We start from the raw sequence: 69345 nt of genomic DNA, 5'->3' as shown, positions 1-69345 counted from the left end.
TCCCCTTTGCCTTCCCAGAAGCTGCGCAGGGAAAAGCTTGGAGCGCTCTTTCCCTCCCTCCTCTCCTCCTTCCCTCCTTGCAAACCCCGACATCTCCGGGGCTCCTTTTTCCATCTCTCCCTGGAACAAAAAAAAAAAATAAAATAAAACATGAGTTCCAGGCTTCTTCCAGAGATACAAAAAACCCTTTTTTGTAAGAAGCTCCTGGCTGCAGCGCTGTGTGTGCTGGTGGTGCTGCCGGAGCCGGGCAGTGCCAGGAGCCTGTGGAAACGCGCTCTGCTGAAAATGACGGAGAAATACGATGTGAGTGGGGCTGGGGGGCTCGGGGGATGCTGGCCGAGAAAAGGGGGAGTTATCCTGGCGTGCTTTGGGATAAAGGAGTGTTGGATCGGCGGGCTGGCTCGGTGTCACAGCCATCCGTGAAGTTTTCCCAGGCTGTGCGGGACTTTTGCCACCTAGCTGCTGCAGGGGGAAGCTTGGGGAGCTTTGGGATGGCATCGGCACCGCTTTCCCTGGAAAACCCCCGGGACAGGGGGGAAAGGGGCCGGGGAGAAGGGGGATGCAAACGCTGAGCTCTGGGGAGTGGTTTAGTGCGGGGAAAATAATGGGATTTATTGCGGGGAAAATAATGGGATTTATTGCTTGGAGCAGGGAGGGTTCCCTGCCCAGCTCCTGTGCTGCCTTTTGGGGTAACTTTGAGTAAATGTGGGATGGGGGCATTGCCCACGGCTCTGTAAATCCCTGGAGCACAGAGAGCTCAGCCCCGCAGTGCCAGAGCAGCGTGCCCATCACCCTGTAAAGGGTGGCGATGCCAGAAATCCATCCCTGTGGCAAGCAGAGCTGCTGCCCACGCCCTGGGTGCCACCATCTGTGCCTGCCCCTGGCAGCCTGCAGGCTCCACAGGGCACTGGGCACAGCCAACACCCCCAAACCCGCTCTGGAGAGAGCTGCCCTAAGCACAGGTACTGCTGGAAAACCTTTGGGAACCTTCACTCTGGTTAAGCAGGAGTGCTGGAGCTGGGAATGGAACAGCAGCGAGTGCAGGGGGTGATGCTGGGTCTTGCCCTGGTGTGTCTGGGCCAAACAATTGTCACAGAGGAAATTGGAATTGAAAAAAAAAAAGGAAAATAATTTGATAGCTTAAGTTTTTGGTCCTGCTGCTTGAAAAAAAAGATTTAAATTTGAAATTTTTGCTTGATCCATTCAAGTTCCCTTAGAAACCAGCACTGCCCCTTGAACTGCTTGGGTGCAAGCCCCAAACACTTTATTTTCTTATGCTCAGGTCTGACTGCATCTTCCTGCATGTGTATAAACAGCACCTCAGTGTCACAGGCAGATCCCTCTATGTTTTCTGCAGGTTTTAATTCCAAAAGGATGTTTTTCTGCCCATGACTTTTAGGGTGATGTTTGTGCATGGCAACATTTGGTTTGTGCAATTGCTGACTCAGAATTGTGACACACATCCCTTGCCCCCAATGAGAAAACTGAAATTCTGCCTCCTGGAAATTTTTTAGAAAACATTGTGCTGATGTTTGAAAGGCACTTCAGGATTTTGTAAAAAATCTTCATTATAGCCTCTCTTGGGCTAGGGTGTCCTCTGGTTTGCACTTTAATTCGAAAATGATGACATAAAGAGCTGAATTTCCTGCAAAATCACTGGAAAGTGCATTTATCTGGATGTTCTTCTGCCATATTTCAAAGTGAAGCTCAAATTGAATAGGAACCATGAGGTGAATGACCCAGAGTGATAGGACAGGAGCAGAAGAGGAATTTACATGTTGATTTTCAGATAAGGAGCCAGCTCCCCTGGGGATATATCCTCTTCTTTCAACCTGCACTTCTTCAAAGGGCTGTTTTTCCTGGCAGCCCTGAATCCAGGTGCTACTGATCTGGCAAGCTCAGCTAGAAATTGCTCATATTGACAGAAACATTGATCCAGGGAAAACAGAAAATGCTTTTCTTTCTCCTCCTCCGAGCCTTGTCAGGGGGGAAAGCGTCTGCTCTGCATCCTCTCCTGCAGTTCTGGCAGCCCCTCTGCTTTCTCACAGGGATGTTTTCTCTCCTACCAAATGCTGTGTGTTCCCTGTGGTTGGAAAAATCAGAGTCTGGGGGCAGAGCAGCTGATTTGTGAGTCATTTGGATGGAGGGATGGCAGATGGAGGTGATCATGGACATGCAGCCATGTGGGACATGGGCCACAGGAGCTGTGGGACCTGTCCCACCCCTGTGGGACCCCAAAGGACACAGATCTGTGTGGTCTGAGCCAGAAAATCCGAGGCAGCAGCAGGAGGAGTGTGTCCAGAAAAATGCTGGGTGCAGAATGGCAGGGAGGAGTGAGGATGAGGAGCTGGCTGGGGTTTCATTCACACTGGGTGAGAGGAAGGCTGTTGCCTGGCAAGGAGGGGTCAAGTGGGGCTGGAGAAGGGAGAAAGAGGGATGGCAGTGAGGAGAAAAACCTGGTGGCCACAATGGGATGCAGGAGCTGGGCTTTAAAACAAATCCATGTGTTTTACAGAGGGACATTTTTCAGATTTAGTGATTTGCAGCTGGTGTTCTGCAGCCCCCACGCTGCAGGGACTGTTCCCAAGGGGCAGAGGGAGGGAGATACCTGGGAGTGGACTCAGTTCATCATAAAACACCCATCATGTCTGCTGGGAAAAACTGGGCCAGTCTGGATTTCATTCCACTGACAACTACAGCAAGTGTTGGAGAAAAATCCCAGCCTTCTTCTAAAGTCTTCCAGAAATGAAGAATTCCTCACAGCTGCTGTAATGCTCTTCCAGCAATTTATTTACCCTGCAGCAGCCAGCTGTCATAAATCAGCCCTGGGGTACCCTCCTTGTGTTCTGGCCCCCAAATCCTCAGAGTAACCTGTGAGTAGGGCAGCCTCAGCTCCCCTTTGGAACCTGCACACATACACGCAAACCTTTTTCTGCATTTCCCGCTTTCTAGCCTTTTACTCATTATTGTGCATCTTTTGGAGCCCACCCCAGTTCTGCAGGGTTCTTCCAGCTGCAAACAGCAGATCCAAAATGACAAATCCTGAGCTGACAACAGGAGAAAATTATTGCCATTGCTTTGGTCTTGTCCTTCACATTAAGCTGCTTTCAGGCTGATGTTTGCCACTTTGATCATCACTGATGGGTGATTTTCCAGGTCTTTAATGGAAATATTGGAGGATTCAATATTCCCTTTGACTCTGTTGTGGTTTTTTTCATTTTTTTGTTTTATGGCCAGTGTTTAGGAACACCTGCCAGGGCCAGAGCTGGTGGTGTGAGGCTGAAATAAACCTCATGTGCCACCTGGAGGGGCTCCATGCAGAATGTGAATCAGCAGAGCTGTGCTCTGACACAAGCTCAGGGACCAGTTCCAGACACAAATAACAGAACAGAACTGGGATTTTCGGGAGGCAGACTGCATCCCTATTGAAATTATGGCTGAGACTGAGTGTTTCCATCCAGGTTCTTCCTCATCTTTGTTGACTTCCAGGGTTCCTCAGCTGAACTCTGCACTTTCCCCCTTTGTTTCTATCTCTAAGGCAGATATTGTCATTAAAATATTTAATAACTCTCCCTGGGAAACAGAAATTTACCTCCTGCACTGAAAAATTATTTTAAAGAAATTTTGACTGTCATCACAATCTGCAAAAATTATAAATCAGAGCCAAATTGTGAATGTTGGGAGAGCTTTTAAAAAACCTTATAACCCAAACCTGGAGATGTCCTTAACCAGGTTATTTTGGGGAATGAGGGAATCCTGTTTACACATAAACAAGGAGGTTTATTAAACAAAATAAGTAAAATATTCATATTTTGAAAGCAATGAGTTATGAGCACTAGGTGACCAGAGAAAAATGGGCAGGGAGGTCATGAGGTACAAAGTTATTTGGCCACAACTGTTATATTGTTCCCCAACGGAAATTTCATTCATGGAGCCAGCTGTTCATTGCAATTTTGGCTTCTTGGGTTCTGAATCATCTGTGAAGCAACTGCTGTAATTGTTTGGTGGTTTTTTTCATGCGTCCATTATTTGCCAGTATTATTTTGGTCCCATTTCCGTCTGCAGATGACCTTTCAAATAGAATGGTAAACTGTGACCTTCCAGGATGAGCACTCCCTCCAACAAGGAGACCTGTTCAGTGTTTGGAACTGCACAGATTTATTGCTCACTGCTCCCTTATATCCCAAAATTATGCTTGGTATGAAAATTTTATCTGTTTAAAATCCAGCAACCCCAAAAAAAAAACCAAACCCAAGAAAAGTGTATTTTCAATATCTTTGATTTTAAAACATGTTTCAAATTTGGAGTGTTTGCAGCTTTTGAGGAATGGACAAATAGAAGAGTTTGCACCTTCAGCATGGAAAACATCATCAAAATTGGGTTTTCCAAACCTTCTCAGTGGTTTAAACAGCCTATCACTTAATGGGGAAACAATGTCACAGAAGGGTTTCAAAGGAAAAAGCAGAAGAAATTTGTTTGTTGATATTGGGAACGGGGCAGGAGACTGTCAATAGTGAAAACATCAGGAATTCTCTGTCTGTCTGACATTCCATCTCCTGCAATGGCCTCTCCTTGGCCAGTTTTTGGGAGAATCCATGTGGGAACAGGCTGTTGTCAAAGGACAGATGCTCCAAAGGAGCCATTGGGGGTTAGAGAAATAAGGATGGAGCAGGATGCAGAGAGGGATGTTAATTTCTCACCTCAAATTCTCCATGGTCTGCTGGTGAAATTTCCTAGAAACCCCTGGGGGATTGTTACACCACGTTTATTCTTGGAATAACAACCCCAGTTTCTCATCACTGATTTTGTAACACACCAGTGATTTGGCCTAGTGTATCTTTACACACATTTTATGTATTTATGACTTTACCATCCTGCTCATGAGCCCATGGCAGTGCTCACTTCACACCCCTGGCTTGATGCTGATCTCTTTTAAAAGTGCAAATCCAGGATTTTGATTTTATGAGAGTTTATAAATGGTTGTTAATAAATCTGAGACCTGAGTGCCCTGAGCACTTTGTGCAGCCCAGGGGTGAGGGAGTGGTTGAGCCACAGGTGAGAAAGGAGTGGGCTGGGGCGATTCACCTCTGCTGCAGGGATTTGGCTTTTTGCTACAACAGCCCCAGTGTGAAAAAAATCTGAATCGTGCCTCATAAATGTTCCTGTGCCTGTTAATGCACTTTACACTTCTCTTATCCTGTCAGTGAGCAGTGAGCAGCTCAGCTTCTTTCTGCTGCAAATGGGCTCATTTTCTTTGGGACGAAGCTGGCATCACTCACAGATCTCACCAGAATGTCCCATGGTTTAGAAACGGTCTCTAATTTAACAGCCCAGAGCTCCACCATGGATAAACTTGAAAGGCTCCGGTAGGATGTTCCATAACTCACCTTACAGCGAACCTGACTTGCTTTTCTTCTCTTTGCAAAGGATTATGAGTACCCTCTTCATTCTCACAGCTCCCAGCAGCAGCAGAAGAGCGACCGGTGCCCGCCGCCGCCGCAGAGCCTGCCGGAGCGCGCCTGCGAGGTGCCCAGCTGCCGCTCCGACGCCGAGTGCCAGCGCCACAAGCGCTGCTGCTACAACGGCTGCATCTACGCCTGCCTCGAGTCCGTGCAGCCCCCGCCAGGTACAGGGAGCCCCGGGGGAGCTGGGAGAGACAGGAGCTTGTGGGGATGGCGGTGGTGCTGGGGATGGTCTTCAGGTGTGTTGGGTGCAGCGTGGGAGGTTGGAGCGCGGGTTGTGTTCCGCGCTTGGGGTTTCTGCGGGGTTGAGGAGTGAAAAGGTGTCCAAGGGAAGCTGGTGTGAGAAAATTTCCACTTGGGTGAGTTGTAGAAATCACTCAAGGGCAGTTGTTTTCTCAGGATGGCATTTTCCATGTTCCATCCCTGGAAGTGTCCAAGGCAAACTGGTGTGGCAAAATTTCCACTTGAGTGAATTGTAGAAGTCACTCAAGGCCAGTTGTATTCCCAGCATGGCATTTTCTATGCCCCATCCCTGAAAGTGTCCAAGGCAAGCTGGTGTGGTAAAATTTCTCCTTGGTCCAATTGTAGAAGTCACTCAAGGGCGGTTCTTTTCCCAGGATGGCATTTTCCATGCTCCATGCCTGGAAGTGGGGATGCCACACCAAGGCAACCTGGTGTGGTAAAATTTCTCCTTGGTCCAGTTGTAGTAGTCACTCAAGGACGGTTCTTTTCCCAGGATGGCATCTTCCATGCCTGGAAGTGTCTGAGGCAAACTGGTGTGGCAAAATTTCCACTTGAGTGAATTGTAGAAGTCACTCAAGGCCAGTTCTTTTCCAAGGACAGGCAAACTGGTGTGGTAAAATTTCTCCTTGGTCCAATTGTAGAAGTCACTCAAGGGCAATTCTTTCCCAGGATGGCATTTTCCATGCTCCATGCCTGGAAGTGGGGATGCCATACCAAGGCAACCTGGTGTGGCAAAATTTCTGCTTGGATGAATTGTAGATGTCACTCAAGGGCAATTCTTTCCCAGGATGGCATTTTCCATGCTCCATGCCTGGAAGCGTCCAAGGCAAACTGGTGTGGCAAAATTTCTACTTGGGTGAAGTGTAGAAGTCACTCAAGGGCAGTTCTTTTCCAAGGAAAGGCAAACTGGTGTGGCAAAATTTCTACTAGGATGAATTACAGAAGTCACTCAAGGCCACTTGTTTTCCTGCGATGGCATTTTTCATGCTCCATGCCTAGAAGTGTCCAAGGCAAACTGGCGTGGCAAAATTTCTACTTGGTCAAATTAAGTCCAAATTAGATGAATCCATCAGGCAGCCTCCTCACAGACCCTTAGAGGAAATCCATGACTTTTCCACAACTCTGTGCCCTGTGGCTGCCACATCTTGACACTGTGGTCTCTTGTTTCTGTCTCTGCAGTCCTGGACTGGCTGGTTCAGCCCAAACCCCGCTGGCTGGGAGGCAATGGGTGGCTTTTGGATGGCCCAGAGGAAGTCTTACAAGGTACAGCACATTTGTCTATCTTCTCTGCAATATCCATAATCCCACAAAGGCCCTGGAGAATGAATCCCTCATACACAGAGCTTGCCTGGGATGTTGAGCTGCTGGTATTTGTCTGGAGTTCCCACAGGAATAACTCTGTGTGGTGCTGGGAGCTGCTTTCTGCTGCAGTAAATACTTTTTATGGATATGGATTATGCAGCAGAGCACTAGGAATGCTGCAGGGTGCTGGGCTTGTACCCATTCTTCAGATAATGAAAGATCTATCTTCCTTTTAGAAAAAGGCTTTGTCATCATACACATAATTTTCTGCCAGCTTCCTGATAGAGTGTGGGTGGACTTGGAATGGGAGATCCTTTAATCCAGAGTGGCCTCCTCACCCAGATGCCTTGGGCTGGGGCTGTGGCTCTTGGATCTGAAGGTGACTTGGACAGGAGCCCTGGCAAACTGCTGCAGAGCTGTGCCAACTGGGGCATCTAAATTTGGAGACTGACAATGAGATTGAGCTTCTCAGCATCATTCCATAGGAAAAGGGGGTTTAATTAATTTTTTCCAATACCTAAAACTGAAATAAGAAGGGAGTGGGGAGGTGGGAAGAGAAGTTTTCTTCTGTAAGGCATTCCGAGATATATGGACACCTGAAGTTTTGGGGTTTTTCATGGAAAAGTTAACCCAGCTTTTGATCAGCTTTAGTCAGATCCAGGTAGTGCCAATAAATTCCCCTCTTTGGTCTTACACAGATGGTTTTAGACTCGCTAATCCTCAACTCTCATCTATTATGGAAACTCCAAGTTCTTGAAGAGAAAATTCTGCCTCCAGCTCATTGGAGCTGCACAGCTAGAAACAAGATAAAATAGGTTCCTCCTCATCCATCCTTGTCATGCTTATATTATTTGTTCTTATCTGAACACCTTCATCTCAGCTTGAGGGAGTAATTAGGGAAGCAAGAACCATCAGTCATGGCATGAGAATTACAGCAGAGGTACTTGAAATTAAAAATCAGAGGGAGGAGTGGCCCTGCAGAGTCTGTACATGTAATGGCCACAGACACTGCCCAGGTCCTGCTTTGCCTTCCCATTCTGAGCTGCACTTGCTGCCTGTCCCAGGTCAGAGTGGTGAAACCTCTGTTTGGGACAGGGGTGGCACTGCCTGACCCCACAGTGAGTCACTGCTGAGGTTTCGATTCAGCAGCAGGCCTGTGGGTGTGGAGCAGAGAGCACAGCAGCACAATGCCAGCTTCCTGCTCATGTTCCAACTCCTCACCCAGCCCAGACCCTGGTGGGACACACTTGTCCCTGCATGGTGGGACACGCTTGTCCCTGCCTGGGGAGAGCAGCCCTATGGGAGGATCATCCTGCATGGTGGGCACTGATGATGCCTCTTTGGGCTACCTAAAAACAGAATTCAAACAAAATAAGAAGGATAAAAAGCAGTTTGTTTATATTTATTGAAGGGCCTTCAGGTACATTTAGGGCAGACAAAGCCCCCCAGGGGCTACACCCAAAAATGGACAATGGATCATGGGTTTGCACACTTGTATAAGTTTGGTCCATTTGCATATTGGAGGCTAATCTTCCAATTCCAGTTTCAGGTAATGAAATATTTACCCCAGGTTTGTTCCCCCCAACTCACTTTTGTTCCCATCTCTGGGGCCTGAGGCAGTGAGGTGTCCTTGATTGCCAGGCCTGGAGAGGAATTGTTGTGTCTGCCCAAAATGGGAAAGCAGCAGCTCCCACTGTGTGTGGAGTTCAGAGTTCTACATTTGGTGCCTAAAGAGACTGGCCAGGAACAGAGTTAAAGGCATAAAGTAGGGATTTATTAAAAGGATACTTCTTGGGCAGTACAAGAGCCTGGCCATCGCAACATCCAAGATGGACCCAAGATAGACGAGTTTTCACACTTTTATAAATTTTGGTCCATTTACATATTGGGGTTAATTGTCCAAATTACAGCTTCAGGTTATGAAGTCCCATCCTCCCAGTTTGCTCTTCTCAGTTCGCTGTTTTTTATGCTTTTTGAGCCTGAAGCTGCAGTGGTGTCCTTGGGCTGGAAAAGGATTGTTTTGTCTGAGCTGTGAGGAGAACTTGCTATCACTTTATATGAAGCTCAGAGTCACACACCGACGAAGTACATAATCTGAAAGATACAGAAGTTAAACTTAAGGCATCACACCAAAGAATTGCAGGATTACAAATACATGAAAAACATACAAACTAAAACCCTATGGTATGGGTGTCCTATGTGGATGGTGCCCACCCCAGAGCTGGCACACAGGCTGTGGGGAGGGTTTGTGCAGGGAATGGTGCTGAGCTGTGCCAGGAGGGGCCAGCCCCCATGGCAAGGAGCCTGAGGAGGGGTGGTGGCCGTGTTGGGGTCCCTGTGGGTGTCACAGCATCTGAGGTTTCTCTTGCAGCTGAGGCCTGCAGCACCACGGAGGACGGGGACGAGCCCCTGCACTGCCCCACGGGCTACGAGTGCCACATCATCAACCCGGGCAACACGGCCGAGGGCATCCCCAACAGGGGCCAGTGCATCAAGCTCCGGGGAAACCCAGGTGGGTCAGGCAGGAAACCTCCCTTGGTGGGATGAGGCCATTTCTTACTCACAGATGGGGCAGCAGGAAACCTCCCCCTGTGGGATGGAGCCCTTTTCTCACTCACAGATGGGGCAGCAGGAAACCTCCCCCTGTGGGATGGAGCCCTTTTCTCACTCACAGATGGGGCAGCTGAGAGGTGTTTTAAAAACTTTTATAATATATAAATAATAAATAATATAAATTTTATAATTCATGCCATCACAATCAGAAGCCAACTGTTTCTTAATTACAATACACTTTAAGCATTTCTTGGCCTATCAGCTTTAGCCACACCAATGTTTTAGATGCCTTAAACCCAATAATTAAAATTACCCCTCATGGGTCCCACTACAATGCATCTTTCACAGTTCTGTTTCTGCAAAGTATCCAGTCTTATCTGCAAGGCCACACTTTGAAACTTGTTTCTAGCTCCATTTCTCTCTCAGCAATGTTTGTCCTGTTCCATGGTGTTTCTAAGTCAGCATTTCTTGTCTCAAGGTTTGCATACAGATGCACACAGTGTGAGCTTTCTGTCAGGCTTTGAGAATTCTCTACAAATCCATTTCCCACATTTTCCTCTCTCTCTTGAATGGAAAAAACTTCTCGTGCATGCTGATATTTGCAGGGCAGAAGCAGAAAGGAAGGGACCAGGACACCAGGACACTCATGCCAGTGTCCTCTTGGGCTGTGTCTGTGTGTGCTGTGAATACACAGCACAAAAATTAGAAATATTTATAAGTTACTGCATGCTTCAATGAGAAATCTGAGTTTTAAATTCCAGATTTATCTTCTGACTTTGCTTTCTGCATTCAAAACTTCGTTGCCTTCATTCTGCTGATGCATTTGCCCGAAAAAGAATTTCACACATGCCAAAATATTTTCCAGGAAAGCTCATAGCATGTGAATGGTAGGATATGTACATTGGCACTGGGCTAAAATCACCTCAGTGCTGAGACACGAGACATCAGTTTTGCCATTTGGTCACTGTAAAAAACAGGAGAAGCATCAAACCAGGTCTCTCAGCTGCTTCCAAAAGAGATTAAGAGTTTTTCCATCATCTCTTTTATAACCTTTTCTTTAATAACATCCACAGTAACCAATGTAATGCAGAACTGTGGGGATCTTAGACATGAAGTATTTCTAAGGGCTTAAATAATTATATAAATGGCAAACAGAACAACTTAGCTGGAACTTGAATTATGTAAAATGCTAAAAGATGGTCTGAAAAGTTACCCAAATTTTATTTCATTTGGGAAAGCCTCTGAATCCTTGACTTGTAGCTATTGAAAAGGTTATAAAATGCTAGTGGCAATTCCCACTTTTATGGCAAATGAGTTGTGTCCATAGAGCTCAGTAATCTCAGCAGTTTATAAGAGGTTTATAGCAACCCAAATTACTTCAGCCACAGAGGACTTTTATGTCCCTCATTGTGAGGCTATTATTTCCCTATCTCTAATTTCTCTGTGCTGTACACAGCAGGTCAGAGTTTAACACAAAAAATGAAGCCTGACTCTGTATGTTCTCACCATGAATCTTCTTTTCCAGATGGACACAACCTGAGGCATAAGTATTACAAGGAATATATTGGTAAGCTGCTGGCATGAAGTGGTTGTTATTGTTGTTGTTGTTGTTATTATTTTAAACTTTATCATTCTTGCAATGCTTACAAGGAATTTGCTCCTTATGAAATGAAGGTTTGTACATAGAAAAAAAAATATTCTTTATCTTCAACTCTCTATGCCTCGGTCAGATGTTATTTTAAGATCTACGATGTCCTGACTGTGGACTCTTGAGAACCAGAATTTTCAGCTGTGACAGAATGAGTTAAACTGCCAGGGGAACCACCCATTCCAATAATCTTTTTTTTTTATTTTTAAGCATATTTTTGGAGCTTTGCTCTTGGTCCAAGACTCCTCTGTGTTGAAGCTGAACACAGGGCTCTGTCAAAAGCAGGGTCTTGGGCTGTGGTAAGAGATAAGGGATGGTGGAGCCCAGTGAATTCCCTCAGAGGTGTCAGGTCCCTCTCACAAATCTGGGGCTCAGAAAAAGCAGGAGCATCTCCCACATCTTTCCTCACAGTTCCAAAGCTCCTGGTTCCTCCCTCTTGGATCTGGATCTGATTGGAAGTGACATTCAGGTATAACTAGACAGCAGCTTTGAAACAAGATTTCCAAACAGCCCAATTTGGCCACTTTGGCTGATAAAACCAGGAGAGGATTTCTTTTTCTTTCTTCCAGTATGGGCTAGCCCAGCTATCTGTTAAATAATGATAAAATAAACCTGCACTGCTGAGGGAACCTCAAGAAACCATTTTCCACAGCCCAACCCGAAACCTGACTTTGCTGATGTTTGTTTTACAGGGAGCAATTCCAACAATTTGGTTGGCTATGTGAAAAACCAGCAGAAGCATTTGGGCTAATTGAAGGTGTGCCTGGGTAAGTGCCCTGTGAATAAAGGGAAAGCTGGGTGGAAATAGCTGGTGCTTGGAATGCAATCATTCACAGAAACGTTTTCTGAGAGTGGTATTTCCTCTAAGCAAAATGCTGGAGTAAGGACAGCACCTTAAAACCCTGTGCAGGTGCATGAAACACTCTCATTCCACCAGACACACCTGATTTCTTGGCAGAACCTTTGCCTTGTGGGTATTTAGAGGATGAAAAATAATTGATGTTCCTTAAGACATTAAACTTTTGTGTTTAGGGGTTTCTTCTAACACAGGTGTAACTGGGCCTGCCAGACAAATTAAAAAGCTATTTATTCTGTTTATTCTGACTGCAGAAAGGGTCAGTCTTGCAAATCCTTCAGCACATGGGGGGTTTTGTGGGATAATTTTCTGTGTGTGAACACTTGTGCTGAGCAGTGGCAGCACTCGTGAGCAAAGGCACATTGATCTGTCAGAGCCAAGAGCAAAAGCTCTGTCAGTTTTATCAGCCTTGCATCAGGCAAGAATGAAAATATTTATTACACCAAAAGTTCTGTCCCAAGATGGTTTTCTCAACACTTTCAGCTTCACTTTAAAATTAACTTGGGTTTAGCTGGGAGTTGTGAAAACAAAGCAGTTCAGTTCAGTACCTACGTCAGGCTGGCTGTTAAGATTGCTCAGCTACTTAAGGACAAGTTCTGTGCAAACATCCTAGGAAGGATAAATATTTTAATTCCTCTTCCTCTCTTTTTTTTTCTTTTGTTGTTTGGTTTTCACCCAGCTGGACCACTCTGTCAAGGAATGCTTTACCCAGCAGCTTTCTGGTCCCAGATCTCCACATCTCCAGCACCCCCTGATCCCTGCCCATCACTGACAGAAAAAATTCAATATCCAAGGAAAAGTCCACATTTTAACCCCACCAGGAAGGGGAGAAATGTGATCCCCTGAAGGAAACCACACTGCTTATCAGCTGCCCTTCTACAAATGAAATGCAAACAGCTCCAAGGGATCCCTGTAAGCCACTGTGCCATGATCAGGCTGCTGACACAGAGCCAGCCCTTCATGTGCTTGTTGTGTGACCAATTCAGATTTCAGGCCTGTGAACACAACCCAGTGACGTCAGAATTCTACCTAAATATCATCTCTAATTTGCTTTAAAACAGGTGAGACTAAAGAGGTTCTCTGGATCAAATCCAGTGCATGCCTGTCTGGAACAACCCCTTTAAAGAAGCCTTTTCACCAGCTTAAAATTCAAAGAAATCTGCAAGTTTCTTCTATTTATACCCAGATAAAAACCAGGCTTGACACCCACTCTAAATGGCTAAACCTGAAGTTTTAAGAATTTGAGGAAGTTTAAGCTAGGAGCAAAAACAGCTTTATAAATGCTTTTAGGTTACTTTCCTCTTCTCAGTCTGGTGAGCTGCAGATTGAGAGTTAATAATGGAACAAATTCCTTCCTGCAATATCCAGGCTGACACACAAATGCATGCCAGGTTTTGTAATGTGCTGTTTTTAGCCAGCACAGTTAATACTCACAAAATCTGGGGGTTTGTACCTGCAAAACCTCAGCAAGAGGCCTGAAGTCTGGATAATTGGTTAAATGTGTTAGAAAATCAAACCCAGGATAAATTTGTGTGCTGAAAAGGATTGTCTGGCAGATGGGCCACTGCTCCTCAGGAGTCCTGTACCTTTTGTGTTGATTTCCCTAAATCCTTAAAGTCTGGATATTTGTATTTGGGCCTCACAGCTTCTTTTAGCTGTTTACCATTATACAATGGAAAACACATTTTCTATTAAGGTTTTCCTTTCCTGTGGCAGTCCTGAAGGGACAATTGCATTTATTGTGACAAACCAGCCAGAATTGTCTGGCAGAAAAGCCACATTTGCTCCATGGTTTAGTCCATGTCCCCATCTGCCTGCATGAAATTAACATTTTCATTTGCACAGTAGTAGCACTGCATATAAATACCCAATTCACAAACGCAAGCCCCTGCTTCCACTCACAAAATACAGGATTTTTTTTTTTCACTCACTAAATGGTTTCAGCCAAATCCAAGACACCTATAAAACTCTTGATGCTTTGCACATGACATTTGCAGCTGGAGAGATGGAAGGTGCCAAAGTGCTCTTCTGTTTCCTATTCTAAACACACTCCTGGGTGCTTTACAGAGCAAAGAACAGCTGAAGGGCTCCACATTTTCCTAAATATCTCCATTTGTTGTACTCACTCTTTTTCAAAGTGCAAGATATTAAATGCAGCACCATGTTTGGGCAGAGATATTTCTGTAATTTTATCCTATACAGCTTCCTGCAGCGAGATCTTAATTCCTGCTTGGACACAGGGGCCACAGAACCAGAGAATTTTGGAATGGTTTTGGAAGGGACTTTGAATCTCATCACCTCCCACTAGACCAGGTTGTCCAGGCTCCAATCCATATTTTATAGTTCCAATCTGTGTTCAGACCAGAAACTTGTCACTTGTCCTACTGCAGCCTCCCTCCTCAGTGCTGCTCAGTGAAATGCATTGGTTTTGTTCAGCATTACTTCCTGCAGGAAAAAAAAAAAATCAAATTCTGATTAAATGAGCAAAGCCCCGAAGTGATCACTGCTGGCCCCAAAGGGTAAATGCCAAAATGTTCAATTTTAAACTAAAAAATTCCTAAAACCTTGTGAGGAGCTAGTTGAAAAATTGGTGGTGTGCATTCACAAATTTGAAAGATTAAAACTTCAAATCTCAGCCTAATCTCTCAAAGCAGCCCAAAATATGCTTAATTTGAGTGGACACATTCACTTCAGTGTCTGTTTTCTTTGTAGCTGCAGAAGCACATACCTGACCTCCTGGGTGGGACAGTGCAGGTATTTTCTGCTTGCAAAAGGAATTTAAATTTAAAAAAAAAAAAAAAGAAAAAAAGAAAGAAAGAAAATTGACAAATTAATAATTTGATGATGAATTTCTGTTTACTGGGTGTTTCACAGCCATCACCCTTCTATAGTGGTGCTATAATGCTCAGGGGGATTTTTCCAGGTTAATTCAAGTTATTAATTGTCAGACTCAGAAACAAAAGCCACAGGAGGGACTTGACAAAGTTTTCAGCAGTGAGACACTGAAATGTGAAACTCAGACACTGAAATGAAAACACAGAGCAGGTGAGCTGTCCTCAGCTGCCCTGCTCTCCAGAAACAGATGCTCCATCAGCAGCCTGGTGCAGCACAGTAGGAAATGCCTGGTGTAGGATGTTTTTAACCTTTTCATGACCACTCTGCAGCGTGTTTGGTGCTATGATAACCGTCCTGTGTGCCACTGAGTGCTGCACTGCCCACAGCTCCCACATCCCCGAGGATCTGGGCAGCCCCAGGAGGCCCCTCCCTGGTTTGTGCTGCTCAGGTTCTGCTTTGGTGCTCAATAAAAAGTGACCAGTCTATTTTTCAACCCTGCTGAGTTTCTGTTGTGTCTTCTTGATGTACTTGCAGCTTTGGATTAGGGGAAAAAAATGGAGAAAACTTCTAAATTTTACTTGTTGGGAGAACATAACACAAGCATAGGGAGACAAAAGTCATTTTGCCCACTGGGAGGGAGGTGATAGACCCCAAAACACATCCACCACTTCTGTTAGCTTTCAGAAGGGCCCCTGTTTTGGGTCAGACCCTCAGTTCTTGGCATTTTCACTGCCCACAGAGGAGCTGGCAGACAGTGATACCCCAGCAGAAGTGACCCTTTGTTTGCACTGGGGCAATGCTGGGGCTGCCAGCTCAGGTGCTTTGGGCTGCACCAGCACTGCCCAGGCAGCTTTGCAGGAGCCTCAGAGGGTGAAGAAACCGAGCAAGGTGAAGGTCAGAGCTGGGCTGTGCCCACTGCAGGACAGAGCTGGCACAGCACAGGGGTTGGGCCGATCCCAGCCTCCACCACCCTCCTGCCCCACCCAGGATCCTGCTCTACCTGCTCCTCAGCAGGGACAGGAGTGCTCCTGCTCTGCCCTGACAGCACAGCAGGGACGGGAGCTGCCTGCAGGGACAGCAGGGACGGGAGCTGCCTGCAGCTGAGCCATGGGGGGACAGCAGCAGGGCTGGCACTTGGGAAGGGCTGGGGGGTTCTGGTGAGCCCAGGCAGCTCCAGGTGGCAGGGAAGCTCCTCACTGTGCCAGGGAAGGTGTCCTTGGCACCACTTGGATCTCTTTTGGTCTTTGGGATCTTTGGGATCACTTGGATCTCTTGTGGTCCTTGGGATCATTGGACCTATCATGGTCGTTGGGATCCTTGGGATCATCCTTTAGATGCCCTTGGTCCTTAGGATCACTTGGAACTCTTGTGGTCCTTGGGATCCTCGGGATCACTTGGAACTCTCGTGGTCCTTGGGATTCTTGGGATCTCTTGGACCTCTCATGGTCTTTGGGATCCTTAGGATCACTTGGACCTCTTGTGGTCCTTGAGCTTACTTGGGATCACTTGGATCTCTCATGGTCTTTGGGATCACTTGGACCTCTCGTGGTCCTTAGGATCTCTTGGGATCACCCAGACCTCTCGTGGTCCTTAGGATCATTGGACCTCTCATGGTCCCTGGGATCCTTGGGATTACTTGGACCTCTCGTGGTCCTTGGGGTCTCTTGGGATCACTTGGACCTCTCGTGGTCCTTGGGATCATTGGACCTCCCCATTTGGATGAGGAGATCACAAAGGGTGTGCACATAACTCCTGTCTCCTGCTGGGAATTGTGACAGCAACCACGAACCTCAGCTTTCAGGAGAATGATTTGTTTGGTGAACACCACAAAATCATGGTTTCATTTCAGCTCATTTCCAGGCCAATACAAGCAAAAATGGTTTCTGCTGCTGTAGTTTGGTTGTGATCTTTGAAGGAAAAGCACAGCATGACCTGAGCAGTGTCTGGAGTGACACTGAAGTGCTGCCAGGGCATCCCAGGAACCAACAACGGGATCAACAGAAGGAATAACAAAATAGATCTTCAAGGAGTCTACTCTTACCACCAGAATAATATAAAATAAACTCTGATGTACCACTCTGTGGCATTGGAGTGTCTTGGTCACCTTCAGGAAGTTTTCCATAGTTTGCTGAGCAGTGAAGAAGCCTCTGAGGTTTGGACAACCCATAAAAGAGTTTTTGGAGGCTGGAGGGTTTCTCTTTGCACATGACACAGCAGGGGTTGGCTCATACAGGGGTTGTTTTCTTCTCCCACCTCACCCTGGCTGCTCAGGATTCCCCTCTGGAGGTGGGGTTGGGTGAGCATTGATTGTCTCTCTATGGCAAAAAGATTTACTGCATCATCTAGGATCCTGTAAGGGTAAATTTAAAAAAAAAAACAAAAATGCAAACCAAAAAAACCAAACCAAAACCAAACAAAACCAAAACAAAAATAATCAACCAAAAACACCAAACCCAAAACAAACAAAGAAAACCACCAACAAAAACAAACAAACAAAAATGTCAAAAAAGAACCCCAACTTTTTCTGGTGAGTCTAGAGAGGTAAATCCTATTTCTTCCCATTATTTTCTTCTCCTTGTTATTTTTCCATGCAGACAAAATAGCAAGAACAACAAGAGAGGCTGTGTAAACCAAAAAGGATTTTTAAAGAGTTTCCCAGACAGAGCTGTGGATGGTGGGGATTGTTCCACTCATCCTGAGTCCCCCACCAGGTGAGACTCCCAGTTTAAGCAATGGAAACTGTGCAAAAAGAAACCAAAAGTTTTATTTAAATTCCCTCTTCCTTCCCCATTACACACCTGGGGACAGACCTATGGATTTGGGATTATTATGGATTTTGGATTTTACTCAACCTTCATGGGACAAGATGTTTTTTTGCTTTAAAAACCAGGAGCAGCAGAAGTTCTGCCAAGGAAAATCCCAACCCAAAAGTGAATTGGATTTTTGGGTGGCAGCAAACTCCATTCTACCCATGCAGAAGAGATTTTTTCCCTCAAGGTGGCACAAGAGGAACAAAAGTGCAACAAGTCCTGGTTCTGGCAGGGGAGCAGGTGAAGGAGCTGTGAGTTTTGAGCTCACAGCATCATAATTTTGGGCTCAGGGGTTCTCAGAGAATGGCTCCTTTGCTCTGTGTGTTTTCATAACAGATATTTTCTACTTAAAAGACAAAAAAAAAAAAAAAAAGGTTTCCCAAATAATCTCCTTAGAACTGGAGCTTTATTATCCAATTAAATAGGAAATACTGTAAGGGCACTGCAATTGGGCTGTGTGTTATGTTTTTACAGTATGAAAATGATAGAGTGAAGAAATACAACTTGTATTAGTGTTGTTTTCTTAACATTATAGTCCTGATTCAGTCTATTCCCAGCATTTTCTGAGCCATGGGATGGCAAAATACATTAATTTTGCATTAGATTTCCTAACATGCAGAAATCAACAGCAGCAAGAAAATGAAACTTGAGTCCGTTCAGCAATTTCTCAGAGTGAGGGGAAAACAGCAACATTATTTTCCTGCATTTATTCCATCTCATCAAATACAATTTCCCATAACAGAACTGAGGGAACACAAAGATGAGAGAGAAGGATGTGGGTCCTGAGCCCAAACCAGGCTGTTCCTCCCCAGTTTGCTGGATAATAAAACAGCCTGCTTTGATTGTTATGGTGCATTATTATTATTATTATTATTATTATTATTATTATTATTATACTCATAAACATGTTTTTCTCCTTTTCTGTGTCCTTTTTGTCTTGAAATTTCTGCCAGTCCCACTCAGGCCATTGCTCCCCTTCCCTAACCCCAGGTGTGGCCATGGTGCAGATTTTGGATTTTGCTCTTGCAGCTCCATGTGTCCCTACAAGCAGCAGGGTTGTGCCAAGGGGATGATGCTAAATAAGGAAAGGATCAGCCTGTTGTTTAATTAGCCATGGTGGCTAATGAGGGCCACGCAGGGCACAGCACAGCCCCAGGATGCTCCTCACGGGCAGCAGCTTCAGGGATGATGGGTGAGGATTTGGGGTGAGAAAAGCAAAAGAAAAACCAAAGAGAAATTTTCTTCCTACCTGCCTAGAGAGGGGGAAGATATTTTCCACCACTCTTCTGGCAGGAACACAAGGATTTTGGAGTGATGTTAAGATTGTGGAGGCCACAAACAGGCTCAGGTGGGCAGGGGGAGGGATTCCCTGGCAGGCAGTGCTGCTGTGCCCTGTCAGGAGCTGCCAGAGCCAGCTGGACGCGCTCCAGCTCTTTGGAAGAGCTGCACCAGGAGGGGAAAACCCGTTCAAGAGCACAAACGAGCTCAGAGAGGTTTCACCTCCTGACTCCCATACGATAAAGTCCAAATCCCTCTGTATCTGCTCCAAGCACCTTACCTAAGCCCTGGGCAGGGCCTGGATGTGAGATTCCCGAAAATCAGAGCCCAGCATCAGCGCTGGCTCCTTTCCCACGGGAAGGAGCGCTGTTGGGTGATGCAGGAGCTCCCTCCCTCTGCCTGACGCATCCCGCTCGGATCCTTGCGAAAGAATTGCTCAATTCCCGGCAGCCGGGAAGCCCCAGCTGGGTTTTACAAGGTCCCGGCTCCTTGCAGCGTTTCCCAATCGCTGTGTTTTCCTCCCAGGCTGGGTAGAAACCCCTCCTTCCCTCCACAGCACCTCGGTGAGTGCTCTCTGTAGCTGTGTGGGGTATTCCAGGGGCTCCCCAGTTTTTCCTGGATCTGGGGGATGCAAGCAGGATACAGATGCTCCATGGAAAAGCAGCATTTTGGTCAGGGGTTTTGACACCACAGGCTGTCACAGAGGTCCAGGGGCTTGGCCTCATCGTGGTCCAGAGCAAAATAGATGTGCAGTTTTCTGGACATCGTCCTTGGAGGAAACTCTTCTCCTGCAGAAAAGTGCACATGTGTTTTTCTCTGGCTGGGAATTACTTTTATTCCCTCGGTGCAGTTTTTACTGTCAAAGGAGGATCTGAAGCTCGCAGGTTACACCTCAGGGGCAGTTTAAGGGTAAGTGGATCCTGCAGTCACAGGGCCTGGGGGAGGATGTCGGTCTCCTGGGGCAAACCAGAGCGTGATGCACCCTGACAGGCAGCCATAAATCTTTGGGAATGATGAAACCAGGGCACTTTATCAATCCTAGAATCACAGAACCAGAGGATAGGGAGCTGGAAGGGACCCACAGGGATTACTGAAGTCCTGTTCTGGACATCAAAGTCCAACCACCACAGTCCACTGAAGTGTTGGGCTTCACCACGAAAGCACGAACGAAACACTGTGGGTTTGATAAATGATCATTACAGATCCCCACATCACAAATCCATCATGTAAACACTCCTAAATACCAGCACTGTGCTGACTGGAGCATTTCCTAAGGAGAACCATCCCAGCCTGGAAGTTTACAAACAGGCTCGGCCGCGCATGTAACCTATCCCCGGCCAAACACCTTCCCTATCTCCCCGCCGACGCTCCTCCCGCAGCAATCCTTCTGAGGGCGGAGGAATAACCCCAACCTGCTCTTCAGGTGCCCATGGAGGTGTGCCTGGTGTCGCAGCCCGGTGTCACACACAGCCAGCCTTCCCGGCCGGCTTTTATGGGCGCAGCTCGCAGGGCGCGCACCTCCCTGCGGCGGCCAGGGAAGGAAGGCGTGACTTGGCCGCAGCTCCAGGTGCCTCTGTCTCCCTGCAGGTAACCCCGAGCTGCCGGGGAGACCGAGCCAGCCCTGCTGCTGCTCCCAGCCTGCTCATCCCGGTGGTCCCGTCCCGCTGACCCCGGTGGTCCCGGTGGTGCCGCCCCGCGGGTCCCGGAGAAGATGGGCCAAGGGAGCATCACCAAATTCTTCCAGAAAAAGTCGCTCCTCCGCTTCGTGCAGAAATATCAGCCCCTGGGAAGCGGCGAGCCGGAAGAGGAGGTGAGGATTGCCTCTTGCCCGGACCTGCTGGGATGGTTTGTGTGTTTGGGGTTCGCTCTGTGCGCTTTGCCGGGTTTGTCCCGCCGGTAACTCGAGAGCGCTGTGGCCGCGCTGTCCCCGCTCCGTGCGAGGCTCCGGCAGCACGGGGATGGGGCGGGTGCTGTTTGCCAGGGTCAGGAGCCATGGGGAGCCTTGTTTCTATGCAGGAATCCAAGAGCTGAGGCCCGAATCCTGCCCAGGAGCTTTATTCCCTGCTCTGAGGAGCTTCCAAACCAAGGAAGAGCGTGGGAGAGCCCTGGAGTGCCATGGGAGTGTGGGCACGGCAGGGGAAATGGAGAGCGGGGCTCCCCTGTCACCAGGGTACCCTGCCACCAGTGCTGGTCACTGGCTATGGGGCTGTGACCCTGGGGCTGTGACCCTGGGGATGTGACCCTGGGGATGTGACCCTGGGGATGTGACCCTGGGGCTGTGACCCTGGAGCTCTGACCCTGGGGATCTGACCCTTGGGCTGTGATCCTGGAGCTGTGACCCTCAGGTTGTTCCTGCACCCTCTGTGCTGCTCCTGCACCCTCTGTCCTGTTCCTGCAGTCAGGGCTGGCAGTCAGTGGCCAAGGAGAGTTTTGGCTCAGACCTGCAGAATCCACTAGGAAATATTGCTTTCCTACCCTGAAAAATGCTGCACTGCTGTGCTCTCCCTGTCCTCAGCACAGATGGAGTGCCCAGTGCTGGTTTGGATGACATATTTGATGTTCTTCTTGGTTTTTCACCACAAAATCTTCCAGTCTGGGATGATCTGACTATTTGCTCAGCACAAGGCTCCCATGGCTCAAGCCCCAGTTTTTCTGGCATGTGGCAGATGGGTTGGGTGCTCTGCCACGTGAACCCCATTTGTGTAATCCCTTCAGCTTAGCCCTTACTGCCAACCCAATGAATTCTAACCACACACTTGGAGAGATTCATGAGCTTTTCCTGAGTGACTGAAGCCTTTCCCAGCTATCATTTCAGCTAATCCCCTTTCTGAGTCTTACCTGTCCAGTGTGGGCTGGGTCAGTGCCACAGGGAGAAGAAAATGAGACACTGAACTCTCACCCTGCGCAGTGCATGGGGTGATGCTGCGCTGCACTGCTCAGCCAGAGCTCTAAACCCCAGCAAAAGAAGATCTTGATGAGGTTACAGAAAGTCCCTGTGCCCTGGCTTGGTGGGCAGCTGGGATTTCTGATTGCACGTAGGCAGGAGGCCACTGGCAATTAGGCTGGCTTGTTCTTAGGCTGCACCATTTATGCTGTGCCAAAATAAATAGTGCCATGTATTTACTTCCAAATCTAAACCCCTCTTGAGTTTTAGCTCTGGTCCTTGCAGAGAGTGGTGTGTGTGTAACAGAGGAGGGAGGTGAGGAGAGCTTTGGCATGGGGAAGGAGGTAGACAGCAGTGTAAAACGAAAATAAGAACTTGGTAAATCAAACTTATTCCCAGAATTGTGTGTTTCCTGCAGAAATCTGAAGAACAGGCAAAGATTTTTCTTCTGAGCATCCCAGTGTGTGTGAAAGTGGGAGAAAAGCCTGGGCACTGCTTCTTTACATCCCCCTTTCCCTCTGCTCAGGCACCAGGGGCACCTCAGTGGGCACAGCCCAGGGCAGGACTCTCAAGGGGCTGCAGTTGGATGCTTCAAATCAGCTTCACTGCAAACCTGGGGCCTTCTGCACAATCAAAGGCACTACTTTGAAATTTGTATCTGCAAGCAGGGGGACCAGATCTTTGTTTCATGTGAAAAATATTGCAATTCTGTTGAGAGATGTGCAACAGGGAAGTGAGAAATTGTGTGGGAGGTGCAGAAATGGTGGTGGTGGTGGGAGCTTGGAGAGGGAAGCCCAGCAAGGCAGCTCCTCACCTGCAGGGTGGATTCTGCATTCTGCCTGCACCCCTGGAACAGGGCTCCTTTTGCCTGCCATGTCCACCCAAAAACAGAAATGTAAAAGGCTTTGGAGAGAATGGTTTGATTAATTTATTGGGGTTTTGGCAGGATAAAGTTTAATATTTGGAAGGGCTTCATGTAATCGAAATAACCCAGCCCTCTCTGGATTGCAGTCCATTAGCTGCTCCAAAGTAACCCAAGACAGGGAAAAGAATATGCAAAGCCTCAGCCTCAGCAGAGGTGGGGGAAAATCCCGAGCACTGATATTTTGGGCTGTTTGCCAGAGTACACAAAAAGGGCTGTGTGCTCTGCAGAAAGCCCCACGCTCTCTTTCTTCCACATGGGCTGCTCAGTGGCACAATTGATGGATTGTTTTGGGATGAGGGATGCTCAGGTACCTCCAAGGTGGCTCCCAGCCACACCAGCTGCTCCTTACAGCCCCCAGTATCTCCTGATCTTGCAAAGCAATGGATAAACTGATAATTCCCCTTTTGTTATATATTATATTTGTTATATTTGTCTTCCTACCCTGCTGAGTGGAGTCTGTGCTCTTGTGCAGAGAGGATAAAGGTTATAAATGTAAATGGATATTGTGGATAAGCCACATCTGCTTTGCAATGTAAATACAGAGCCAGAAGAGGTTTGTTTGGGAAGGGATTTGCACAGGACACTGCCTGGCACCCCACATCCATGGGCTGGGATGGGATTGGGGCACAGAGGCAGCAAATGAAGAGGAGGAGGAGGGAGATGGAGCCCCTCTGATGCATTCCAGGGGCTGTTCTGGTGGGAAAAGCTGTGCCATGCTCGTGAGGGAGAAACCCTTTATTGGGAGAACTCATCCCAGTGAAGCTGTTCCTGTCACAGCAGCCCCTGGAGCAGGGAGCTGAGAAACCACAGAGGGCTCAGACACATCCACAGCCTTTGGCATTTATTTCCTCCACACCTTTTTGAAGGTAAATATTGCTGATAGAGCCGGGTCCTGCTTCCCTTGGGGACTGCAGGCATGTTATCTTCATGTCCAGGTCTCTTCCTGCCCTCCAGCTGCTTTTATTAAAATTTAAACTCCTCCAGGGCAGAGCTGTACCTTGATACCTGTGTGTGTCACCTGCAGCACAGAGGAGCCACATTAATCAGTCTGGCAGTGAATTCCAGGATGTGTTTATCCATGACAGCCTTGTGTTTTCTTCCCACCAAACCCTTCCATCTCCATAAGTGGCTTTTTGGGATTTCAGTGTCTGGATGTCAACAAAGTTACAGGGAACTGATGGATTTGTACAACCAGGACATCCAAACAGGTGTATAAATCAAATAAATCCCCCAAAGAGGGATATAAATCCAATAAATCATGAGTTTTAAACATGGAATGGGTATTTTTGTCCCTTCTCAAGAGGTCTGTTAAGGAGATGTGGAAATAAGGGTGATGTCCAGTGCTAGGATGGCTCAAAAAGGGGAGCAGTGCTGCAGCTTCTCTGGGCAAAATGGGGTCACCAGCTTGAGGGAAATGTCAGGAAATGGCCATAAAAAGGGGCTACAACAGATGGATATGGCTAAAGCCTGGTCCAGGAGCAGGGCTTACAGACACTCTGAGCCCTCCAGAAACCCCAGAACTGAAACCAACTCCAGAGAGAACAGCCAAGAACATTTTCTGCATTTTTTATTTTCTGCATTTATCATTTTCTGCATTTATCTCAGGATTTAGATTGCAAAGCCCTGCATGGTCCTAGAAAGTTCCTGAATATTCAAGTCCCCAAATGCCCCTGCAGGAGGATGAGCCAGACCTGAGTGCATCCCACAGCAAACATCCCAGGGTGCTGGGAGCTGGTGCCCAATGCCTGCCACACTCTCTGGGGGCTCCTGTCTTAATGAACACATTAAATTCATTAAACACATTTTTAATGAACCCATTTCTGTGCCTTATGGATGAAGGGAAAAGGGAATGGAGATCCTCTCCCTTGGGAAGGGGGAGATTTCTCCCTCTCTGTACTCAGCCTGATCACAGTGCCCTCATCATGGGCCTGGCAGAGGTTTTGGGGATGCTGCTGCTGTGGGAAGTGCATTTTAGAGAAGGAAATGGAGGGAATTAAAAGGGAGAGGTTGGGATGCTGAGGGTTTGGGCTGCCTGGATGGGGCAGAAAGGATTTACCAAGCTTGGAGGAGCTGCAGATCAGTGGTGGAGAAAAACAGCCAAACAGCCCTGGACACAGGAGGGGAGGTTTTGCCTCTTCTGGCTCACATTTTCAGTTCATTTATTGTGTTTTTAGGAGGGGAAAAATGTTTTCCTTGCTCTGAGCATCGAGTCTGGGCTGTGAGACCCTGGCTGGGGACAGAGCAGCTGTGGGCAGGACACTCAAACAGAACAAACCTCTCCTGATCAGCACAAACCTCTCCTGACCAGCACCATGAGCTTCCCTTTGTGGTTCCCTAGCTCCTCACAGCCTCTCTCCCCCCACAAGAACCTGCCCCTGCCTTTAAGCCTGCTCTCAGGATTAATTAGAGCTGGCATTAAAGCTCTGAGATTTGGGAAGTGTTGTAGCGACCGGAGGAGCCCAGCTGGCAAGGGGAGGGGAGGGAATGGGATGAAGGGAAAAGCAAGGAGGTGCTGGGAAGCTTTAATTAACACTGCTTTCACCTGATGATTGCTTTGGTGTGTTTGCTCAGCCCCAGCAGGAGTGTGAGCTGAAAATCATCCAGCAGGAGCAGGAGGTGGCAGTGCTGCCCCCAAAGGACGCCTGTAAATGCCAAAAGGAGGACTTGGCAAGAGCCCTCAACGTAAGGATTTGCCCTTGGGAATGTGGGATCTGCCTGTGGGAAGGGCCTGAGCTGAAAAATCAGCTTTTAATTGCCTTGCAAACTCCTGGAGTGCCCAATCCTTCTGACTTTTTGTGGGATGGATCCTGTGAGGGTCCCCACAGCCAGGGAAAGCTTTAGTGCTTGGCTATAATTTGGTTTCCGACCTTAGTATTTTTTAAATCCAGGCAGAATAGATTTTATCCCTTCTCGTTTTGTTCCCTTTGAGTTTTGTCAGGGTGTATTTATTTTTATTTTCTCTTTAAATATACAGTGAAGTCAAAAAACCCTTCTTTCTTTTACTATTTTACATTTCTAATTCATAGTCAAATTTCTGGTACAGTTTCTCCCTTTTGGGAATATACTTTTATTTTAATTAACTTGTGCTTACTTCATGGGTTTCTGCGATGGTTGATGGTAAAATTTTATAGTTTAACAAAAATATATATTTAAACAGAAAAACAACAGAAGGATTTATTTTCTTCATGTGGGACTGAGCCATGAAGATCTTGCCTAGTCTGCTAATAGGGGTTTAATATGAATTTGACATAATAAGTTTTCTGTAGCTGTGATATGAAATGTTTGGGTTGGGTTTTTTCCCTCTAGGTTGATTTACAGACTGGACTCTCTGAGTTTTCCGTGCTCCAGCGCCGGTCAAAACACGGCTGGAATGAATTTTCAGTAGAGAACACAGAGCCAATATGGAAGAAATATCTGGACCAGGTGAGGATTTTCTGCACAGATCCTCATTTCTTGGCAGAAGTAAAACCTGGCAGGGTTTTGCTGAGCGTGTGCCTGCATTGAAATAATCAGGGTTTCTACTTCCAGAGGCTGAGCCTTGGAACAGGCTGTGCCCTGGGCACAGGAACTGCTCCTTCCCCTGGGAAAAGCCACTGTGAGGCTCCTCTGCAGCTCCCTGAGGGTGCAGATAACATCTGCAGACAGAAATGGATCTTTTTATCCCCACACAGCCCACAAATCAAATTGTAGATCACATTGCTGGAGCATATTTATTCCCTTTAAGGCAAGTGAGAAATTCATGAAAAGTTTGAGGAAAACCAGTGGCTGGAAGATGCTCTGATTTTGGAAGATGCTCTGATTTTGGCTGTCCTTCTAGGAAAGGGGCAGCTGTGGAGCTCAGGGGAGTTTTAGGGTTGATGCCTTGTAAAGGCAGACCCAGAACAGAGACTAGATGGAGATAAAGAATAAAGTAGGGATTTATTCAGAAGCCTCAATTGATCCACCTTGGGCAGCACAAGAGCCCAGCCAGGGCTGCACCCAAGGTGAACCCAAATGGTCCCAAAATGAACCCAAGGTGAACCGAAATGGTCCCAAAATTAACCCAAGATGAACTAAAATGGTCCCAAAATGAACCCAAGGTGAACCAAAATGGTTCCAAAATGAACCCAAGATGACCAAAATGGTCCCAAAATGAGCCCAAGATGACCAAAAGGTCCCAAAATGACCCAAGATGAACCAAAATGGTCCAAAATGCACGAGCGCTCCCGGGGTCTCTCCCTGGGATCAGTTCTGCTCCATTTGCACCTTGCAGTTCATTGTCCCATTCCAGCTTTAGCCCAGGCAGTCCCACCCTGCTTGTTTTTCTCTCTCCAGCCCACGGGGTTTGTGCTCCTGGGCTGAGATTGGGATCATTTGTCCTTGGTGCCCAGCTGGAGCAGGAATTGTTTTGTCTCCCTGCTCTGTGCACAGAGCTCAGCATCCCTGATGTGAACCCAGACCCACACACTAAAGCAGCACAGAATGTGAAAAATAGAAAAGCTAAACCTGAGGAGTCAGGGTTTCTGTCGGTGACACACCAGTGACAGGTACATTTAGAAGTGGTGCCATGTGCTGTTGACACCCACAATTTCACACCAACTGCCCCAAAAGCGAGGCAGAAAGTGATATTTGTTATCTTGTCTTTCCTCAGATGAGCTATCCTTGAGTTTTGCTTTTATTAACTATTTCTCATCAGTATTTAATACATCTTTCATCTCTCTTTGAGAACTTTTATCCAGACAAGAAGGGCCTTTTGTTTGTTTTTATTTTTCATTTCCAACCAGTGATTTGACTGATCTTGCTTAGCTGAATCACAAGGATTTGAGTTGCTTTGAAAGACTTCATTTTTATTTCATGGTTTATCCCTTTTTTTATATATATAAGATTTATATCCTTTAAGCTTTTGGTAAGGATCACTAAATCTCTCCAAGGATTCTTTTATTCCTGATAAAAAGTGAGATTTTTTTTTTCTGCTCAGCCTTAAGAACCAGTTTCTCCTACAGGGACACCAAAGGGATTTGTTGGTACATCTCTGATCCTCCTACAACCTTTTGGTGCCTCTGCTCCTGCACCATTCACACCCAGCAGCCCCTTGCTGTTGCTTTTTCCAGTTGCTATTTTTGTAAACATCCCCTTTGCCTTGGTTTTCTAAAGAGAAATGGAGAGACTTTCACCTTTGGATCCATCCAGGAATAAATTTAAACCCTGGCTTTCCTGCTGAGCATCACCACACATCTGTTGCACAAAGCAGGCAGATTTATCTATATCCATTTAATTCCTTTCCATCAATTCCCACATCAGTTAAGCAGAGCTGTAATTTTCTTAGGTAGCAAAAGGGGCCTCAAAATCTCTGCTTAGAAGTGAAACAAGTGAGCACCTGACTCCCACAGCCCTCAGTCCAGTGAAGATTTGAGCAGATTAATTAAAAAATGAAAAAGAAGAAGAAAGAGGATTTATGGTTTCAAATTCTAAAAAGACAGTAAAGGTTTTGTTTGTTCTTATTGTGCATCTAAGAAGCTTTTGGAATCAGCTCTGTGTCTGCAAAGGGGAGCAGTGCCCGTGCAAAAAGGGGATTAGTGGGGGGATTCAGGTTTTGGTGTGAAGTTCACAGAATGACCAGGTTGGAAGAGACCTTCAAGATCATCGAGTCCAACCCAGCCCCAACCCTTCAACAAAACTTTGGCACCCAGTGCCACATCCAGGCTTTGTTAAACACACCCAGGGATGGTGACTCCACCACCTCCTGGGCAGCCATTCCAGAACTTTATCACTCTTTCTGTGAGAAACTTTTCCCTAATATCTACCCTATATTTCCCTTGGTGCAGTTTGAGACTGCAGCAGAGTTTTTCCTGCTGGTCCCCGAGGCCACCAAATCCCTGTGGGGCAGGAACTGCAGAACCTGACCATGATGTAAGGAGGGTCCTGGAGCAGAACCATCCAGGGACCCTTCCTGCTGGGACCCTTCCTGAGGGACCCTTCTTGTGGGACTGTGGGACCCCTCCTGAGGGACCCTTCCGGGAGCAAAATCATCCAGGGACCCTTCCTGCTGGGGCCCTTCCTGCTGGGACCCTTCCTGAGGGATCCTTCCTGAGGGAACCCTTCCTGAGGGACTGAGGAACCCTTCCTGCTGCGCCCTCCCTGCTGGGCCTTTCCTGAGGAACCCTTCTCATGGGACCCTTCCTGTGGGATCCTTCCTGCTGGGCCCTTCCTGTGGGATCCTTCCTGTGGGATCCTTCCTGCTGGGCCTTTCCTGTGGGGCCCTTCCTGTGGGATCCTTCCTGAGGGACCCTTCCTGCTGGGTCTGCAGCCGGCTCACCTTCAGCACCTCTCCTTCCATATTTCCCTTGTGTTCTCAGTTCAAAAACCCCCTCATCCTCCTGCTGCTGGCCTCAGCTCTGGTGAGCGTCATCACCAAGGAGTACGAGGACGCCGCCAGCATCACCATGGTGAGTGTCACCTGTCCCTATCACCATGGTGAGTGTCACCTGTCCCTATCACCATGGTGGGTGTCACCTGTCCCCATTACCGTGGTACATGTCGCCTGTCCCCATCACCATGGTGAGTGTCCTGTCCCCATCACCATGGTGTCACCTGTCCCCATCACCATGGTGAGTGTCACCTGTCCCCATCACCATGGTGGATGTCACCTGTCCCCATTACCATGGTACATGTCACCTGTCCCCATAACCATGATGAGTGTCACCTGTCCCCCTCACCATGGTGTCACCTGTCCCCATCACCACAGTGCGTGTCACATGTCCTCTATCACCACAGAGGGTGTCACCTGTCCTTTATCTCCATAGTGGTGGCCCCATCACCCATGTGACACCTATCCTTTGTCCCCATGGCGGGTGTCACCTGTCCCCCATTCCCACACTGGATGTCACCTGTCCTCATGGTGGTAGCCCCTGTCCTTTGTCCCCACGGTGGTGGCCCCTGTCCTTTGTCCCCATGGTCCCTGTGCCCACACCTGTCACCTCTCTGTTCACAGGCCGTGCTCATCGTGGTCACCGTGGCCTTCATCCAGGTGGGTTGTGCAGAGCTCTGCAGTGGCCATGGCCAGCAGCGCAGAGCCCCTGCTGTAACTTGGCTCTCCTCTCCTTCTCCTTCCCAAGGAATATCGCTCAGAAAAGTCCCTGGAGGAGCTCAACAAGCTGGTGCCCCCCGAGTGCAACTGGTGAGCCAGGGAGGGGGCTGAGAGGGCAGCACCAAAGGGAGAAGAGGATTATTCCAGGCTGTGGTGCACATAGTGAGGAGCTGGTCTCTGGAGGGTTGGCGCTGTGAATGGGTGCAGCTCTAGGTCGGGGATGAAATAATCAGTATTGATCAGAAATTATTAGAATTTTTGTTTAACTATTAGGAAAAAATTAGAAATAAGGAGTAGGCACCCTGTGGAATTAAATAAATGCTAAGACAGGAGAGTCCCAGAAAAATCTGCTCCACATCCCTGCAGCATCCTCTCTCCCCAGGCAGGAAAAACCCCACCTGTGTGTGCATTTTTTTGGCTTTAGGGTAGTTTTTCCCCACAAGAGCTGGGCACAAAGCAGCACCTGAGTGCAGTGCAGGTGGAATGGGGTTCCTGTCCTGCCTGGTGCTGCACACACGTGTCAGGCACAGGCACAGCCAGGTCACAGCCCATGGAGCAGCTGCAGGGTGGATCAGACACCGCTTTCCCCAGGGCTTTGATGTTTTTTATCAGTGCTGGAAATCACAAGAAACGTTTTCCTTATTTATGTCTTTGCAAATCAGTTTTGTCACAGCGAACAGGAATAAGTTGTGAGGCTCAGGAAGCCTTGCCCTGCCAAAGAGGTGTGGGGCTTTCCTCTGGTCCAAAGTTCACCCTGGAGCTTACAAACCCCACTGTCGGTTCTTTATTTATTTATGATATGACACCAGAAGCATCCAGCTGCCAGGAAGGCTCCACTTTGAATGCAGCAGTGGAATGCCAGGGGTAATTCTAGCTTTAAAACGCCTCTTTTTTAGGTTCAAGAGTCTGAAATTCATTATTTAAAGCATGTAAGCACAAATTCTCATTGCTCCTCTAATGTATAAATAATGTTTATAGTTTACAAAGTCACTCCTGAAATGTAAATCATCCATAACCTGCCCATCTATTTATGAATTAAAACCAAGCCCAAGCTGAACATAATCCTCTGCTCATTGCTATGAAGATTTTCTGTTCTTATTTACATTGGAAGCTCTTTGGGGCAAGGCTTTCTTGCCAGCCACATTCCCAAGCTTGCAGGAGGAATAAAACCCTCACAGCCTGCTTCCCTTTCTTCTTTTTGTTCCTTTTGCCTCATGTAGCCTAAGGGAAGGAAAACTGCAGCACCTTCTAGCACGAGAGCTGGTGCCTGGAGATATCATCTACCTGTCTGTGGGTGACAGGGTTCCTGCAGACCTCAGGCTCATCGAGGTAAATTCAGCTGGAAACCAGCCTGGCTGGCAAAGCCTTGTCTTAACAGTGCCAGAAATTCATCTTTTGAATCAGGTTACAGATCTGCTGGTGGATGAATCCAGTTTTACTGGGGAAGCTGAGCCTTGCAACAAGACTGAGGGTGTGCTGCTGGAGGCTGGGGACATCACCACGCTGAGCAATGTGGTTTTCATGGGGACCCTGGTGCGATACGGGAAGGGGAAAGTGAGTCCTGACATCACTGATCTTTTCCTTTCCTGGGCATTAATGACAGATTCTTTTGGTGTGGGCATGGAGAGACAGGAAAAGGTGAATGGCAGAGATGAGGTTGGATGTTGGGAAGGAATTCTTCCCTGTGAGGGTGGGAATGCCCTGGCACAGAGAAGCTGTGGCTGCCCCTGGATCCCTGGCAGTGTCCAAAGCCAGGCTGGATGGGCCTTGGAGCACCCTGGGACAGTGGAAGGTGTCCCTTCCCATGGCAGGGGCTGGAACAAGAGGCTTAAGATCCCTTCCAACCCAAACCCATCTGGGATTCTCTAGGTTTTTCCACCTCCATCTCTCTTTTTCCCTTTTTTCAGGGCGTGGTTATTGGCACGGGTGAGAATTCCCAGTTTGGCGAGGTGTTCAAGATGATGCAGGCTGAGGAGGTAACACAGTCCTGGCTGGGGAAATGCTGGATGTCCTGGGTGAAAGTCTGTGAGCAGGAGCAGTCCCAGGAGCCAGTGCACTGGGCTCAGTTCTGCTTCTGCCACAAAATGCCCATGTGAGGGAGGGACACCAAGTGACAGAGAAGGACAGGACAGGCTCTGCCTGTTGGAGGATTGAGGGTGGGAGAAGCACAAGGGACCATGGGTTGAAACCAGCACTGTTGGGTCACTTGTTCTGAGCCAACCATCATCTCCCCATCCCACAAAACACCCAAAGAAAAACCAGTCATCTCTAACTTTTCCAGACTCCCAAGACACCTCTGCAGAAGAGCATGGACAGGCTGGGGAAGCAGCTGACCCTGTTCTCCTTTGGGATAATTGGTGAGTGGGATGCAGGGCTCACACTTGCATGGCTGGCTGTGGGATCCCTCTGTGCTCTCCCAAAAGTCCTGGTGGGTCTGGCTTACCTGGACTTTGGGGCTTCCAGCAGAGACAGCACTGAAGGAGAGATTTGGGTGCCTCATTGGGTTTTAGTTCTACAACATCAGCTAAAAGAGGTTAGGGAATTTTTTAATTCTTTTTTTAATCAAATCCTTTACACCCCCAGGTTTGATAATGCTCATTGGCTGGCTGCAAGGGAAGCACCTCCTCAGCATGTTCACCATTGGAGTCAGGTGAGGACTGGAGAGCCCTTCTCTCTTTCATTTCTAATGAAACGTCCCAAGGAATTCCCTGTTCAAAACAATGGACTTTTCACATAAGAAAACTTGAGTAAAACCTTTCATAAATACGTATTTCTCATGCACTGGCAAAATTAATATGAGGTTTAAACAGAGAGGAGAAAAACAGAACCAAGCTTGAGGGTTTATTTAATTTTGTAAACTGTTATCTCAAAAATCTTCACTGGCATCTCTGCCTCATCCTGCTGTGGGTGCCCTTTCCTATCTGTGCTGTGAATTTAGTGGGAGTGTACCAACAGCAAATATTACTCTTTGCTGTTCCCACTGGATTTACATCTAAAGAAAGGAATGCACACCTCACACAGCATAAAGAAGCATGCACAGCTTCTTAATCAAACACAATAAAAATGTGTTTTCAGCAGTGCCCATAAAACCTGTAAACTTGGTGTTGTCATGGTTCTAAAATCAATTCTTAAATAAAAAATGTTCTATAGAAAGAAAAAAAAATCCTGGGTGAGGAAACAACAGAGAAGCCAAACTGATTCAGTGCAAGGACAGTGGTAAATTCTGAGTTTTGGAGGGCAGCTGATGGTTTTATAAGCTCTCCTGGATTGCATTTTGCACATGCCTAAAAGCATTCAGAGCTTCCCAAGGAATATCTAATATCCAATATACAGACTGGGCTGGATTTTTCCAGCATATCAGGTGTTGCAGGTTTTGATGATGGGGACATTTGGGGAGCTGGTTTTGTCCCCCACATTGTGGGTAAGAGAGGAGGTGAGGGGCTGTGGTCAGAAGCCAGTGGTTAATATGTGAGCCCTGATGCCAAGGAATATTCAATTCCCATCCTCAGAAAGTTAAATAAATGAAATTAAATCCAGCCTCCACATCCCTGCTTAGCCAGAAATTACTGCTCTTTGGCAATGTAAAGAAGAAAAATAACTGCTCTGTCAAAATCATCCAGGAAAAGCTCGAAGGGCTGGATAAATATCCTGCTTTTGTATTGACAGTATGCCAGGGTTATCCCCTTAGGAAAACTCAGCCCTGGGGGTATCCCTTTGGCACCTTTGGGTCAGTACTGTGGTTTGGGCCCTGTGTTGAGGCTGTTGTGTCTCTGCTGTCCCCAGCCTGGCCGTGGCTGCCATCCCCGAGGGGCTGCCCATCGTGGTCACTGTCACCCTGGTGCTGGGAGTGCTGCGCATGGCCAAGAAAAAGGTGATTGTGAAGAAGCTGCCCATAGTAGAGACCTTAGGTAAGGCTGCAGAGGGGCCACACGGCCTGGGCACCTGCCAGGCTCCCAAATCTGAGCTGGGCACCCACAGGCTGATCCAGAAAAATAAATTTGGAATAGGGTTACTGGGACAAAGCAACCCACTAAGAATTAAATGCATTTTCTGCCCTGTGTTTCCCTTAGTTTGGTGGTGGGAACATGGTTGGAATGGTGCAATCCAGCCCACGGGGAGCAGGCACACATTGGGTTATAAAATCTTTGTTTTTCCTTCCTCTCCATGAGTGGAATCCTTCTGCAGATCCATCCTGTCCACTTCTTCAGTGTCTGGCTAAAGAAACCTCCCCAGCCCCTTTCTGACAGCAGAAATAAAGCCATTTTTTGTTCTGCAGGCTGGATGGCCATGTCCCTGAGATCCAAAAAGTCACAGAGAGGGGGACAGAGGGGATTTGAGGAGGTGTCCAGCACATCCTCACGGCTGCAGGGCACAATGAACCAGGATGGAATTGTTCTTCCAGCTCCCCTTATCTTTAATTTGTCCCTCACTCCCAGGTGCTTACTCCAGGCTTTGCTGCTCTGCCCTGCTCAGGGTGGCAGGGATATGGAGGAGGAGACACAGAGTCTCTTTAGCACCACTCATTAAAGGCACAGTAAACACCAAGGCTGGGCCGTGCAGTTCCCAAAATCTGCTGCACAGCCACGTCCTGCAGCTAAAACCTGTCCTCTTAGGAAACACTGCTATTGTTTGAACTGCCCTTGTTTGTTCTGCAGTTAAGGAATCTTATCACCCTGATTTTATTGTCTCTGCCCTGACCCAGGACATCTGAAAGGGCTTTTCCCTCCTGAGGGAATTTGTTCTGCTAGGGCTGCGCCCACAGAGGCGGAACTGCAGGTGCAGAGAAGGCACGGCCAAAACTGTCTGGGAAACTTCTGAAAAGGAGAAAAACAATCCTTCTTTAATTATCACTCACAAAAATGAGGTATTGGAGGTCACAGCTTTGCTTTCTGCTAATCCTTCCAAAGTGTGATTCATTTAATTGCAGCCCAATCTGCTTTATTTTCTCTCCAGGCTTTTTCCTGGAGGTCACTGTGCTCATGGGGTTTGTGCCTGAGCACTGTGATCACCTCCAGAGCCAGGGATGATATTCACACTCAGGAGGGAGCTGGAGCCTGATGCTTATTTTGTATTAATTTCCTCCCTTCTTGGGAATAGAAGCTATCTGGAAAGTGGTGCCTCTGCTAATTCACCCTCTTGTGGTATTTTGTAGATGGGCTCTGGAAAAATGTGCTTTGCTGGATCTGGATTGGCACAAAGCAGAGTAAAGGGGCAGATTCTGTTCTTGGATGTGGATCTTTGAGTATTTTTTGTGACAGTTTTTAGCCCATCTCTTCTCACAGTCCCTTGGTGAGGCAGGGAAAGGCTGAAATTCCTGATTTAGAGAAGCAAGGCTTAATTGGCAGGGTGGGAATTGGGTCTGTCTTTTTGGAATAGAGCAGCTCTTCTGCTGAGTGATATTGCAACTCAGAAACATTGACCAAGACAATGTGACCCTCTTCAGGTGTCCCCAACCACATCTCCCACCCCAGTGATGCTCACAATGCCCCAGTGTGCAATCAGATCCTTCCCTTCCCTGTCAGGGGAAAGGATCTTTCGTTCTTTTCTCCCTTTCACCGGTGCATTTCAAACACCACGAGTGAAAGTTGTTCTCCCCCCTCTCAATCTCCCTGCTGGGCTGCATTACTGCCCAGCTCTGACTGGACCCATCCCTGCCCCAGGTTGCTGCAATGTCATCTGCTCGGACAAGACGGGCACTCTGACGGCCAACGAGATGACGGTGACGCGGCTCGTGACCTCGGACGGCTGCCAGGCCGAGGTAGGGATGGGGCTGAGGGGCTGAGCCAGCCTCTCCTGCTGGAATCCAGCAGCACTCATCTGCCTTTGGTTCACTCAGACACAAAGCAGGGAGGCTGGCCAGCCCCAAACCCAGCAGTTTCTGTCATGTTCCACACAGAGAAGGGATTTATCCAGCCCTGGGGACAGGCAGAGGTGGGGCTGAGGGGACAGAACTGCTCAGGTCCCACTGAGATGTTCATTGGAGAAAAGGAGACTCAGAGGTGACCTTATCACTCTCTACAACTCCTGAAAGGTGACTGTGCTCAGGTGGGGTTGGGCTCTTTCTCCAGGCAGCAAATGTCAGAACAAGAGGACACAGCCTCAAGCTGCAACGGGGGAAATGCAGGTTGGATATTAGGGAAAAGTTTTTCACAGAAAAGAGTGATAAAATATTAGAATGGCTGGCCTGAGGAGGTGGTGGAATTGGAGTTTTTTTGAACACATCCCTGTGTGTGTTTAACAAAGCCTGGATGTGGCACTGGGTGCCAGGGTTTGGTTGAGCTGTTGGGGCTGGGTTGGACTCGATGATCTTGAAAGTCTCTTCCAACCTGGTCATTCTGTGATTGGCACAACTGTTCCCTGCAGTTACTGTAAATTCTGAAACCTGCCACTGACCTGTGGATGTGACAGTCTGGTCAGAGAGAGAAAGCCAGATAAACCTTCCCAGGAATTCTTCTGGGCAGTTTTGAGAAGGCTGAGAGAAGGAATTAAAGCAATCTTGCAGCTGGTGTTCTGAGCAGTTGTTTTCTCATAAGATGTTTACCAAAGGGTGTCTTCTTAATTAGCCAGTGGTGTGATGGGGTGTTGATTAAATGACCAATCATGTCCACCTCTATTGGAATGGTGTATAAAAGAATAAGTTTTCAATAAAACTCAATTTAACCTCCTGAAGAAACCCGGACTCTCTGTGTCACCTCACTCCCATTCCTGACTCAACAGTGACACTGACCCTTGCTGGTCCATCTCCTGCAGGAATATTTATTATAAGAGCAGCTTCATTTTCTGCTTGGTTCATTTCTCTGTGCAAAATGAGGGAAAATGCAAAATGTGAGGCAGAGGAGAGACAGTCAAGAGAGCAAGGCTTGAACAACCCAGTGATGCCAAAGGTCTGCATCTCTCCCCTGAGCTGGAGGAGACTTCTGGAATCTATAGCAAACAAGTTCCCTATAGGACAAATTCACTCCTTTTGTCCCTAAAAAGCCATTTTAATGTGATATTGTCACTGTTTGCAGCCTTTACTTTAAGCCTTGCTTTGAGAGACAAAGAAGAACCCCTGCACTCCTTCAAAATGAGAATTTTCTTGAGTGCAGCCCCTGCACACATCTGCAGCTCAGTCCTGCCTGGCAAAGGGGAGATTTCCCACCTCTCTCTCCCTCCCTCCCTCAGGTCAGCGGGGTGGGCTACAATGGAGAAGGAAATGTTTATCTTCTGCCATCCAAGGAGGTCCTTAAGGAATTTTCCAACATCTCCATTGGGAAACTCGTGGAGGTAGGTATAAATTATGAACCAGCTTAGCCTGGTTGCATTCAGTCTTCAGTTGCACAAATAACTTTGGATAATTAGTGTGAAAAAAAAACACTTTTGTAACTCTAAAATGGACTGGCTTGCTAAAACATTCTCATGGAAAGACTGAGTGTGATTTGATTCCTGAAATTAGGAGTGAAAGGCAATGATCATAAGGCATGCAGGGAGAGACCAGATCCATCAGCTCCAGGAGTCAATGATATTCTGGATAAAAATACAATTCTGGCAAAGGAGAAACCAATACATTTTACCCTGTTCAGGTTTTTAATGTGCACAGTTTCTAGACATTAGCCAGCTACACAGTCAGTTTATAAATTTATTGTGATGTTCTCTGGGTTTTGTGTCAGCTTTACATAAAATTTTGAACATTCAGCTGCAGGCTGAAGTGGAGTGTTTGGGTGGTGAAATGATGCAAGCTGGAATCTCAAATGTAGACTAGGTCCTGTTTTATTCATACTGCACATTAGAAACAATGGGAGGAGAGACTGAGCCTTCATTTTCATGATCTGTGAGCTCATTAGATGTATCTTATGTTTTCTTCATGTTAATTTATCCAAAGCATAATATTTTACCAAATTACTGGTGTATTATATGCATTAAGTGGCTTTAGAAAACACAAGAACTGATCTCAAGTGATGCTGCTGAGTTTTTCCCAAAACTTTTGGGATGTGGCTCCTTTCATTCCCCAACCTTCAATCTTCCAACCTTCATTCCTCTTCTTCCATTTCATTTAAAGAGATTAAAAAGTTGTGACTTCAGTAATGACAAAAATATCTCATGCAAACCTGTCCCTTTCTGCAGGCTGGCTGTGTAGTCAATAATGCTGTTATCAGGAAAAACACTGTGATAGGACAGCCCACAGAAGGAGCTCTCATTGCCCTGGCAATGAAGGTAAGACCCTTAGAGCTTAAAATTTCCCTGAAATTCAAATAAATAAATTAAATAAAAGCTGGATTTGTGAGGTCTGGCAGCAGAGTGAGACTGCTGTTAATTCCCCAGGCTGGTTTTGGTCCTCCCCTGTCCCCTCTGCCCAAGGTCACAGAAGTTTCCTCTCCCAGCCATCCTTTAGTCATGGACAAACACTTTCCTTGAGCTCCTGTGCTGGCAGCAATCATTGCTTGGCTTGTTTAATTATGCTGGGTAATGCATTTATTTTAGGCTCAGGTGGGAAAACCTTTTTTATATTTCCTGCACGTGCCAAGGAAGAGTCCAGTAGGAAGAGTTAAAATGGGCAGGAACAGGCCAGGCCAGATTGCATGGCAGAGGGTCACCCTCATTTTGGGGCATCTGCTGGCTTGTACTTTTCCTTGTCATGATAATGTAAATCAAAATGTTTTTATGGATATTGCACTCACACTCCTGGGCAGAGCTGTGAAACACCCCAAGGTGTCACCTCATCGGTGTCACCTCATTGGTGTCACCCAGGCTGTGGCCTCAGCCCTCAGGTCCCTGATGAAAAGGATGCCCCTGCAAACATCTGATCTTACTCCTGCTTTTAAAGCTCATAACTCTGGCAGTGAAACCAGGATTTTTTACTTTTTTTCTTTTTAAACAATGGCATTTCCTTTCCCCAAATGCTGAGTTAAAACCTTCCTCCTGCTCTGGAATTCAAGCCAAGCAATAGCAGAATATGAGGGAGGGTGTCTCTCTTATTTTTAGGGGATTTTTTATATTTTGGTTTGATGGGAGCTGGGGACAGAGGTGATCAAAAGCAGCTTCCAGTGTCTCCTACTTCACCTGCAACACCCACACACTCTGCTGGAGCAGGAGTGCATTGATTTGGACTGAAAGGTTTTGCTGTGAATTGCTTTTATTATTATTTGAAATAATTCAAAACCACATCCATGACTGACCATTCTGTTATTTGCTATTTCCTTTCTTCCTTCAAGTAGAGGTGCTGGGAAATAACCCAGAAAAGAAACCCAGAAATCTGTTCAGCCATAGATTTAGGGAATGGATTTGATCCTCCTTTGACCCAAAGCCTCACAAAAAGGCAGGGCAGCTCCCAAATTCTTTAAAAATTTATCAGGAATCAAGCTTCAAACTCCAGTTTAATTTATCCCATATCAGGCACACCAAAAGGGAAAAAATGGTTTGAAATATGAATTTTGCTCTCCTCATGTTTTCTCTTGAGCTCCGTGGTATCTGACAGCCTGGAAGGACACAGTCAACAGTCAATTCCTGTGATATAGAAAATATATCCAGGTTTTGGCAATGCCCAGCCTCACAGAGCTCTTTTTGTTTTACCTTGCTTCAGATGGAATTAGCTGACATAAAGGACATTTATGTAAGAAAGAAGGAAATTCCATTCAGCTCCGAGCAGAAGTGGATGGCTGTGAAATGCACACTGAAAAATCAGGTAAAGCAAACAGAGGCAGGGACTGGTTTCGTGTTTCTAATTGTGCACCTCAACAATGGGCATGAAATGGTATCTCCTCAGCAAATAATGTTTTCAGGAGTTAACTATGTCTGGAGAAAACAGAACAAACCTCAAAATTCCCAGCTTGGGGGGATTTTTAGCCTGTAAAACTGAGTTTGAATGGGAGGGGGGAATACTTTTCATACAGTGGTTTGAGCAGGAAAACAAAAGCTTTTCAGAGGTGACTGACAGGGAGAGAAAGGTCTGGTGTGTGGGAGGAAAGGGTGGCCCTTTGTCCCTTACTGGGTTAAGGAGCTCATTTTGGCTGATATTATGCTCTGGTTTAAAAACTCACCAACCTTTTCATCTCCATACTGTCTGTGAGGGCTGAACATGAAAAATGGCCAGAGCAAAAATATCCCATCCCATCCATAATATATGCTCCTGGGCATCTCTTGGAACAGGTAAAAGAGGAAGCAGGATCTTTTGTACCTAAGGACTTATTCAAAATGTGCTCCTTTTTTTGGATAAAGTGTATTCTCTCCTTGCTTTCAAGGATCAGGAAGATATTTACTTTATGAAAGGAGCATTTGAGGAAGTTATCCAGCACTGCACTCTGTACAACAGTGGTGGCATCTCTCTGTCACTCACACCCCAGCAAAAAGCCCTCTACCAGCAGGAGGAGAAGAGAATGGGCTCCTCAGGCCTTAGAGGTGAGTCCTTACTGCCCCTATCTGGCCTAAAACTTTACTGTTCTGTTGTGGTTGGGATGGGCAGAGGCTCAGTCCTCACAAATCACAGAATGGTTTGGGTTGAAGGACTTTAAAGTTCATCTCATCCCACCCCTGCCATGGCAGGGACACCTTCCACTGTCCCAGGGTGCTCCAAGCCCTGTCCAGCCTGGCCTGAGACATTCCAGGATCCAGGGGCAGCCACAGCTGCTCTGGGAACCCTGTGCCAGGGTCCCCTCACCCTCCCAGGGAAGAATTTATTCCTAATCTCCAATCTAAATCTCAAATTTCACCTTAAAGCCCTCAGTTCTTAGCATCACTTTCATGGTCTCTTCCCAATTCTTGTCAGAGTGCCAAGGGCCCTGTCTTAGGTCTGCTAGCTGGTCTGGTTTTTTGTGCTGGGTTTAAATTAGTGAGTTTGAAAGGAGCTGAAAACAAGCACTGGAAATTGAGTGTTTCTCTTCCATGGAGAGCTGTGATTGTCTGGGACACGCTCTGGGTGCTGCACTGCAGAGCTTTGTGCTGGGCTCAATCTAAGCACTGCTCTGCCAATTTTGATTTTGGAGAAGACAGCAACAAAAATCCACTTTGGAAGGAGTCCCAAACATGGATTTGGGAGCTGAGATTTCTGTTTGAAGCTTGGTTCAATGCTGTGCTGGGCCCAAATCTCTGGATCTCCTGATCCCAGCTGCCTGTCAGTGCACAGCCCACAGGAGCTTCATCCATGTGCCACCTCCTCCATCACCAGAACATCCCCCCAGAAACACCTCAGACTTCCACACAGGGACACAGACACCATTCCCAGCTCGTAAGGAGATGAGGACAAGCCTTGGCAGCTGCATCTGGAGGATGGTGGAGTTCATGCACAGATTCTCCCACCCTGTGTCCTGTGGTTAGGAGCTCCTGTGCAGCGCTTGATTTACAATATCCAAATTATCTGCCCTCGTGGCCATGGCAAATTACTGCTCTGAGGGGAAGTGATTAACTCAGGCAGCTGCTGCAGCTTTTGATTCCATCATCAAAGCAAGGCTGACATGGACCCCTGGCAAAATATCCTTGAGTGATTTAAGAATGATTGAGTGATAACGGGTGTGCACCAGAAACAGAGACAAAATGTTCAGAGCCTGGATGTTTACATGGTGGGAGTTTCACTGGTTTAACTGAATTTACATTTCACATTTTTAGGTTTTAAAAAAAGTGTAAGTTTTTGCAGGAATGCTATTGTTTAACTTAGGAGTTTAACAGTGTCTGGTTTAACATAACATTGCTCAGATTTAATCCATCTGCATTTAGGCAAGACGTGGTAGACAGCTTAAAATTACAAAGAAAGAAATCCTAAGAGAAACATGTCAAACAGAAATGCTCTCATTCAGAGAAACTATTATTTAGTGGACTGAATTTTTGTGTCTATACAAGATCTGATTGTAATGACTAAAGATCTGTTTTTAATGACTTTTTCTGCTGGGAAGGAGGCAATTTAATATCTTCTCTAAATATTCCTTTTAAAGCACGGAAATACATCATTAACAATTTCCTCTTGTCCTCTTTTTCTCCCCTCTGTTCCTAGTACTTGCTTTGGCTTCAGGTCCAGAACTTGGCAAACTAACATTCCTAGGTCTGGTGGGAATAATTGATCCCCCAAGGGCTGGGGTGAGAGAAGCTGTGCAAATCCTGTTTGAGTCTGGTGTGTCAGTGAAGATGATCACTGGAGATGCCCTGGAAACAGCTGTGGCTATAGGTACCAAACTTTGCTGCTCTCCTGGGCGTCTGTGGTATGTCTGTCACATCAGTCAAGTGTTTTATCCCTTAATAATCACCTTTGTCATTGTGTCTGTGTGCTCAGTAGAGGCTTTAAAGGTCACTGAATTTTTGCTTTTCCATTGAAACAAACATTAAATGGAGTATAGAGCAGCTACAAACTCTGGGCCAAATTCCAATAAATTAATTCCACTATTTTAGCACCAGAAATGGGAAAATCTCACTGTAAGCCTCCTAAAAGACACAGATAGCATTGCTAGGATTATAGAATCCACTAATATTTGGAGTGTGAGTATCTCTTTTCTTTTTTTCAGGACAGAATATTGGTCTGTGCAATGGGAAGCTGAAAGCCATGTCTGGGGAAGAGCTGGACCAACTGGCAGAGGCAGAGCTCTCCTCCACTGTCCAAAATGTAATGGCTTTGATTACATTTAGAAAAAGCTTATTTCCAATAGCTTCCATCTAATACGAGATTATATTTTGTCTTTGTTGTTTTTCAGGTTTCCATTTTCTTCAGAACAAGCCCAAAGCACAAACTAAAAATAATAAAGGTAATAAGAGCCTGTGAAATTCATTGTACACCTCACAAAAACAAGGGGGAGGGAGCCTCAGTTCTGTGGATGATCTGATCTTCCCCAGCAGCACCAGCTCAAACTGAAGGACTGTAAAACCCCAGCTAGAGCACTGGCACTGTTTCTCTGAAGGTATTAGCTGTGGAATTGGACTTGATGATCCTTGTGGGTCCTTTCCACCTCAGGATATTCTATGATTTTATGATTTAGTTAAAAGTCTGGGCCCTGGGCATACAAAAAAAAAAATACCTAGTGAGGCATTAGCAGCTCCAATCAGGAGAATGATTTCTGAGGGTTTTACTCCCCCCTTCAGCTTCTGATATTCTATGATTTTATAATTTTCCTTGCAAGTCTGGGCCCTGGGCATACAAAAAAAAATAGTGAGGTATTAGCAACTACATCAGGAGAATGATTTCTGAGGGTTTTACTCCCCTCTTCTAGATCCTGCTGGAGTTGTGAGATTCCCTATACTCCTGAAAAACCTAATTCTTGGTCTGAGCTTTGTCCGCAGTGCAGCGCTGAGTCCGTTTCACCCTCAGAGTCCAAGAGAGTTTCTGATCTTTCAATACAGAAAGAGCAAAGCAAACAGTGCAGGCTCTGAAATTGCCAGCATGGCTTGTTGCTGTCCTGTTTGAGAGCCTCTGAGCTGTCCCCTCCCACAGGCCTTGCAGAGGGCTGGTGCTGTGGTGTCCATGACAGGGGACGGGGTCAACGACGCCGTGGCCCTGAAATCGGCCGATATCGGGATCGCCATGGGACGGGCGGGCACGGACGTCAGCAAGGAGGCTGCCAACATGATCCTCGTGGATGATGACTTCTCAAAAGTCATGTAGGTTTGGAGATCTTCTTACTCTGCAGCTCTCTTGTGGCTGGCTGCTGCAGCAAGCCTGTGTGTTGTGTAAGGAGGGCTGGGGATGGAAGTGGAGAGCGCCAGGGTGGCTCTGACTCACCTTTAGTTGCACACATGGCAATGACTTTCCTTCCAAGTGGTGCTGACCAAGCCACCTTGCACCTGAAAGCCCTGGCTCCTCTAACTGGGATCTGAGAGCACCTAAAAGCCTGGGTAGATCAGAGATTTTTTGCTCATAATTTGGGCTCAGTGATCCTGGAAGTGTTTTCCAACCTTTATGATTCTGTAGATAACAGGGAATCTGAGAGCACCTGAAAGTCTGGGTAGATCAGAGATTTTTTGGTCATAATTTGGGTTCAGTGATCCTGGAAGTGTTTTCCAGCCTTTATGATTCTACCTCGTACTCTGCCTCATCCAGGAAGCTCAGAAGAAAAACGTAATTTGCAATGCTCTGTTGGTTCATAACAACAGAGTGGGCAGGGTGAGTATATAAATAGGTCCCAAGCCTGCTTTATGAACCAAAACCTGGCCACATGACCCAGGCTTTCAGATCTATGTGTTGATAAAGGAATTGTAAGTGAGAAGCTGCATTGACAGCCTCCTCCTCAGCTGGGCTCTGAACTTCCTCTGAAATAAGGGCTACAAAAGACAATTGTGGTTTTGAGTGTCACAGAGAGCTCAGTGTAAACAGTGTGAGTGCTCTTGACTTAATAAAATCCCCTCTCCCTTCCAGGAATGCAATAGAAGAAGGAAAGGGAATATTTTACAACATAAAGAATTTTGTCCGGTTCCAGCTGAGCACGTAAGTTCCTGTTCGCTTCAGCTCCTGTGAAAGCACCTCTGGGGTGAGGCCCTGCACAATAATGTTCTGTGCTTGCAGGAGTATTTCAGCTTTGAGCCTCATTACCCTGTCAACAGTGCTCAACCTTCCCAACCCACTCAATGCCATGCAGATCTTATGGATCAACATCATCATGGATGGGCCCCCAGCACAGAGGTATGGAAGAGTCCAATGAGCAAAATAATCTTGGGTTTAATATGCCTGAATTTGGCCTAGGAACACAAACTGTTGTGATTCCTCATCAATCGTTATCAGTGGTTCAATAAGCTGCACTTCTGTTCCCTCCTGGTCTTTCAAAAAGCACTTCACATTTACTTGAAGTTTTCTGTGTTTTCCAGGTTTATCCAGGTGGAATCACTTAACTATTCCCTTTTTTGACTAGCAATGGCCTGTTATCCTGAAAATACCACCAGGGAGTAGTGGGGATATGCCCCAAAATCACAAGACTTAGGAATCTCATCCAACTGTTAATTACAGCTACAGCTAAATACAATTACAGCTTCCACATTATGCTCAGTCTCACTCTGGGGTGGTCTGATGATTTTATTTTATTTTAGCAGCTCAATATGCAGAAAACACCTTTGGTATCAGTGTCATGGACAAATTTGGTCCTTATGTCACCTTGCTTGAATATTCACACTGTGTCCCAAAGAATTGCATCCTCCAGCTCCATCCTGGTTTCTCAGGATGAACATTTGGGGACCCTGCATTATTTAACACATCCCTCTGCTTCTCTTGGAGGCAGCTTGGGGGTTGAACCTGTTGACAGGGACACCATCAAGCAGCCCCCCAGGTGCATCACAGACACCATCCTCAGCAAATCCCTGATCCTGAAAATCTTCATGTCAGCAATCATCATCATCAGCGGAACCCTCTTTGTCTTCTGGAAGGAGGTGAGGGAAATCTGCCCTCGGATCTGGTTTCCATCAGGGTGGGTGGAGCACAAAGTGAGGGCAGTTTCTGAAGGACATGGGAAGGATTTTCTGGAATCCATCCCCTGGGGAAGGATCACTGTGGGCAGAGGGCTGAGAGCAGGGTCAGCTCCCAGCTCTGCTCCTGCCTCCCTCTATTACCTCTAATTTGGTCCTTCCAATCCAGAATGGGAAACCTATAACTTAATCAATACTTTAAGGGACTTTTCACCTCCAGCTTTCCATTTTCCCAGCAGAAAATGCCGAGTACAATAGATTGCTTTTGGTACTTTAAGTTTCAGTAATTGAATTTAGGATGTTCTTTACTCAAAGTCCACATCAGTTTAAGAATTTAAAGTATGGTTGATAAGATCATAAACTTTAAAATTAGCAGAGAGAACTGAATGCTACCTACAATAGCTAGAACTACATTTACTCTTTTGTTTTACTACCCTGTGATTTGACTGGGCTCATTAAAGGGAACATTTAATTCTTCTATTGAATTGGCATATTTTTGAAAGGTTAAACTAACCCCTGAATTTTTGTGTGCTTCCAGAATCCAAAAGGGGGCATAACTCCTCGAACCACAACGATGACTTTCACCTGTTTTGTGTTTTTTGACCTCTTCAATGCCCTGACATGTCGCTCTCAGGTGAGATGGCTCTGTCAGCAGTAATTTCTTGTCTTAAATCACAAACATAAACATTAGAATACCAGCACTTTGCATAGTAAGGGGTTTTTTTAATGTTATTTAAAGCAGTATGATTTTTATCAACTTTTTATACAGATAAATTATCCATCACAAGAGCAACTACACTTTCAACTATGTAACTCTAAGTTAATGTTTATGTAACTTAAAAAGTAATGGAAATTAAATGTAAAGAAACAGGGTGTCATTTAGCTCCAACAGTGATTGGGAAAAGCTACTTTTAATTTTTTTTTTCTTTTCTAGACAAAGTTGATATTTGAAATCGGCTTTTTCCGAAACCGCATGTTCTTGTATTCCGTGCTTGGCTCATTTTTGGGACAGCTGGCAGTTATCTACATCCCTCCACTACAAAAGATCTTCCAGACAGAGAATTTAGGAGTGGTAGGTAAGTTGCAGAATAAATAATGGCTTGTTTTTGGGTTTTTTTTTTGCCTTAAAGTGACTTTAGAAAACAGATGCCATTCCCAGTTTGCTCTGTTAGCTCCCAACACCTCACTGGTAGGGGAGATCAACCAACAGCTCCAATCTCTGTGTATTTACAGAGAGCTGTACCCAAATAGCACAAGTAGTTCATATTATCCTAGCTTAGATTCTGAATATTGATTTACTGCACATAAATGCAAGTAAATGGAGACATGCCAAGATTTTCCAGCTCTGTATGATGATATTTCTCAGATCGTTATGCAGACACTCCCTTTGTAAAGAGCTGGGTTAAACTTCAGTTTCCCAGCTGCAATGGAAGAGAGATTTTCATTTCAGTCATCAGATTGCACCCTACCTCACCGTGTTCCATCTACATTGTGCTGTGTCATGAGCAGGGGGCAGGAATCCCAAGTGATTCCTGTGTCCACCCTCCAAGGGGGCCATCCCAGCTGTGGGTGGCCCTTGTGCTGCAGTGCTGTCCCTAACTCAGCTGGCAAGGGCACAGGAGGGCACACAGGGCTGCAGGGAAGCCCTGGGCTGGGATTCCTGCCCAGCTGAGCTCCCCTCACTCCCTCCTCTCCCAGACCTGCTGTTCCTCACCGGCCTGGCTTCCTCAGTGTTCGTGGTGTCCGAGCTCATCAAACTCTGTGAAAAGCGCTGCTGCCCCCCAAAGCACACCAGGGGATGTCACAACTGAGACTGCTCTGAAATACACCTGGAACACAGCTGTGACCATCCCAATCCACCTCTGCTGCCCCCCAAAGCACACCAGGGATGTCACAACTGACTGAGACTGCTCTGAAATGCACCTGGAACACAGCTGTGACCATCCCAATCCACCTCTGCTGCCCCCCAAAGCACACCAGGGATGTCACAACTGAGACTGCTCTGAAATGCACGTGGAACACAGCTGTGACCATCCCAATCCACCTCTGCTGCCCCCCAAAGCACACCAGGGGATGTCACAACTGACTGAGACTGCTCTGAAATACACCTGGAACACAGCTGTGACCATCCCAATCCATGGATTTGTGACCCACACATCCTTCCTGAAGGTACTCAAGTGCAGCTGTACCAACAGTTCTTACACCACAGACTCTTCCACGCCCTCCACGTGAGCTGCCTGCAGAAACCTCCAGAGTGGCTCCTTTTTTAAACCAAGAGCAGGTATATTTTTATAACACTGATGTCTACTCCAGAAGGCTGAGCTAGTCCCAGACAAAAGAAGAGTTTCACACTTGTACAGAAAATCTATTGTGCATAAACTGAAATTTTATTTATTTAAATCAAAATCATTTTTATTAATAAAATCTACATTTTAAAATGTTACTGACAAGCATCTGAGTGAGACTCGTGATTTAGACACATCCTTTAATGTTTCACTAGAAGAGTGGAAAAGACCTGCCTTGGAGCATTTCTTTTCCTTCCATCTGTAGTGTTTGTGGATTCCCAGATTTCCAGCCTTGACTCCAAGGGAAGTGTGGAGCAGGGAGCTGAAGTGCCAACCCCCAGCTGTCAGGTTTTGTACCTGTGTGCCTGACAGGACAAGAAGGGAAGGCTGATCAGACCCAGTGCTCAGCAGAGGATGGATTTCATGGGAAAGGGACTCACTTCCAAAGAGCCTGAGAATAAAGATGAGTCAGGAACAGAGCAGGGATGTTGGGCTTTGCAGCTGGGCCAAAACTGCACAGAAGGGACTGAGCTGTTCAGATCACAGCTAAGCCCACTGCTGACAAAAGCTCTCTGGACATTTTTAGGTGCATGAACATAAAGCCCAGATTTCTTAATGATTAAGTTCAGGTTAAAATAAATATTGAGTCTTTCCTAAGCTCGTCTTTTACATTTAAAGAACAGTTTGGAATAATCCCATCTGCTGGTTGGATCAGTGGTGTCCTAGTAAATAATCCTTCACTGAGACATTTGCTAAAGTGCCAGTGTCAGTTTTCTTCTTGCCCCAGCTTAACACCCTCAAAGTGAAGAGGAAGAGTCTCAGACACAAACTTGTCAAAAAACTACAATTTCAGAGGTCACAATGCTATGCTGATAGTCACAGGATGAAGTTCAAACAGGATAATATTTTGGGTTCATAATCTAGAAAGAAATAGCTTTACTAATACTCATTAAAAATCAAAGAAAACCTGGCCACTGAAATATTTTTGGTGGAGAGTAGTTTTGTACAAATCAGGTTTTTTATACCCTTGCAGATGGTTTCAGTTCTCAAAAACAAGCTTCTGCCTTGTAATGGAAGGAGAATGAAGTCTAGCTGTTTATTTTATGTTTAACTGCAGAAATTCAACTCTCTCATCCTGTGTGCCATCTACACGGGAGTGTTTAATGGGCTTAGTCAGTGCTAAGTGAAAAAAACCTCTGAGACTCCTGGTGGGAGTTTGAGAATGTTCAAACAAAAGCTGCTACTACAACACTTAAAGCATCATGTACTTACTACTCCTTACACTGTCAAATTTAATATTATTTATATATAGAGAGAGAAGAAAACTATACAAAAGTATCAGTGCAATTGTTCTGATGGTTATTTTTTTCTGTGTGTTACAAACTTGGGAGATTATCTGGTTTCCCTAAGCAAGTATAGCATAAAAGGACATTCTCCCAGCACTCTCTGTACTGCAACAAACAGCATGGAAATGCCCCAAGCATTAGTTCAGGTACTCCACAAAACACACAGCTGAGCCCTAGGATACCTGGCTGGAGTGATTTGTTCATGCTCTCCTTTCAAAACTAAATTCATGTTGTTTATTGTTATTTTTACAAATGAGATCTGTGTTAAGGCACAAGTGCAGATTGTTCAGAATATTCAAATCTGGCTCCCTATGAAAAACAACAGGTGGGGGGAAATCTCATACAAGAAAACACCAAGGGAAAGAACTTTAAGGAAGGCCACATGAGCAGAAATTATAGAATAATATTGTTTTTCTCTAAGCTGCAAAGAAGACAAATTCATGCCAGGACAAAGGGGACTGGACACAATCCTTTTCCTCAGGAGGAGAAAAACTGACAGTCAGAGACACTGATAACCAAACACTTGTTGCTGAGTTAGAAATTGCAGCCCCTGCTAAAAATCAGGGTTATTTTTGACAAGTTAATTACACATAGTAAATCAGCAAGGTCAAACTAATAATTACTGAGAGATGGGAACTAATTCAAGTAGAAAAAGTCCTGAGTATAAGAGACCTGACAAAACTGGTGCTGACTGGTGAAGAGTCACAAAACACAGCACAAACCCCAACAACTGCATTTCATATTGTGGGGATCCTTTTCCATAATAATGATTTATTATGTGGAAATAAAGTGTACAGCAATCATCTTTAAACATTTTACAGACATAACCCTGATTTCTATTTCTTTCATAAGGTATCTGCAGATTCTATTCTCAACTAACTATGGCTGCTTCTTACTCAACTTTTTGTACAGCCTGATATTTTACTCCAGTCTCATGAGGCCACTGAAGAATTTACCTTCTCTAGAGAATTCTGCTGGAGGTATTTTTAGGATAAATATGGCTCCAATAATTCTGGTCTGAGTTTACAAAGCAACAGACAAGTTTCTGCAGAAACAGATGAAGAGAAATGCACTAGTAGTGTTGTTGTGTAACATCCTACAGCTCACATGGAATCACCTGCTGAAAATCTGACTTAGAAAGCTTGAAATTTAATGCTTTAACTGAAGCAATGCAGATTTATAGCACCCTTCATATGGCATCATGTGGGCTATTCTATGTTCAGCACTGTAAGACATTGTTACAGTTTGTAAGCTTTGCTGACTACTTCCATTGCATGCAAATAAATATGTGCAGTTGAGGTATAAGAGCTTTAATCAGTGCCTGGAACAGGTTTTATAAATATATAACTATGTACATATCAATCCTCCAGGACAGAAAGCCACACTGTCAATAACTTCTGCTGCTTTTAATTCAGTGTGCAGACATGATCTATGGGGAATGAAAGCAGATTCATATTCAGCTGGAGCTCAGCCATGCCTAATGATTATGTCCCCAGGTAATTCTTCTGTCCTCCCCAAACAAAACCCTGCAGGCAGATTAGTGCTTTACACCTAAATATTACACAAGTACAAGGCTTCAGCTTTGTCCCAGACAATTTGGTACATTCAAGGAGGGGAAAAAAAGGGAATATCTTGTCAAGGAACATCACCAGCACTTGAAGAAAACAAAAGTGAAGTTTTTACATGTTACTGTGGCTCCTTTAGTTCTCATCATCATCACCTTCCTCCTCTTCCATGGGCTCCCGCAGGCCCTCGCTCTGACGGCTTTTCCCAGCCATTTCCAGCAAGGCCTGAGCCTGAGGATCCACATCCAGGATACTCTTCTTACCTTTCTTCTTCAAAACAAAACAAAATACAATTTAAAGGGTCAGTATCAGACTACAGGGAAGGGATGTGGTTTGCATGCTTGGCACAATGCAGAAGATGTGTTTCCAATTTCAAAATTCACAAATACATCAAATGATTTTTACTGCTGCAGCTACATAAAGCAGCCATAAACTTTTCCCAAGATGACAGGGAGATATTTCAAGTTTATTCAGGTTACAAGCCATCCAGGACATCCTGGTCAACCCCACCTCAGTCTGAAGTGCTGATGTGAGGTTTCTAAAGAGATCCAGTTACAATTCAACATTTTCTGTTTGCTCTGTTTCTACTTAGAGCTACGTGTCCAGTGGAGTCAGGGTGCATGAATTTAGTTTGAAAAGAAGTAAAAATTAAAAAGAAATAAATTTTAAAACCCCACCAAACTGTACAGACCAGACAGTTTAATAAGAGAATAAATTGTAGGGATAGAGGAAACCTACTCGTTCCCAAAAATAAACCATGTGCAAAAGGACTGGCATAAATCTATTCACACAAATTTATGGTAAAACAACAGTAAATTTAAAGTTACTGATAAAGAAAGCTTTTGAATCTCTTCTTGAACTACAGATTAGACTTTACTTGAGAGTTTCCAGTGCTTTTAGAAACTCTAGGTTTTAATGAGCCCCTCCAAGGAGGTTCCTCCCAGAGACGCTTCCTCAATATCAAAAAGGCCTTTTGAAATTCAAAGCACTGCTAATTCTGACTCTATCACCTCATGACTCCTGATATTCTTTCTCATGGCAACCTCAGTAATTCCACTACAGTTCTGCTCTTTGGTGCTACAAAACACAAGGCACCACAGGGCCAGGTAAAGAAAATATTCACTACAATGGAGAGACAGTGTTTAAACAGAAAACTGCAACCGTGAACTTTGCATTCACACCTTCTGTTCCAACCAGGACACAATTTCACAGGTTCAATTCACAATTTCACCTACCCCTGCACTCTCAGGGGCATCTCCCACTGCCCAAACTTCCATGGCATCCAGGGTAAAATCCTCTTTGGCTGACAGCTGGGGGCTGTTGTAGGTGGTGCAGCGAGGTTTGGCTTTGCTGTGGCCCTTCCCATAGTCACTGTCTATCCAGAGCCCAAAGTAGCCGTGCTGCCCACCCATACCCTGTGGAGAAAACCAGCACATTAAACACATCCTGCACAGGGAAAACAGATGGGAAAGTCAGGAAACCTGAGAGTAAGCTGCTGTGGTCACTATTTATGCCACACTTCTGTGGGTAGGTGCAAAAAGGGGATATCCACATCTACTATTCCTGAATACTACTGAAAATTTACCTGAGTGATATTGCCCTACCTCTGTGCTTCACAGAATACAAATATCTGTCACTTGTGCCAGAAATTAAACTCCTGGCTTTTGTTTATTGACTATTAACAGTTCCATTTCAAACAGTGCTCAGGTTTGTTACCTCCTTTCCATTTAGGAAAGTATCTAGAGAAACCAAATAATCAAATAATCGAATAATGTAATTTGATGTTGTTCACTTCTTCTAGAGCAAATTAATTCCAGCCTGCTGCAATTCCCAAAGTTATGGGCACATAATGCTCCAAAACTGTAAAGTATTTCCAGGACAGGTGGTGTGCTGTAGCTCTGCAGAAACTCCTCTGCATCTGGAGAGCTCATTTGTGAATCTGAGCAGGAGCAGCTCCTGCCACTGTCATCACACAGCAGCAGCAGCTACTTGCAATGTCTGCACTCTCATCCTGCTGGGATTTCTCCTCCATAATTCCAAAAGCAGTTGCTGTGGCAGGGAGAGCAGCCAGTGGAAGAATCCTCAGTTACACAGATTACTGTTTTGTGCTGCTTCAGGCAAGCAAACTTCCTCAGAGAATAACAAGTGAAATAAATCTGCTCTCAGAACGAAAAAAAAACCCACAAAACACTTCCAAACACCACCACAAATCCAATTTCCAAATCATCATTTCTGAATACTTACAAGTCCATTTGGCATAGTCTGTTGGCCATGGTTTAAATACATGTAGTGGTCATTGTAGCCTGTGTATGTGTACACAGCCAGAGTGGGGGAAACAGAAAACAGAAAGCATCTGTTGTCACCTGCAAACAGAGAAGCACCTCAGGTCAGACAAGAGGTCAAGAAATAACAAATAAATTAGAAAAAATAATTTAAGCTGAATAATTCAAAGACAGCAGCTGCCATCTCAGAAAGCCAGTAGATTCCCCATCAAAATTTATATGTATTTTTTATTCTCAGTGAACTCTGTGCAGTCACAAAAATCAATGCAATTACAGGCTGTGATCAAGGGCAGAGTCAGAGGCAGCACTAGGACATTATGTCACTGTGTCACCTACCCCAGACTGCATTATATCACCTTACACTGGCCAGCTGACAGATCTGTACAAACTGAATGCAGACATCCCCAGTTCTGACTACATTGCTGGATAAATCAGTTCAGTCAATGATTTAAAGCAATTTTCACCATGCCCAGTTCAGGATTCAGAGGCACCTGTGGTGTGCTTGCCCTGTAGGCTTTGTATGTTTCCTTATCAGGAAAAAATACAAGGAAATGGATGTGTAATCAGAGTAAAATAATATCATACCAACTGTCTGAAGTGGTAATTTTCAAATGCTCATTTAAGATATGAATTAACTTTCTAATGTAGACAGAGTGAGGATTCCTAGTAACACCAAATACCCATAGCCCGTGGTTTTTTCTTCACAAATCCATCACAAACACTCTTTCCAAAGAGTTCCTCAAAAACCCCCTCTTCTCCCTCAAAGTTTTAAGGGAACAAGAAGTTTAGCTTGCCCAAAGAATCCTCTGGCTTCTGGATTTTACAAGAGGAACAGAGACACAATGACAAGAGGAGGCTCAGGTGTTCCTGATGGAGGACTGCCATCCTGTGGTCATATTATTTAGACACTAATTCATCATCTGTGCTCTACTTCATTCATTTTTATTTAATTTTCAACCTAAGCAGCTACAGGGCTTGATAGATTTCCCTGAAAACTTCTTCTGTGGTCAGTAAGTCCTGCAATTTCAAAAGCCTTATCAAATAAAAAACTATAAATATTAATCAGCAATATGCTTGACTGCCATGCTAAGAATAACTGCATGTGTTTTATATTCTTTTATATTCTTTATATTGAAAATTAGTGTTATTTTGGAAGTGTAAGGAACACTCTGTGTCATTAAAGGGACAGTATCCATCAAGGGAACAGGATTCTTGTGCCTGTACAAAAAACAGGGAATTTACCAGAAACACTAAAGAAAGAAAAGTTGAGTTTTACCTTGAAACTGTGGCTTCACCTCCCAGGAGTGAGATGCAAAGCCACCAAAGATGAAACCATCCAAGTCCCTTATGATCACTATGCAAGGACCTTTGTTCACTATGTGTGCACACAGCTGGGAGAAGCTCTCCCCGTGGAGCCTGGAGGAAAATAAAAGCTGCCACTTGTGCTGCATCTCTGCAGGCAGGTGGGAGTTGATGTAGATGATGGCTGGGATGTCAAAGAGACTGACAACTCCCCTTCCTTTGATGCCTTTGCAGTGAGGAACCAGGTGGAGGATGTCGTTGGTTTGGTCTGGGAGGGAATGCAGGACGTGCAGGCCCTGCCTGATGACAACACTGAGGAAAACTGAGATCTGGGGCACTCTGTACACCCAGTCCTCAATGACACTCTGGTCAAAACTTGTCTCCAGCAGCTGAGAACCCACGGGTTTTGTCCCATCTGAAGAATAAGACACACAGGGAGAGGAGTAAGTCTCCCTGTCTGGAAAATAATCAGGTGATTTGTAAGTGTGAACATAATTTTAATGGACAGAAAACCACTAATGAAAGGAGCCAGGAACAGTAAAGTGTCAACTACATTAAATGCAACCATAGAACTGAGAAACCTTTACCTGTGGCATTCTTTGGTTGGGCTGTCATGATTTAGAAACACAAACTTTGAGCTACAACTCAGGAAGTGTTCTTTACAAGACAGCAAAATCTGTTATTACAACAGTGCAAAAACAGACCTATGCTTTATAAAAGGACATAGCCAAAAATACATGATAAATTTTATTTAAATAAATATTATTTAGATGCCCATTCCTATCACCTACAAGTCAGCTATTTGTGAAATACACGTGTTCCATGACAAACTAGGACTTCAGATCAAATCTCACCTGAATTTAGGGGAGAAAGATGGTAAGGTTAAATAAATAAAACTTCAATGTCATTTTCTAAGCACTAGGTTTGAAATTTTGGTCTCACCCTTAAAATTCAAAGTTGTGACCTAAAGAGAAAAATTCTCATGAGATCACTGATTACACAAGCTCTGGCATAAGCTGAATCAGGGCTGCTTACCTGGAAGCTTCAATTCTGAGAGCAGCTCAGAAGCCAAAGCTTTGACTCCACTTGAAGAATCCCTTGTATTCTCCAAACTCCAACCCTTCAGCTCCTTCCTGTAGCTCAGTACATGGACTACAGATGTGATCAGATCCTCTGTGAACTTAAAAGATTAAAACATCCCCATTTTGGTATTTAAGTGGAATTTCCAAGGGCTTCAAAGGACTGTCTGAAGATAAAGTCAAGCAGTAGTGATGCTGTAATCCCAAAGGCAGAAACATCTCTTGCCATGACAAGTCAGGAACTACAGAAATGCTATTTCAGTGCCATAGGCCTTGAAAAGGATCCTTTTTCAAATTGTTTCATACATGTTACTTCACAAAGCACCTCCATAAAATAGAGAATGAAAGAGGGAGGGGAAGGTCAAGTTTAGCAGTGTAGGAGCTGCTAGTGAATTACTGTTCTGTGATATCTCAAATGTTACATAGTTGATCGTGCAACTAAAGCTCTAGAAAGCATTTTACAAAGTTCCCAGAAGCACCAGCCACCCCACAGCCCTGCTCTCTCACTGTCCCCCCAACACCCATTTAACTCCTTGTTTACCTCTTGGATTTGTTTGCCCTTCAGAGCCCCTCCCGTCTTGGCGATCATTCTCATTATGATGCTAATCTTCTCATCTGCATTCCCTTTTAGCAGGTTTGACATAAAAATTACAAACTGCTCCTTGGCAATCTGTTCACTGAGCCCGGCTGATTTGCCAGGCAGGTCAATGCTTTTCATCCCATTGTACAACCGAGCAGTCATTGCCTCTGGCAGGGGCTCCCGGGTGTGTGCCTGCAGTGACAGAAACAGCAAAGAGCACGTTTCACAAACGAGGAATACCTGGTGTGTTCCAGTTCATCTGTGCTGACAGACAGTAGGTAGCATCAGTGATAAAATTTTGTCAAAGAAGTGCTTTGCCAAGAGAAAAACTAAAAATCGCTATTTTTATAGTGATTTTTTTAGGGATTTAGGTTGATACTGTTTTCTAGAAACACCATGGGCCTCAGAAAAGTCAACACTGTAAAGTCTTAATAGGATATCAACAAAGAGTTTCTAGGTGATAACTCTGGTGCAAAGGTTTACAGCTCTGCCAGTAAAACATTGAAAATTGTGTTTTAATTCTGCTTTCGATAGTGCAGCTCACTTAAAAGCACAGTGGAGTGTTTTCCATATCTCAGTTTTGGCCTCAAGGCAGTGTTTAACCCCACATACACGTGTAAAAACAATCCTGGAAAATTTCTCCCTGCATAGCAACTAATTGAAGCACAGATCACCTGGCTTTTAAAAAGCATCCCTGGTGTTAAAGAGAGTCAAAATCATCACTTATTCATTTGCATTGCATGTTTGGCCCTTTGAATTGAAATCTAGCTGGAATATATCATCACTCATCACAGCTCTGTGGGAAAGATCTGACTCTGGATTCAGAGTGTTCAAGATAATTACAGAGTTTAAAAATAAATCACCTCGAGTACATGCACAGAGGAGGGGGTGATTACCCAGTGTCCTCACTGTGCACAGAGGTGTGCTGAGCACCTGGCTTGACTCTTCCACACTGGGTGTAGCTCAGTGGGGACTGTGCTGAAATCAGTGGAGCCCCATCATGCCTGAAAGCCCAACTATTGCTGATTCTGGCTCAACACCACTCCTGGGCAGCCACCTGGGCTGCTGCTGTTTGCTGTTTGTCCAGTTTTCGGCTGTTTGAAGGGCCTGGAAAGGCCCGGAGTGGCCTTGGGACAGCCCGCGTATCAAAGGACGAGAAGAGGCTTCAGTTCTTCTTTCGGTTTTTATGTTTATTAATTGTTTATCTAAAAGATTTTCTTTCAGCCCGACAGAGCTCTGCTCAGCAGCCAGCCATGGGCACACTGTCTGCCCTCCGGGCGGTCACCTATCTTTATACCCAAAGTTACGTGTACAATATTTATCATTTTTCCCCAATCCTTTTTATTTTTATTGTCCGGTGCACTTTCAGTAATGACCAATCCCAAAGTGCCACCATCACCAAAGAAGATGGAGGAGAAGAAGAAGAAGAAGAAGGACAGGACACGCCCCAATTCCTCCATCTTACTTCTCTAAACCCCCCTGTACAGAAATCCTAAACCCTGTGTCTCACTCTCTAATTAACCAATCCCTTCACCATTCACCCCGGTGAAACCCTCCTATCCTCATACAGGTGTCGTCTCCCGTGTAGGATCAAAGTCCAGCCACCAGACACTTCTGGAACATTCCAGGACTCCCGAGCCCCCCAAGGGTGGTCTCGGTGGCTTGGCATCTCAGTCCTGAGGTGCTGAGATCCCACAGCTGTTCATGGCTGTTGCTGGGCATGAGAGCTCCAACACCCTGAGCTCTGTGCTGCTGGCACTGACGTCAGTGTCACAGCTCCCATTGATTCCAGCAGCCACAGCATCACATCAGAGGGCTCCACAGCGAGGGAGGGATGCTCACAGGGGGTACAGCTGCCTTTGAGAGGCTTTCTGAAAATCCTCTATGAGCCTCGAGTGGGAGAGGCAGCAGGGAACACAACTAAAGCATTATACTCACGGTTTTTTACTTCACACTGCTGATTTACCTGCCTACTCCCTACCCAATCCCACCACTTCACTGAGCTGTTGCATTTTGCTTCTAGCTATTCCAAAGAGTGTGAAAAAAAAGAGCTGTGTAAAAAAGGAATCCTTAATAACCATCTAACTCACACCTCTGACAGCTTAGAACCCTTGTTTTAAAAAGGCTTCATGAAATTATCAAGAGGTTCCTGCTCCACCTGCTTCCCAAGCTATGCAGTGCAGCCTGTCCTGGTCCAGATGTTTGGGATCAGTGGTACCAGATTGTTGTTGGATCAAATCTGTCACAGCTCAGTCCAGGCATGAGCATTGTCACCTACAAGGCACAAATGCCATTGCCATTCTCCCTGCACCTACAGGAAGTCTTCCAAAAGATTTTAATTTAAGCTGGCAAACAAAAGGCAGGAAGGGAAAAGGCAAATGTTCATCAAAGATTACACTGATCTGGGGCAAAGCTAGAAAGAGAATTTCTGCCAGGTCCCAAACAAGGATGTTCAGATATCTCAAAAAATTACCTGAAAGACTTATTAATCTGAGTAAAAGCAAATAGTCAAAATATAGACCTGCTGTCTGCTTTTATCTTTGATTTTTGGCACCAAGAACAGTGGATGAACTAGTGCTGAAAAACCAAGCAGCAGAACAGCATTTCCAAACTTGGTGCTCCAAAAATTGGTGGCAGCTCAGAGCCAGCCAGGCTGCAGGAAGGCTGAGGCTGGTCTGTATGCACAGGCTTTGCTGAACACCTTAAAATAACCTGCTGCTTTCAATGAGCTTTAATTGGACTCCATTATCTGTATAATATACATCAAACTGCACTTTACCACCACATTCATTTGGCCACTTAGTTCCTGACTAGCTGAAGTTATTAAGGCTCCCAATGACTCATTTTTCTCTTTTCTTGATTAGAAAATGAATGCAAAGTTAATCAGAAGCATAATGCATGTTAATTAGCTAAAACAGGGAGCCACAGCTTAATCAAGTCAAATTGAATTCTCTGCTTTTAGTACAAGTGAAGAGATTAGAGAGAGTGATATGTCAAGGGAGACAGGCATAACCAAATAAAAATTGACTTTGTGACAGCTCCTCAAGACAATCTGTAAATGATCCCACACTACAGACTCCAGGGGTAAAAATATTCTTCCCATTTTTCAGGTCTCTGTGAAAATATTTCCATACAACCTAACTTACTTCAGAATTAGGAAAACTGCAAATGGACACAAAAGTGCAATTTAAGAGATAAATGCAAACCTGAAAGTCACTACTCTGGTTAAACTGCAAGAAAAAGTTAAATATCCATCCTGCCACAAAATATGAAAAATTGAGATGAGCAATCCTTAAAAAATACCACATCTTTATATTTTATTTCTGGAATTCTGTTCAATGCACTACATCCCAGATGTATGATGAATAACAGACTGTCCTACCTGTAGTGCTGCCAGAGTCACAGTTTTCTTTGCAGCTTTGGAATTTTTTGCTCCAGATGAGCCACTGGATCCTGATAAGGTGTCAAACAGTCCATCAATGTCAGCCTGCTCCTCTGGAAGAAATCTGGAAAGGTGATTCTGATAGGCATTGCTTTCAGCATTCCCCATCTTTTCAACCTGACGCAAAGAGAAAAAAAATCAAAAGAAACATTAAACACAGAAAGGTATCACAAGGGCCATGAAAGACACATCAAACAGACTGACATACCAGTGCAAGCTTTACAAGAAGAGCAAATTGGCAGCCGTACAGGAAATTATTAAAACTACTGTATTCACCAAGGCTTAATGAACCTGGAGAACATCTGTGAACAGTAACTGTGCTTTAAAAGCTGACAGTCTGACAGCTCTTGGATAAAACCACCCTGGCCACCAATGCCAACCTCAGTCAAGTCTCTCTCAAATGGAAAAACCAATATGATCTAATGGTAAAATTAGTTTACACAAAAGTGACCGTGAGTTTGACAGCTGGATTACATCCCTAACCTGAAGGGAAAAGCCTGATAATGGATTTGTTATGACAAATTATGTTGCATCTTTCTGGTGCATTAATGGACTGAACCTAAGTTTGCCAATATAATGTGGTACTAAAACACCATCACTGCAAAGTCTCTGAAAATCACTTAAGAGTGGGTTTTTTCATGGACACACTATAGAAATAATTAGAAACAAAGGAACAAAAACAGTTAGGAACACAACTCAAGACCCATTAAAAACACACCGATTTTTATGAAACCAATAAATCAATCATTGGGAGTTGGTACCCACAGAATTAAAGCTGGCAGTGAGGGGTTGGTTTGGGGTTTCTTTGTTTGTTTTATACTTTTAGTGGTACAACTATTTCTCTCAATGTCCCAGGAATCACCTGCATTACAGATTGATTTTTAGTGTTGTCTGGCCATGTGCTTTGCCCTTCTCTTTGGAGCAGCACAGCACAGACCTAACAGTGCCCGAAACCCCAAACTCCACCACGACCACAGTGACAGCCACCACTGCCAACGGCCTTCCCCCATTTGGGGAAGGCACGGGCCTGGGGTGGCAATATAAAAAATATCAGATATGGAACAAAACCATCATTTTGCAGGGTGTTTTTCTGTAAATTCCATATCCTTCCTGACACTTCTCTTTTGTAGACAAGCCCATCACACAGTCCTTTCTGAAGGACGCACTGCTGAGCCCAATGCAGTATTTCTGTCGTTAACTTTGTTTACCGTAGACAAGAGGCCGGGCTGTGGCTGCTTCACCTTCAGGCCTAAAGCCTTGTTTGCCTGAGGAAGGCGCCGATCGTGGGGTAAACACCGAGGGCTGAATGGAAACCACTATAACCTAAAAAACAGACCGTGGACATATCGTTAATTTAAGCAGCGAAAAGGGGGCTCTGAAGGGTTTATTCCCGGTGTGCCCAGCTTAGCTCAGCACTGCCCATCCTCCGCAGCCGGTGGCAGCAGCTCCCGCCCCATGCCGGTGACGAGGTTGGGGCTGGGCCGAGTCCACCACCCGCCCCTCGCTTACCGGCAGGGCCCCGGGCTGTGACACCGGCCCGAGCCCGGCTCTCGACAGCCCCCGATCGCCCCCGGGCTGTGACACCGGCCCGGCCCTCGATAGTCCCCGATGGGCCCCGCGCTGTGACACCGGCCCGGGCCCGGCCGGCGCCATCCGGCACCTCCGCCCGCACGGCCGGGGCGGAGCGCGGGGCCGGCCCTCGGCCACGGGGAGGGACGGGCGGAGCGAGGTAGGCAGGGAAGGGATGGAGGAAGGCAGAGAAGGGGTGGAGGAAGTGAAGGAAGGCAGGGAAAGGATGGAGGAAGGCAGGGAAGGCGAGGAGCAGCGGTGTTGCCCCCGCGATCTGGAGGGGACAGGCGGGCGGTGAGGAGGCAGCCTGAGAGCTCCGCACGCAGCGAGAGCCACCCCGCCTCCATCGGGGCTTCCTTAGCCTTGAGGGGACTTGTCTCTAAGGGAACGCTTTTCCCTGAGGAAACCCTCCTTTTTGAGCGAACACTTCCCTGCTTTTTGAGGGAATCCTCTGCCCTGAGAGAAGTCTCCATTTTGAGGGGGCTCCTCCACCCTGAGGGGACCCTTTTCCCTGGAGAGACTCTCCTTTAGGAAACCGCTGTCCCTGAGGAGACCCTTCTTTTTCAGAAACCCTTTTCCCTAAGGAGACCCTGCTTTTTCAGGAACCCTTTTCCCTGAGGAGACCCTGCTTTTCCAGGGAACCCTTCTCTCTGAGGAGACCCTGTTTTTCCATGAAACCTTTCCCCTGAGGGGACCCTGCTTTTCCAGGAACCCTCCTCCCTGAGGGGACCCTTCTTCCTGAGGCATCCCTTTTCCCCCAGCCTCCCTGGCCCTAAAAAGTGTTTCAAAAAGAGTAAAAATTCAGAGCTGTAGCTGGCACACAGCAACCACCCTTCACAGCTCCTGTCAGGGCTGAGGTGCCAGGTCCTCTGTGCTGAAACATTTTAAAAACCATCCCAGAAATTATCCTGGGAAAGTCCTAGAAAGGTCTGTGGGTGATGGTGTTGCTGGCCCTGATCTGTGCTGGAAACAGCTCATGGCTTTGGGATGGGAAAAGCTGGGTGTGCTTGTGTGTAGTAAATACTCTGTGTGTAGTAAATAAACACACAGGTCACTTTCAGGGTAAATGCTCCAGCTCTGGTCAGTTTCAATGGAAGCGGGGAGTGGAGGAAAAGCACAACAATTTGTCAATGAATAGATTCAGTTTCTGTCTCCTGGCTGGCAAAATCAGGCTGGTGTGAAGCTGAGAGGTAAAAAGGCTGTACATGGGCTAAGGGACAAATGCGAGGTGACAGGGACTGGCCATGCCTTCAGTCAGACATGTGAAGGCTTGGGAGAAAAAATTATAACTTCAGTGGTTGCAAAATCTCTGGTCCCACAACTCACTTTTTTTTCAGGTTGGCAACTTTTCATCCCATTTGCATTATTCTCCTTGTTCTTTCACCTACAGGGTTTGGTTCCTGCAGCACACCAAAGCCTTCATATTCAGAGCAGTGAAACCATTTTTATCTATGCTTTGTCTGACTCTGGTTGATTTTCTTGCAACCTGAGCTCAGTGTAAAGCCTCCTTCTCCTTCCAGAGATGGGAAGTTAACACAAATCTGCAAATTCACACAAATCTGGTATTGTGAGTGTTCCTGCAACAAGGTATCATGGAACAGGTTAGCAGCCTTGGCATTTAGCTTTTAATTACAGTCTGATCAGTGTGTTTTCAACAGAAAGCAGAAATGTACAAAATAAGATAATTTAGGGAAAAAAAATAGTTTCCCAGGGAAGTTATTAATGTCCCATCCCTGGAAGTTTTCAAGACCAGGTTGGATGGGGCTTGGAGCATCCTGAGCTAGTGAAAGGTGTTCCTGCCCATGGCAGGGGTTGGAATGAGATGAGCTTTAAGGTCCTTTCCAGCACAACCCAATCTGTGATTCTGTCTGCACTAACCATGGCAGAGCTCCCACTGTTTTGCTTTTTTTCAAGAATGAGTAAAAGTCTTGATTAACTTAAATCACACTTTTGAATTGTGGGGGGAATTTTTTTAACCTTCACAGGTGCAAAATTTCATAAAAACCTGTAGAATAATCTTCCTGTTGCCAGCTCAGGAACAGATTGACCAGAATTCCAGGGTGGATGCTGTTTCAGACTCTCTCTGATCACCACTAGAGGCACAGGAGTTACCCAGCTCCTTCTGCCGGGTCAGGACATAGTAAAGTAAAAATGAAATAATTAATAGCATGTTCATAGGATGTGAATATATCCTGAGCTAGTGGAAAGTGTCCCTGCCCGTAGCAGGGTCGAGATGACCATTTTAACTCAAAACAGCTCGAAACATTCCAGGATTCAATGACATTCCTCCGGAAACTGCTGGAGTTGTGTTTGCCCACACGATGGCATCGCATGTTTAGGAAGTTCCCCACACTGCGGGCTTTAGCTCCGCTCCTCGCGGGCTTGGATTCCCCCTTTACGCACTGTGTGTTAGAAGTAAAACCTGTGTCATAAATTAGTTTATCCCCTTCCTGTTAACTCTACGTGAGGACAAAACTCTGTTCTTGGTGGAAATCCCTCCCTGGGCTACATGAGCAGGCTCTGGAAAACGTCTGCTGTGTGTTTGGTTTCCATCCGTGTTAATGAACTTCCAGAAAGTGAAACGTGCACAATGAGAAAAACAATGTTATTTCATTCAAGTTAACTTTTTCTTCTTTAATTTATTTTCAAAGGTTAGTCTTTCTGTGGATGTATTGCTTCACATGCAATTGGATTTTTACATTTGTTTGATTGGTTGTGTTTCATGTTTTATCTCTTCCTGTAGGACTTCTTTTCAGTCTGGAGATACAAGTCTTGAGATTCTAGTCTTACTGACCTTGCACTGACAACCAGCCAGCTAATTCTGATTGACCAGTATCATCTTCACAAAGAAATGATGATTTCAAGACCCTTTTTCTCCAGAATCAGTCAAAAGCTGCTGAAAGGTACTTGGCCTGGTTTAGCTCCAATTTATCCTTTTTTGTTCAAGCCTTGCCCGTTTGTGACAGAGCTGGCTGTGAGCTGTGGGTTTGTTTGCCCTGCCCCTCAATCTAACCCGAGCTTCCTGCTGCTCCTGGATGGAGTTTTGTCACTTCCCTGTGACATTAGGCTGTAAACTCCAGCCCTTAAAGCCACGAGATACTCACACTAAATCGCACAGATTATGTTCCTGCTGAGGGAATTTCCAGGTCAGAGGCTAACCAGCCTTTCAACGCCTGTTCTTTGCACTGTAAAAAGTCAAGCTGGAAACCTGGTGCGTAAGGGCAGCAATTCGCAGCTCTCCTTAAATGAGTCGTCACTTCCTCATGTGTATTTTCAGCTACTCAGCAGAGCTGGGGAAGTGTCTCGAGTGCTTTGTTTCTGCCAGTCAGAAAGTGAGAATACACTAAGATGCCTTTTAAGGACATTTTAGAATACACTGGTGTATAAAAAAAGAGGAAAAACACACAAGTAGGTTCTATAAACAATTGTGGCTAATTTTATGAACTGATGCTAGACCTGTGTTTGATTGCAGAGTGAAAAAAACAAAAGCACAAAACCCCAGACTATTTATTTAAAAGACTATATATTTTTTACTTTAATAAAATGGAGTAGGTTTGGTTTTATTCGTTTGCCAAGACCACAGAAAATTTAGATGACCTTAGTTCCAAGTAATTCTCATTTCAGTTGAAGTCTCAGTTCAGGTAAGTCTCTTTCAGTTAAAATAAATTATTTCAAGATAAGAAAATAGAATATAATTTATGAGCTAAGCAGCTCTGCGTTTATATCAAGCACATGTGGTTTACCTCAGTTATCTTTTAGTTTCTTTAAAATAATTTTTTCTCCTCTCTTGAGTTGGAACAGAGAAATTTTGCAGCTCATTAGTTTTGTATACATATGTTGAGGTTGTTACTCTCTGGTGTCAGTGACTCAGAATCGTTCTGATCCACCTTTGATATGATTCATACCTCGCACTGAGCTCTCTCTGAAGGCCAGCTGAGAACAGGACCCTGCTGTGCCAGAGACTGTGCAGACAGACAGGATTTCTGCTCCAAAGAGCTTATAATTAGCTGCACTCACACATGCAGTGAGCAGAACTCCAGCCCTCTCAGCCACAGGCATCTGAGAACTCCAGAAATGGCATTATCACACCGGAGGCACTTTTCAGCAGGGTATTTTGGGGTATGTTCACCTCCTGGCAAGGAGAGATTGGCACTGTAGGTCCAAATAAGCCGTTCAGTTTGAAGCTCTTGCAGCCTGGAGTGCAGATAAGCCCTGCTGTGAGTCACATGGAGGAAACACAGCTGATGCTTTTCACTTCCCAGTTATTACTCAGCATTTCAGTTATATTATATTGCAGAACTTTGCCCTTTGCAATAGAGGTCACATTTGAGTTAAAAGAGATAAATTATAAAAGGCCCTTCCATGTTTTAGGCTCTAAAACAGAAGTTTCTGAACACAAAAATCATTTCACCCCTTTTAATGCCATTAGGCTCAGTGTTTCCTGTTTTGATGGCACATGAAGTTTCACAAGGCATCTGCAGTCACAGTGAAATCCTGCAATAATATTTGATTAAACTAGTGGTAGGCTGGGCCCTCTGATCATCTGTAGGTGACCTCAGCACAAAATCCTTTTGACTTTAAAAGGTATCCTCCAAACCTACCCCTCATGGCCTTTTATGTTTGTGTTGTTCAGCTCTGCCTGTAACTGGCTGCTGTAGGAGCTGTAACTTCACAGCTTCTCACCTGATTTGCCTTCAGGTTTTTGTAGGATTGCCATATAAGGGTAAAAGAAAGTCTGATTCTCACCCAAACACAGTCCTTAGGTAGTCACAAAGGAAGTTCTGGGTTTTGCAAGTCTTTGTACTTCCCTTTACAAACCCCTCTGCCTGCTGGTAAGCAATTCTTCTATAAAAGGAGAAAGGGTGCAGTGAACAGATGAAATCTGATTATTGGGGTTGGAAGAGATGTTTGAGGTCACCTCCAAACCGTTCTCTGATTCTGTGATTAGAACATGCAGTATTTTAGAAAATGTATTTACAGGTGAGATAACATTCATATAAACCACAGCCAATTCAACAAGGCAAACAGTCCTTAACAAGAGAACCTTTTCCACCAAATATGCAACCTCTGATGCTGAGAAATCCTACACAGCCCCTTTTGTTTATTTTCTGCTTAGCCCAGGCCTAGTTTGAATTAAATTCCAGATTACTTACTGCATTACCCAACTCTTTTGTTTTGTTTGCAAAGGTTTGTAATCTGTGTTTAGTGAAAAGCATAGAGGAATACAACAAGCTTGTAACTCAGTAAAGGAGTCAAATGGTAGAATTCTGAATATCAACTGTCTTTGGATTTGCTTCTTTTTTTTGTTTGGTTGGTTTCATTTTGGGGTTTTTTTTAATTTACAGGCTGCTTTCTCTGAAGGAATTTTAGAATTTGTTGAGGGTGTTTTCTCCATATGAGGAAGTCTTCCATAGAAAATACATAACTTTAGCTGTTTCCATATATAGTACTGCAGGATGGAAAGCAGAGGATGCAGATGGAAACAGAAGGTCTCATTTCCTCATTTCCTCAGAACACAGCTTAATTCCCTCTATTTCAAATGTAATGTGGGCAGCATTACACACAGTAACACTGTGGCCCAGACTTTCTGTTCTGTCTGTGAGCAGGGATCCCTCACAGGGTGTTATCACAGTTGTCTCCTTGGGGTCAGACTGTTTGGTCTGCTGACCCCAAACCCTGGAAGTGCCACCACCAGCAGAAACAATGAGGTGCAAACACAGTGAAAAACATCAAACAATTTTAGAGCACTGTATGGCTAACAAAAACATGTTTGAGTAGGAGATGGGAAAGTTCTGGTAACATTCCTGAACTCATTTTCACTCTTGTTCACCTCTTTGTGAATGCAGACTCTTTCTCCAAACAGTGGGAGAAAACCCCTTGAAACATCCTAGATTTGTGAGGGAAGGCTTTTTCAGCAGGGCAGCTGTGTTTCTTGGCACTGTGCAGTATTGACACCCACCATGTAACAAGAAACCAGTGTTTTGTCCTCTGTTGTATGGAAAACCCTTAAGTTTTGAAAATAACTGATGGAAACATGATCATGGCTTGTGATGTCGAGAGCCATTGAGGAAACAAATAAATTTCTTGTAGTTTCAGGGGTTTATACAAGTGGCATTGCCTTGCTTTGTTACATGCAGCTCCTTTTCCCACACAGCTTCTTCCCTTCCACCTGGGCTGGATTTGATCTATTCATTCTGTGTTTGTTCTTGTTGTGCAGCACAGTTTGTTTTCCACTGTAACTCATCTTTTTGACTGCTTCCCATAGTTCTGTCCTGGTATGGAGTGTGTCTCTCAGAGTCCAGAGCCTTTGGTTACCTTTCACAGAGTGACCCAGAGCCCAGCATGGGATGGTTATTGCCCAAAAGAAGACCAGTGCAGGTTGTGGGAGCACCCAGTTGTTTCTGACTGCTCAGTGTGGGGATCTCTGCTCCAAAAGTATCCAGGAAAAGGTGAGACACCAGATCAAAGTGTGGGAGAGGAAGCTGTTCCTGCCTCATGCCTTTCCCAGGAGTGTATGTATATATATTTATACACACACACTATATATAGTAGGCAGTCATGTCCTTGTACATCTCAGCTTTGTCAAATTGCTCCAATAAGTTCCAGACTGGTTTTTTTTCAAAATTTTGGGCTATAAAAGGCTGGTTCTGGAGCAGCTTCCTGTGTGATCCAGCTGGATGGAGTTTTGTCATTTGCCTGTGACATTAGGCTGTAAACTGCAGGGTAACCAGCTCTTAAAGCCACAAAATACTCACACTAAATTGCACAGATTATGCTCCTGCTGAGGGAATTTCCAGGTCAGAGGCTAACCACCCTTTCAACACCTGTTCTTTGCTCTGAGAGTGTAAAAAGTCAAGCTGGAAACCTGGTGATCCAGCAGCTGGATCCTGTGTGATCCAGCAGCTTCCTATGTGATCCAGCAGCTGGATCCTATGTGACCCAGCTGTGCTGCCTGCTGGAGCCATGAGCTGTGGGAGGAAGTTAGGACAATAAACTGCTCCATCTCAGTGTTTGTTCCATGTGTGGGTACTCCAGTACCTTCATTAAACACCTGTGGCAGATGTGTCCCCCACAGATGCTCTCCAGAGCAGAACACAGCAGCTTTCTCTGTGGTTTCTGTTTTCAAGCTGTGCTTTTTCACAGGAGAGGGAAACCATCATTACCAACAAGCAGTCTGAAACTGCAATTCCAGCTCTTCTGCCCAGTACAAAGAGCTGATAAAGGTCAGCCTGGCTCTTTACAGCTTGGGCCTAATTAGGCATTGCAAACAAGCAAGAGGATAACCTGTGCTTTCATACTGAGGAAGGTACCCGTGAGATCAAGATAATAGCAGTGAGCTGGGACAGCTTTGAAGGGCTGCCTGTAAATCAGCTGCTGCTAGAGGTGACTCAGAGCCTGTGTCCCCAGACAGGGCTCAAGTTGCAGTTTAAAGCAGCGATTTCCAGCACTAAACAGAAAATGTGTCACAGGAGATCAGAGTCCAAGCCCAGCTCTGCCTTTAGGTAGGGCTCTGTGCTGGCAGCTGATGTGGGGAAGGGGAGATTCATGGTGGGAAAAGAAGGTGAAGTGGTGAAATGCTTTGTGTAAATGGTTGGGATTGAAATTTTAAAAAACTTTATTTTTTTTTCCCAAGATCTGTCCTTGTCTTGCTCTATGGCCTCAGGCAGGTTTGTTGTTCACTTGTACATCTCTTCACACAAAAACTGAAAGAGTACATGGTGTAATGGCCCTGATTTTATTGCAGAGCTGTAGCAACATGCCTTCTAACAACACAGGGAGGAAAAGTTACAGCACTGTTTCTACAAGCACCCCTAGAGCCACCCATTATCCCCATCCTGCAGAATCTCCCTTCCTTAGGTACCTCCTCTCAAAGGCAATGCCAAGCTGTGAGGCTGCACAGAATAAAACTGGTTCCAGTGGCTTGGAATGCATCAAAAACCCCCCTGACACTCAAAAACAGCCACAAATCTGGCAGAGTGTGAGGCCAGCACCAAAAGTGGGTGTCACACGATACCTTCTGCCACTCAGGGAGAGCAGGCTTGTTTCTATGGCTACTACTGCCTTTCTCTCAAATGCATGAACCACTGGTGCTGATGAGATCATATTGTATTGTAGAAAAAAAATATTTCCTCACATACTGCTTTACACTGCAGCATTTGTTGAGCTAGTAAATACCTGACTTCCTATGATAAAGACATTTTCCACTTAACGTATTTTTATAAAAGGGTCGGATTTTCCTCGTCTCTGATTTATAAATGCATCCATTTTGGCCTCGAAAATCCTTGTTCTGGTTTCCATGACAACAGCTCTGATTTTTGAGACTATTTCTTCCCCTTACTTCATCTTGGGTGGGGAAGAGTTGCTGTCCCCTTCCAGTAGCAGTGCAATGGGCAAACAAAATGGTTGTCTTGGAGGAGAATCTGCAGACTTGAAGCCAGAAACTTCAGCCAGTTTTTTGAAACACAAGTGAGAAATGGCACTGCTAACCTAGCACAGGTTTGAGTCAGATTTTTTGTACGTGAAAAGTCAAGTGCATATGTAATTCCAGGAAATTTTAGTCATGTACCACCCAGTCATGTACTTAACAAACTGCTCTGGTATCCCTGAATAGCTCTGTGTTGGCACACAGCAAAATAACCAGACAAAGAGGATCCAGCCAGTCTGTTCATATTGTCACTTTACAGATTAATT

At 45.5% G+C, this 69345-nt stretch overlaps 3 protein-coding genes and 1 long non-coding RNA gene across 7 annotated transcripts in view; 3 read left to right on the top strand and 1 right to left on the bottom strand.

Annotated features, from left to right (window-relative positions):
* The first annotated feature begins 10 nt into the window (after positions 1–10).
* WFDC1 (WAP four-disulfide core domain 1) lies at positions 11–15392 on the top strand. The gene is made up of 7 exons (XM_064723067.1): positions 11–303; positions 5428–5626; positions 6885–6968; positions 9379–9519; positions 11086–11127; positions 11901–11975; positions 12744–15392. Exons 1-6 carry the CDS (start codon positions 151–153, stop codon positions 11957–11959), a joined length of 678 nt encoding a protein of 225 aa, XP_064579137.1. The 5' UTR covers positions 11–150; the 3' UTR covers positions 11960–11975; positions 12744–15392.
* Positions 15393–20392: 5000 nt separating this feature from the next.
* On the top strand, positions 20393–47584 carry ATP2C2 (ATPase secretory pathway Ca2+ transporting 2). 2 transcript variants are annotated; one of them, XM_064723017.1, is made up of 28 exons: positions 20393–20422; positions 20575–20797; positions 25368–25478; positions 26103–26219; positions 29132–29221; positions 29767–29802; positions 29891–29952; positions 31083–31191; positions 31267–31416; positions 31770–31838; positions 32144–32219; positions 32446–32512; positions 33646–33770; positions 35523–35620; positions 37027–37128; positions 37966–38055; positions 39422–39523; positions 40080–40236; positions 41822–41992; positions 42327–42424; positions 42513–42563; positions 43247–43413; positions 44168–44236; positions 44315–44431; positions 45021–45168; positions 45743–45838; positions 46139–46280; positions 46903–47584. In XM_064723017.1, exons 2-28 carry the CDS (start codon positions 20699–20701, stop codon positions 47013–47015), a joined length of 2832 nt encoding a protein of 943 aa, XP_064579087.1. In that variant the 5' UTR covers positions 20393–20422; positions 20575–20698; the 3' UTR covers positions 47016–47584. The 2 variants fall into 2 exon arrangements, with proteins under 2 accessions (XP_064579087.1, XP_064579088.1); XM_064723018.1 differs by lacking the exons at positions 20393–20422; positions 20575–20797; positions 31083–31191 and having other exon boundaries at positions 25374–25478.
* MEAK7 (MTOR associated protein, eak-7 homolog) lies at positions 47571–60798 on the bottom strand. 3 transcript variants are annotated; one of them, XM_064723020.1, is made up of 10 exons: positions 60595–60797; positions 60294–60408; positions 59026–59202; positions 55605–55835; positions 55020–55164; positions 53959–54399; positions 52645–52763; positions 51636–51815; positions 50519–50670; positions 47571–47854 (listed from the first exon to the last, which is right to left on the bottom strand). In XM_064723020.1, exons 3-9 carry the CDS (start codon positions 59191–59193, stop codon positions 50536–50538), a joined length of 1419 nt encoding a protein of 472 aa, XP_064579090.1. In that variant the 5' UTR covers positions 59194–59202; positions 60294–60408; positions 60595–60797; the 3' UTR covers positions 47571–47854; positions 50519–50535. The 3 variants fall into 3 exon arrangements, with proteins under 3 accessions (XP_064579090.1, XP_064579091.1, XP_064579089.1); XM_064723021.1 differs by having other exon boundaries at positions 47571–50667; positions 60595–60798; XM_064723019.1 differs by having other exon boundaries at positions 47571–50670.
* A 1336-nt stretch (positions 60799–62134) lies between these two features.
* LOC135452681 (uncharacterized) overlaps positions 62135–69345 on the top strand; it is a 9352-nt gene continuing 2141 nt past the window's right edge. The window contains exons 1-3 of the long non-coding RNA XR_010441671.1: positions 62135–62255; positions 63398–63557; positions 66920–67103. This is a non-coding gene — a long non-coding RNA (uncharacterized LOC135452681). The remainder of the gene's footprint in view (positions 62256–63397; positions 63558–66919; positions 67104–69345) is intronic.

The sequence above is a fragment of the Zonotrichia leucophrys genome, chromosome 11 (genome assembly GCF_028769735.1).
Source record: "Zonotrichia leucophrys gambelii isolate GWCS_2022_RI chromosome 11, RI_Zleu_2.0, whole genome shotgun sequence".
Lineage (NCBI taxonomy): Eukaryota > Metazoa > Chordata > Aves > Passeriformes > Passerellidae > Zonotrichia > Zonotrichia leucophrys.
This window is presented reverse-complemented; position numbering and strand designations above follow the sequence as displayed.

Coding starts and splice junctions, on each gene's coding strand:
- ATP2C2 (XM_064723017.1), top strand. CDS start 20,699: ATGGGCCAAGGGAGCATCACCAAATTCTTCCAGAAAAAGTCGCTCCTC. Junction 33,771..35,522: donor GCCCATAGTAGAGACCTTAG/GTAAGGCTGCAG, acceptor TCCCTGCCCCAG/GTTGCTGCAATGTCATCTGC. Junction 45,169..45,742: donor TCTTTGTCTTCTGGAAGGAG/GTGAGGGAAATC, acceptor GTGTGCTTCCAG/AATCCAAAAGGGGGCATAAC.
- MEAK7 (XM_064723019.1), bottom strand. CDS start 59,193: ATGGGGAATGCTGAAAGCAATGCCTATCAGAATCACCTTTCCAGATTT. Junction 55,165..55,604: donor AGGGCAAACAAATCCAAGAG/GTAAACAAGGAG, acceptor TAATCTTTTAAG/TTCACAGAGGATCTGATCAC. Junction 50,671..51,635: donor ATGCCCCTGAGAGTGCAGGG/GTAGGTGAAATT, acceptor TTTGTTTTGAAG/AAGAAAGGTAAGAAGAGTAT.
- WFDC1 (XM_064723067.1), top strand. CDS start 151: ATGAGTTCCAGGCTTCTTCCAGAGATACAAAAAACCCTTTTTTGTAAG. Junction 6,969..9,378: donor CCCAGAGGAAGTCTTACAAG/GTACAGCACATT, acceptor TTTCTCTTGCAG/CTGAGGCCTGCAGCACCACG. Junction 9,520..11,085: donor CAAGCTCCGGGGAAACCCAG/GTGGGTCAGGCA, acceptor CTTCTTTTCCAG/ATGGACACAACCTGAGGCAT.